The sequence below is a fragment of the Puntigrus tetrazona genome, chromosome 4 (genome assembly GCF_018831695.1).
Source record: "Puntigrus tetrazona isolate hp1 chromosome 4, ASM1883169v1, whole genome shotgun sequence".
NCBI classification, from domain to species: domain Eukaryota; kingdom Metazoa; phylum Chordata; class Actinopteri; order Cypriniformes; family Cyprinidae; genus Puntigrus; species Puntigrus tetrazona.
In genome coordinates this window covers 8123000-8193366 of record NC_056702.1, presented here as the reverse complement: position 1 = coordinate 8193366, position 70367 = coordinate 8123000, and the positions used below count along the sequence as shown (strand labels likewise).

Sequence of the window (70367 nt, the reverse complement as noted above, 5' to 3'; positions counted from 1 at the left end):
TGGACCGTAGCTTAAATGGTTTCTATTCTGCTATAAATGTGAGACTTAGAGCTTGGCCTACAGGGGGAAGAGTGTGGGATTATGTGTGTGTGTGTGTCTGTGTGTGTGAGTGTGTGACAGAGAGAGAGCTAGTCCCATAGTGTCTGCTTGCTATTATAGTCATTAGCTGAGACGGCAGTTAGATCATGCTCACTAAGTAAATTCTGCCTTTGGTGCCAATTAGAATAAACCATCCGCATCTGTCACAGAGGAGGGAGGACGCTTCTTGGAATGATCTGGAATTCAATTTAAATGGTCGGCTGATCCCAAGGGATGTGAGGGTGTAGAGAGGGAGGGGAAGAGAGTTGGATAGGTGGGTGTCTACTTTCACACCTTTAGGATTTGTCAGTATCGTAGATTGAAGAATCTTTGATTCTTTGTGCGATGTCCAAAATTAACTCCCGCTGATCATTAAATGGAGTTTGTGTTAACATATTAAGCCAATATTCTTCATGTTCTTTTATTGTTATTAATATACTATCGTATACTAATTGTAGTTTAAGTTTTAGCAATTGTATTAGTGCTTTTGTCATTTTTATTTTATATTTTCCTAACACTGAAACCAAGAAGACTGCATGTGTAAAAACCTTTAATTTATTCTAAATTAGATTTTTTTTTTTTTTTTTTTTTTGGACATAAACACTTTCATGTCGTTGATTCACATTTTCTGTCAAATTCTACTAAAAGATTGTTGTTTTTTTCTTGGAAAGCAATGGAATCATGGGATGTTTTAGGGTGGAATTTCGCCTGTATTAAGCATAAAATACCAGATTACATTGGGTGACCCATGGCCCACTATGATTTTGCTCAGTCTTTGTGTAATGGTATGAGTGACACAAACCCTGTACTTGCCTCAGTTGTGTACAATAAAAATAGTTCCATGACAGGAATTATTTTCTGGCAGGCGCAGCAAAAAAGTTAATTCGGGACTGTGTGTGTACAAAAATGGCATTAAATATTGTTTTTAGTGTACTAGTGTTAACTTGCATGCCACTGTGGGACGGCTGTGGTTTTGGCCTTCACTCAACCAAGCCGGTCTAAAAGCCACAGTCTGCATGGGCTCAATGCCACGGAAAAGCATAAACACTTGCTCTACCGTGTCCTCGTGACGCTCCATGCCAGTGCTACTGGTGATGATGTCATTGCCCTCGATCTCTCAGTTTGGACGGATTTCCCACTTTTCTCTGCAGTGGGGAGAAATCGCTAATGGCAGACACTTAGGTCGGGAGCGGTTTTGTTCCGTTTGAGGAGATTATTCAAAGTCGGGTTCACGGACTGAAACGCACCCCCGCATTTCCATGCATATTATTAGAGCCGTGATTGAATTCGTCCACTGAGCTGATTTTAGTCCCGCTGTGAGGAGAGGAGATTGTGCGCCGCGCTTGCCACTTGCCTGAAGTTTCCAGCTATTTTTAGAGAGGGTGAATTGTATGTGTTGTGTTCCTATACGGAACGGTGTGCAGCATGATGGGTAAATTTCTTCACTCTCTCTGGAAGAAATGACACCACAATCTCTCCATCGTGCAAAGCCTCCTTATTTAGAGGCTGCCTGCCAATCAAAGGAAAGAGCCGTAGCTTCACGGATGTGATCGGGGGTCTGTGTGTGTGTACTTTAGGGCAGATTTGTACCCAGATTTTTGTAACTACAGAACAGCTTTTCGGCAAAGGATCGTTTATAATATGTATACTAGGAGTATATAAAAAAATAATACTTTTAAAAATAAATGAATCCGTAAAAATAAATAATAAATATTTATTCATCTAGATTATTATTAATTTTAAATATACTATACTATACTATGCAACCATTTATTCACTCATTCATTCATTCATTCATTCATTCAGTGTTTGTTTATTTATTACCATTTATTCATTTATTTTATTGTTTACTGTTAGTTATTTTTTCCTTAATACCTACAAAACCTATTTATGGTACTGCAGAAATAGAATAAATATAAATTAGAATTAACATACTGTTTCTCTTTGTATGTATATATGAATGAATTATTAAAACTGTTGCTTTATGAAACCTAATGCATGCAACTTTTATATATTTATCCTTATTGTAAGTGAAAATCTGTTGGCAATTTTCAGGACCTAATCACGTGAAGGTCCGTATTGATGCCTTTAGTGTAAATTTACATTGCCTATTTTTTTTTTTCATTGTAAAAATGTATAATAAAGTATTGGAATGATTGTAAGTAATGACAGTGCTTGTCATGTTTTGCCTTTTCCTGCCTGATACTAATCACAACGAAAGTGTTTGAGCAGCATTCTGTTTCTATGGTTACGTCTTCAGGGAAATGCAGCTTGGGTTTGTGAGCGTTGCAAAATAATATGTACTTTTAAGACCCCGACCCCCTCCCTCAGTCCCCGCAATTTGCACCCTGTGTATGTGTAAGACAGAGAGAGTGTAATTGAGTTTGTGTGATCGTTTGCACGAGTCTCTGTGTGTGTGTGTGTGTGTGTGTGTGTGTGTGTGTGTGTGTGTGTGCATGTCCGCTTCGGTTTGTCTTTGACCTGATTGCTGAAGTGAATTGTCAGACTGGGCCATTGGCTCTTCTAGCACTCTGTGGCGCCCACCTACTTTTCCAACTCCACTTCAGTCAGCTGGGTCAGTCTGACTTTTTCTCCCCCAACTCAGATCTGGGACATGGAGCTTTTTGAAGCCTTTGAAAAACTGTGTGATTCTAATCCAGTGTGCCACAGATTTGATTAAATGGTTTGTATAGTTTTCCATAATTCCAGCAAAAAAAAAGGTCTTTACTGGTGTGAAGTTAAATGGAATGAACAGTGTCGCTGTAGGGCCAGACCCCCCATTAAGTGTTCATTTCCCCTTTAAATAAACCAAGGCCTGTGACTGTCTCTAAATAATCCTCAGCTATGTGTTAAAAAAAATAGGGCCCATCTTCTGGAGAATAAAAAATAAATGTATACATTTTTCAGATAAAAGTGAAATCAAAAATAAAGTTTAAAATAAAAGTGATTTAAAAAATTGAAGGTCTAAAATGACGAAATGAACGAAAACAATATTAAATTAAAGAAAAATGAATGTATACAAATGACAGACATCATAGAACTATATTAGGAAATTATATACAAATTATAAGAAAAAAAAAATAATAATAAAAATATATATATATATAATTACTAACAATTACAAATTTAAATTATAAAGAAAGCAACTGTAAATATAAAAATAAAAACTAGTTCGTAATAAGATTAAATATTGTGTTGAATTACAGTTAATTACATTTGCATATGCATGTCTACAATTTGCTAATAAATTTTGTATGATGTTTATCATCTTAGAAATGTTGTATTGTCTTGACATGATGTATGCTCTAAGTCTGAGTATAATGTGCAAGATACATACAAACATGTAAAGCCGAAAAGCACCATAAAATATTATTTGTATGCTGCATTTGATCATGAAAAATACAACAGCTTTGATGGCTAAGACTTAACTTCATTTTTGGCCATACTCTTTGTATTATAGTGTGTTGCAGATGATTTGCAAGGTAATTTGAGTCTCTGAGTCTCTCGGATAATTTGCGCATCGCACATGCAGTTGCGTCACAGACTGCAGCGGAAGTGGAAAGATCGCATTAGGCCGTGGCATGATGTCATTGTTGTTGCTGATGCCCTCAGCTTTGCCTCGAAAACCATGATGGATGTATCAGAGAGTGCTGGCGTAATCCTGTGACGTGTGTTTTTTGGAGGCATGTGTGCTTCTCTGTAATCCCAGTGTGTCTGAGTGTGTTTCTAATCCTCTGTGTGTGTCTATACTGCTCCGGTCCATTTGTTTTCCACCTCTGTGCTTCGTTTAGGTGCTCGTTCCTGTATTTTATGCTCTCTCTCTCTCTCTCTCTCTTTTTTTTCTCCTTGCTCCATGCAGGTGTGAATGCTTTTCCCAGGGGTCCGTGAGCTGTCACACTGCGAGTAGTAAAAAGCTCTCCCTTTCACCTGTGGAAAATTGATACAATCCTGCTGTGAATTGCTCCCACCCTTTTGAAGATTGCTCCAGACGGTCAGAGATTTCTCTGAATGTAGAGGGAGCCGCGTGCATCTGTTTTCCCCCTCGTTGTTTTGCAATCAGTTCAGTATCAGTCCTTGTCAACGTCAGCATGAGCTGCTCTTGTGAGTGATGTAGCGTGGTCTTAAAGGACCCCTATACCGTTTTCTGTCCAGCCGCTCATTTTTTCTCATGCGTGGCACCATATGTCAGATGTCATGTGCCGCTGCGCAGCGCAGCCTCACAGCTCACACATGTTGTATCTGTCATGTAAAAAGGACGATTGCTTGCAAAGCTCAAACAGGAAGAGATCTGCTGGTTCACATATTAGCCGCTCCTCATTATGCAAAATATTACTGAACAGAGACACTTTTTTAAACAGTATTGATACATTTACAGCCGTGAGACCCCTATTAGCATAATTTTGTATGCAATGGTATGAATAGTGCATGTTTGTTTACTGTATGTTTTTTTCAATTAGTATTTTGTTAGTGTTCCAGGCTGTAAAAGGAAATTGCAATATATATATATATATATATATATATATATATATTTATTGGTTATCGATAAATGCACAATGATACATACTGTTGATGTAAAATTATTGAAAGAGGGGATATTTAAAGTTTTTATTAATATCTTATTTTGGGTAATTTTATTGTTGCAAAAGTAAAAATAAAAGCAACTAAAATTATTATGATTATTATTATTATTAAATTAAATACAAAATGATAAATAATGTTGTATATAATAAAAGGGTGGATGTTATACATTTTATTAATATTTTGTATGTTCATTATTTTGGGTATTATTACAGTGTTTTGTGTTGCAGAAGTAAACTTTGTTATTGTTAATATTTAATTTTTATAAAATTGTTATTATGATGATTATGATTATTATTTAATATTATTATTTTAAAATGTTAACTGTTGATGTTAAATTGCTAAACGCTTAATATTAATATCTTATTTGTGTACATTATTTGGGTAATGTTTCAATGCTTATGCTGTAAAAGTAAATATAAATAAATTTAAATATATATAAATATATATTTTTTTTTATTGCACCATTAAGACCCTCTATTCTCTATCTATATAATCTATTTCTGTTTTACAATGTTTGTTTCTGTCTTTGGCAGTTCCCCTGGTTTGCTGGCTTTGTGTTTCTTTCGACTGCTCTGCGGTATCTGTGTGTAGTAATGATGGAACATTCTGACTTCCTTGTGGTTGTAAGCATATTTTTTTTTCCCTGCGTGAAAACCAGGCCAGTGGTAAAAACCATGATGTCATTGTTTATATGTTTGCCCGCATGTGTTTGAAGGAATGGGAGAAATGCAGTGATGTCACCGCAGTACTCGTGTGTGTGTGTGTGTGTGTGTGTGTGTGTCGTATGTCTGTCTGCACTTATGTGTGCATGCGTGTGTAAGAGAGGGAGTTTAAAATGATGACGTAGCGTAATCTGAAATACAGGGAATTGCAGCTGTGTGCTGATTCCGGGTGCGGAGTAAAGCAGGCTTAAGTTATGTCATCCACTCGGCTCTGCTCTCCTGTGATGACGCCGCAAGCACACACTGCTCTGCTCTGGACTGAACAGCACCGGAGGACAGTGTGCGTTAGTGGGGGGGGGGGAAGGAAGTCATGCATGAACAAGCATTTACTTGGCTATGCTATTTTGACATTTCTTGACTTTCTCTGTTAATGTGTTGATATTCTTTGTTGATATTCATACTCTCTTTCGCGTGTGGAACTAATATGTAAAGCGAGAGAAAAAGAAAGCATGCGCACGCTCACACATAGTGGGTAGTTGGTATAGATGTGTCTTATGGTGTGACAGAAAAAAAGAAAAACATCTTGCGTTGATGATTTTCAGTCGTAGCGCACAAATAACAAATTTCACATTATTTGTGTGTTGCGTTTTTTTTCTACAATATTTGCTGTCACACCATAGGACACCACATACTCTATATATATATATATATATATATATATATATATATATATATATATATATATATATATATAAAATTATGATGTATTATTAATACCACCATGCAAATTTTGTATAATTCTCTTGTCGCTTCAGACGTTTGTGCTATTCGAACGTATGTACCCTGCGAAGTGGTAATCTTCCATGATTCCAGTATGAAGCTAACTTGTCCGTTCCATTCAAAGTGCATTAAAGTGTGCGAGACGTAATTGAAATCATATTTATTTATTTACAGCGCAAATCCATGAATGAATGTTCCAAAGTGAAGTCAACTTCAACAACGGATGTCCCCTGCTCAGGGAGTAGGGATCTCTCTTCTAACGAGCCGATTATCTGCGTTAACAAAGAGAGATATACAAATATGCGGAGTGGTGGGACGCGGGGACTGGAATTGAGAACCGCTGGCCTACTGTACACCGTGAAAAACTGTACAGGACATTACATGTAATTTTATGGTAGTATACCGTTTTTGTAAGTGATTGTATAATTGACAGTAAATAACCGTAAATGGCCATTACATTCCAGATTCAAGGCTTTTTTCAGAAATCAGAGATTTTTTTACATTTACATTAATAATGAATAATACATATATATTGCATTTATTGCTCATATAGAAAATACATTTTTGTGATCCTTCGCTAGGCCGGCTAGTTTTGCATTCAGGTGCAGGTTTGATGCCTACATGTTTGATGTATAATTTGATTTGCGATACTCTGTCTCATTAGGAACTTTGGTCACCAACCTCATGATTGTGGTCATGTTGAATAGTAATGTTTTATGCACTAGATGCTGATGGCTGTGGCATATTTACCCTGCAGGCTCTGTAATGAGGTCACCCACAGTTGCAGTTGCGTAATTATTCTTACACTTGCATGGCTATTTATGGCATATTTCTTCTCTAGGCAATCTGTCTCTCTGATTTATTCATCTCTTCCCAATACACCTGGGGTCATTTATAAAACTGAAAGGAAAAAAAACACCAATATCATTTGACTGGACAACCAGCCCCCGAGATTGATGTCTTGTTTAAAGGGATATTAATGTAACTGCCATAAGAAAACTCATTTCATTTTGCCGGTTAGACTATTATTAATGTCTGTTTACATAAGGAGAGTTTTTTTTTTTTATTTCTTTCAACACACCACTGGGCACAAAACAACAAAACCTTTACTTTTATAAAGAGCTTTCTCGTTTCCCATCTGCAGATTATCTTGAATATTATGAATTATTTATAATTGTTTATGAGTGGATGATTAATCATCTTCGTATGAAAAAGCAATTTACAACAGCTGCGCAATTTGGACTTGGTTGTTTGACTTCATAAAGCGGCAGAAATGCTATGTTAGATTTATAAGTTGTTTTGCATTTGTATTTAATAAGGGCATTTTGTGAATGCGTGTTATTAGCGCGTATGTTCCATTACCATAATAAACAAGCAGGTTATCGGGTTCATTAAATTTTTTCACTTATAAACATTAAATAATGTGTATTTGCTTTGCATTTGCACATCTGGCAGTCCAAAGAGTAACATTTGTACTCATGTGCAGCTGTTTTTATTAGGATAACCGTCTGTAGGCTGCATTTCTGTTGATCGTTTTTAGATGCTCTTGTCAAGTTGTAAGCCACTTTAGCTGGCATGATTTAGCACAGACACTCACTTGTAATGACAAATCAAGATGGCAGTGATAAGTGCGTCCCTGGACCTCTGTTTGACCCTTCCACTGTGCAGTAGGAGAGAGAATCTGCGTAATGGCTTTCTCGTCTCTGCCAAAGCAGTTGCCGCCACACACAATCAAACTGCCACTTATTCATATATTTACATGGACGCAGTTCAAGTTTTCAACAGCCTCCAAATCAACCTCCCACATTAGCATAAGCGCCAAAGCCACTGGAGTGCACAAAGCCGAAGCTGACCGGAGGTTTTATCTGCCCGCAGAGCGCTTGCTGACATTTACTAAGGGTTCTGGTCTGATACGGCGAGATGAAGTACACGGTTCACTTCAAGTCTTGCTTGAAGTATTAAGTGTTACATTGATAAATGGAGTGGAATGCAAATCTAACATTATGAGGGGAGTCGCTGTGGTCTATGTATAGCCAAGCTATCAGACAGTCTCTCAAGTCTGCTAGGAAACTATAGCCAAGCTCCAGTGCGCCCGCCATTTATTCAGAAAGGACTATAAATACAATTGGGCATGTTTAGTCGAAAAGCATGGCGTGTGTCTTGATGTGCGTGAATTTAGGAATGTTATGCGTGGATGGAAATGCCAGCTTTTCGACATGTGCATTCGGAAATTAAGGGATTTGCTTAGAAATGTTGTCGTGAAATTAGCGAAATCACCTAATTTTGTCCAAATAGCCATTGTTATCTGAAGTGAAGTTTAGTGAGGCTGAACTGAAGTGAGGCTGAACTAGTGTCATGGTTAACTAAACCATAACTTAACATGGTTAACCTTTTTTTTTTAAATTAAGATGAATCTAAAATAAAATCTGAGTATTAAATGAAAAACATAAACTGAAATAAAATAGGCTTGGTACTAAGATTAGTAAAACTAAATCAGTCAAAAATAAATAAAAATTGAAAATAGATTAAATGAAATAGAAATGAAAAATGAAGCTAAAAGAACAAATTGATTCAAACTTGAAATAAGTTCAAATCAAGGCTGAAAATTTAAAAATAAATTAAAATATGAAATTAATGGTATTTATTCGTTGTTATTATAATAGTTATAATAGTACATAATTATTAAAAATGACTACTAATCATTATAAGATTGCATGTACATTTAGTCAAGATTCTGATAGGCTGTGAATGTTAAAGCTGAAAAAAAAAACCTGGTTGCAATGAGGTTTATTCTCTGTGTTGATATTTTTATAGCTGTGGTGTAAACTTACCTATTCTCAGTGAATTCCAACGATAAGTCAAACATTACAGCTATCTTTTGTTGTTGTCTTTGGAGTAAATGTGCCTTAAATCCGTTTTTTTTTTTTAACCATGAAAAACATTGCATGTATATTGTGAATATCAATTATTCAGTCACCCTGCCATATGCAATGGTTTCTTGTGGTTTTAACATAGCCTAAGAAGATGAACCTGAAGGTGTTTTCCAAATCTAAAACAGCCCTCTGACTTGTTTCTCTCATACCAAAGCAAATCTGCTGTCACATTTGTTTAAGGTCAATGAGGAAGCAGTTAGCACCTAGACAAAGAGAGAGAAAAGGAACATTGCTCACAGTATTTTTTGTCACCTTTGGCCTTTAAACCTAGTATGTCAAGCTGTGTCCTGTACTGGTGTGAATGATACGCCTGTTGGTAAGTGTCAGTCAAGAGGCTCTGACAGCCGACATGTCACCTCACATCACTCCCAATCACTGTCACATCGTCCACATTCATCAGTTTGCTTTGTACTGCAAACATTATTCAATAAGTATTTTGCCATGTTTTAGTCTGTCTTAATATCTCGCTAAATCTGTATCTGTTTTCTGATTTAAGTATTTAAGATTAATTTTCCTTCATCCGTATACGTCATCTAGTATAGATAGATATGGATAGATTATGTACCGTTTAAAAAAAAATTACAACATTTTCAAATATTTACATTTATTTTAATCATAAATTGAAGTGTACACTTAATCAAATGTAGGATAAGAAACAAAAACGAATTGTTAAATATATGTTGAATATATGAAGAGATTTTTCTCTCTTTTTCTTTTTTCAGAAATCACTTTTTTATTCAAACTGCAGTTGGTGTTTTTTTGATTAAGTAGTAATAACTTAAACAAGTACAGGTAACAGGTAAAACATTTTTGCGTATTAAAGGTAAACCAACTCCAACAGTCATTTTTTGGCAAAAGCTGATAACTCCACATTTCCTGTTTTAGAGTTGAGATCTTTCTAATCTCCTCAGATGACAGTGTAGATGCCTGACAAACAGTGTTGTTGTTATAACAGATGGATATGATTACACGCAATACATATTCAAAACATTTTTAGCTTTTATTTTCCTTTTACACCCCGAGGAGAATAAAAGAGGTTCATCAGGTTTTTCGAAATGATCCATCCTCGATCACTTTTAGTCAGCTTTTAACGAAACTCCCATCAACTAGCACGTTTATTTCAAAGTGAAAGTAGGCTTGTCACCTGACCTGAATACAGCACTCTGATTCGCTAAAGTAGACTAATCAGCTTCTGTTTTATTCTCTTTAGCGAACAAGTGCCACCTATGATGTCTAAGTTCTGTGTTTTGGTTCTCAAACATCTCATAACGATTTTGCAGAGTAGGCAGATGCGTCCCGTCATAATCTGACTTGACTGGACAGTCGTCTCTCCTTACTTTCCTCAAGAATGGCTCGATGGTCAATAACAGCATCATTTCACCCCATAAACAATAATGAGTCCAGTCCCAGCTGCTATTCTGTTTGAAACATTCCTCTTCGGCACAGTTCACGTGGACGGTCATGTGGATTATGTTGGATGATTTCAGCTCAGGTGTATTTACAGTAGCTGACCTGGGCTGCAGTGTGAGTGAGTGTGTGTGTGTGTGTGTGTGTGTGTTATAGCATAATTGGCATGATGAGTTATTTATACCGTGCAGTGGGTACACCGTACAGCCTGAGGGCTGATCAAGCCATTTGCCAATCAATTATTTACGCCCTCTTGGAACACTCTAATTCATCCTTTTTTGCAAAATGCCATGGCAACACAACAGGAAGAGAGTCCTGTTACAGGGGCTTTTTCTTGAAGACAGGAAAGTGCATCCAGAATCACCTCTTTCTGGTGTTTTAGTGTGTCGCAACCCAAAAATGACTTTTTTATGTAATAAACTTGGTGCTACTTGATAGAGCCATTTAAAGAGTTTTTTGTTTTGTTAAGTGGTAATTTTCGGTTCATTTTTGTGAATGATATCCAGTGTAAAAATCTGAATTCATTAAATAGATCAAAAGTGTGCATATATGTGTGCATATCTATCTATCTATCTATCTATCTATCTATCTATCTATCTATCTATCTATCTATACTTGCTTTTTTATACTTTTTTATTCATCAGAAAGATGAAAAGGTATCAGTGTTCGGAAATAATCAGTAATTATTATAATTAATTAAGCAGTACAAATATATAATATAATATTAGCATATTGTAATGATTTCTGAATGATCACAGAAATCTGGAGTAATGGTTGCTGAAAATTCGCCATCACACAAATAAGACAAAATTGTCAGTATATTCAAATAGAAAACAATTAGTTTAAATTGGAATAATATTACACAATATTACTATAAATTTTTGATAAAAAAATGCTTTCAAATATCTTAAATTATATATGCAGAAAAAAATGCATATTATTTTGAAATTATCATTATAATTATTCATTTTAATACATTATTCAAGTGGTACATTTTGTGAAGTGTTTTTTTTTTTTATTTGTATGTTTTGGCAAAAATATGAGCACCATAATTTCGAAACCACATTTGATTAGACAAGAGAAATAAATCCATCCATCTAGTATTCATTTGAAAGCACTTTAATTGTTTGTTAATATGCTTCTTTGTATGGAAGTGCTGCTCTAATGCAAACGCAGCTCTGATTTCAATAAAAGAAACCTGGAAAACAATTAATTTCCAATTAAACGGCAGTCAGTTCATTTCAAATAGCCATTCCAATATAATGATTAAATATTCAGTGCGAGCGTGTACTCATGTTTATGAGCGTACGTGTGAAATCTGCTGTCGTTCAGTCCATCGCAGAAACACCCACATACAGCAAACTGTGCCTCAAAACATGCATACATACACAGAAACATCATTTATGCATTACAAAAGCTAAAATGGATTTCAAGAGAAAGCGATAAAGAATATATTATTGCAGCAGAACTGATTGACAGGCCGAGTGCGCCGCTCTGACATCAAACCCCCAAGTGACAATACCAACCTGCAAAATGTTTTTCCCAGCATGCTTTGCAAAGACTTCGAGGGCGTGGTTTTACAGGTGCTCCGCTGTTGGCGTAAGTCCGTTATCTCCAAGCAGATGAAAGAGAAATTAACATTGAAATGCATTAGCAAAGCGAATCAACGATTCTTGTAAAATACTAAGGCTAACACTAGTAATTTAACCCGTCATGCATGCACAGATTCTCTCCAAACATCCTCAAAGAGCTTTAAAATTACAGGTAGAAGTGACTCATAAAGGCTTGAAAGCTCATGGCCTCCTTTCCAATTCACAAGCGCACAAATTTGTGCCCGTGCCGTTGATTGTGCACCAGTGATCTGACGTCATGTTTCCATGGCTCAGTGTGTCAGATGAAATGGGAGCCGCTGCATCGGAACACTTTGGTTGTTGTTTGCTGTGTGTTCGCACGTGATGCCTCCTCAGATGGTGTTTGGAGAGACACGCGGTCACACACCGTGGAAATGTTAGCGACACTGTAAGCCATGCCAGCGTATTTGCTTACGTGTGAAAGAGGATCCGCACACACCATGTTGCGTGTGCCACCCAATCAGAAGCTTTACAGGTTTCGTTATGTTCCATACACTTTACAAATTGAAGATATTGGACACTGAATCTGATAGGGTGACACTGGATAGGACCTGAATAAGCTAGAACTGCCAATGTATAAAATGCATACATTTTCTAATGAAAACACAAGAAGCAAATGCTATGAGAAAGTATAGAATGTTGCTCTGGTAGTTATTTAACAGTTATTATATATATATATATATATATATATATATATATATATATATATATATATATATATATATATATATATGCATATTTAAAAACTAAAGTGTATTTTTGGGATATCTGATTTGCAGTTTAGTAAGAAATTCGATCAAACCTCAATTGCATTGTTATTACCCTATTTTTTTTTTTGCTCCCATCAAAAGAGCTAGAAGAGTTTAAAATTAATGATTTTTAAAATGCCACGCAGTGTAATTGTCAAATAAGCAGTAATCACATTTTTACACATTGAATATGTATGTACGTCCTAATTTTTTTTTTTTTTTTTTAGATTTGTTGAATGAATTATTCATTAAACTGTCATTATTTTTATTTAGTTATTTAGTCATTTGTTTATTTTTAGGTGTACCACTTGACATTTTGCAATCTAAGCTAACCACGTTATCATGAAAAGGTCAAATGGTCTGATATTTTAAGTAATGGGGGTCTGCAGGCATCATGCATCGTATCATATATGAAATATTAAGACAACTTGTTTTCTAAAAAATAATAATAAATAAACATATTTACATCAAATAAAGCATTCTGTGTCCTTATAATAATAATAATAATAATAATAATTTATAATAATATCATATAATAATTTCAGCCATTTCACACACACATTTACCTTATTCTCCCCAAAGTATATCGAAATTTTCATTCAGAAATTAGAAACGAGTGACAGCATGAGTAAATTGCATTTCAGTTTATTTTTTCGTAGGAAAAAGAGTGTCTCGTCACTGACCCAATTACATGTCTGTGAATGTGTAAAAGAATTAAAGAAAGAGAGAAAGAGTGTCATCATGTTGAGCAAAAGCTGCTGATGTTTGCTAAAAGTCAAGCAGTGATGCCTCACCTCTAATCCCTCTAAATATAGGCACACCTATGACATCATCTCAGTCTCTCTCTCTCTCTCTCTCTCTCTCTCTCTCTCTCTCCCTCCCTCTTGCATGCATACAGGCGCATTATCTTATCTCCTCAGTGATGTATCCTCAGGGATTCATCTTTTGAAGTGATGCAATAGCACAGGGATTTAATAGTCTGCTAGTCACAGTACTATCAGTGCCCGCCGTGCAGGGACACGGAGTTAGTTATTAGCCGCTGACTGCACAAACAGACCTCATTTTTTTTGCTTATTTATTTATTTGTTTCTCAGCGAGGGTTCTGATTTGGTAAATTGGTACCGGAAAAAAGACGGGATGGGGGTTATTTCCCGTGAGTTGTTATGGCATTAAGCTCTACTGCCTTTATGGGTTTTAGGATGGCGTGTTGAGAAGACCTTGGCCGAGAATACAAAAAAATGTGTTAACAGAATCTCATTAAATAGACCATAAACCTTTCAAAACAAGTGTATAATAAGCTATTACACAATAGCGCAGGACTTGTTAGTTTGACCAGATGGAACTGTTTTGCATTATAGGCCTTAGGTGGTGCTCCCAGTATACAGGGCCAGGCTTCTGCTAATTTAAGACATGGTTTGAAATGTTTTGAGCGGAAAATATTGGGAGTAAATGCAGCCGCTCATAAAAAAACCCTCCCAACTACTGTATCAGCAGCATACGCCTCACGGTCTGCTGGAGAGAAAGAAAGGCTTTTTTAGCCTAGACTTTTTTTGTCTTGTTTCTAGCCAAAATATCTAGTTCTTAAATCAAGAAGGATTTTCTAGACAGGTAAAAAAATATTGTCTTGTATTCAGAGAAAGAACAAGCTAAATAATCTGCCAGTGGGCTAAGTCGTGTAACCAAAGCCAACTGGTGAGAAAGTGATGGAATTCTACATTTCTTTAAATTAGTCCTGAAGAAGAAACAAACCTCTTGCTCAAAGCGTGCATTTTTAAGCAAACTGTTCCTTCAAGGCTGTCGATGTAATATAAATTGAGTTAATTTAGAATATAAAATAAACTAAGAACATGTGATTCTACCCTATGTTAGTAAAAAGGAAACAAATGATTGATTTAATAAATTAAACTTTATTTCTTATATTGCTTTAGATCTTTATTTGGTACTGAAAAACAAAGGGATGCAACAAAATAACCAAACACATGCGCTGCATATAAAATAACATTTAGAATAAAAATAATGTCGAAAAAACGCAAGATCTTGTTTGCCTTTTTTCATATTGACAAACACAATTGCAAAATGAATTGCTGTGGGCCGTAGGCTGGCTTGTTATAGGCTTATGATCAATTTTATTTTACTTGACACGTTAAACAGTACATTGACTTTTTATTGACACTTTTTAAATGTCTATGAACGCTTTCATCTGCAACAGCAATGTAGTGATAAATAGCTTCAGGTTGGAGCCACAAACTGACTGGAGCTGAGTAATGACTCCGTTGTCTTTTTAGAGGTGCTTTACTGATTATGCTACTTCCCCGTTTAATACTGTTGCATTAAGCGCTGGATTTCCTGAGCAAAAAATACATGACTTATTGATTTTTATGATATGACATTCCCTGATCCAAACGTGTCACGCATGCATTGATTTGGCATATCTGTGTGGTTTCTTATTAATGAAATGTCATTGTGTTGCACAGCGGAAATCTAAGGTAGAATCTGAAATGTAGCTTTTCCTGCCTCCAGCGCTGACACTGCCTATTCTCTTTTTCCTTCAGACGCGCACACACACACACACACACACACACACGCATCTTTCTTTTTGTCTCTGAGTGCTCCGTCCGCCTGTCTCATTGCCTCAGGATTCAATACCTTTCAGCCCTCCCTTTGGATCATTCACGCACACACACCTTCCTCTTTTCAGCAGCACTTTTCTACAGGAATGTTACATCAACATCGCCACGGCAACGGCTGGCTGAGCAGGAGTCCTGTGAATTGAACACCGTGATGATATCAGGCATCCACTGTTCCCAGGTCAGTTAGGGACATGCCACTCACCTGTACAGCTGGTTCTCTGTGTTCAGCACGGTGCGCGTTAGAGATTCACTCAAAGTCAGTTCTGGCAAATGATTGTTCTTATATTATGGCAGAATCTTGGAAGTCTTGGAAAAATGTGAAAGCCTGCATAGACTGCAGTGCAGCTGACACATTAAAGGCCGAGAAAGGTAGTAAGGACATTGTAAAAAACAGTCCATGTGACGTGAGTGGTTCGACCGTAACGTTATGAAACTACAATTTTTTTTTGTGTGTACACAGAAAACAAATGTAGCCACTTCACTCAACTTTTTTTCTTCTTCCGTGTCAGTTGACGCATGTTCATGAGAGTATCACGATGTATGCGTTTAGGCTTTGCCTTGTTTGCAAGCAGACGAAGATGCACACTGTACAGTCTTCATAAACATGTCTGAAGATTTTGACAGAGCATGCCTTGCCATTTTTTTGCCCAGCCTTATTTGAACCAGAATATACAGACGATGAACTAAGTGAAATGGTTGTTTTACATCAGCTCATGAATGCATGTTGAAGACCAACGGTGTTGCATGGACTATTTAAACAGTGTCCTTACCTTTCTTGGTCTTAAACGCTGTAGTTGCGTTGCTGTCTTGGGGTCAGAAAGATGTCGGAATACATATTAAAATAGAAAGCAATTACTTTAACTTGCGATATTAATATTTCCCAGCAAGATACATTTTTGACTCTATTTTTTTATTTAAAAAATGCAGCCTTGATGGGCATAAGACACTTCTTCCAAAAACATAAAAAGTCTACCGACCCCAAACTATTGAATTGCTGTGTCCACCTCAATATTTGGTGCTTTATGTAACTAGTTATATCCACAAGCGTTTTATAATATTTTCGAAGCCATGCTTTTGTATTTCTTTGCAAGTGTGCCTATATTATTAAAGACATGTCCAGACTTTGCCTACTTGATTGCTTTTAAGGAATTCATGTTTAAACAAAGTAAAGAAAAGCATGTGAAACAATGGATCTGACTTGCATTCACTGTTTTTTTTATCTGTTATATAGTTCTATGTTTACAATTCCCATACAGTGTCACTGGCTCTCTCAGATAAGGGTTTCTTTCACTCTTTTATTGACATGAACACAAAGGCTCTGACAAACCTATCAGTGATTTTCTCTCATCAGTGGCTTTTTCATAGCTTTTTACTTCACAATGCTTGATGGACTGGAGTTGAGTGAATTACTTGTGTATTATTGTGGTGTTTTTATCAGATGTTTGGTCTCCCATTCTGACGGCACCCATTCACTGCAGTGGATCCATTGGCAAGTAAGCAATGCATTGCTTCTAATTTCTCTACACATGTTCTGATAAAGCGACAAACTCATCTACGTCTTGTATAGCCTCAAAGTGAGTATGCTTTCAGCAAATTTTCATTTGTGGCTTAAACTGTTCTTTTAATGCAGCACAAAATGCTGTATAGGCAACTTGTCTGGTTCTGCTTTATGCAGATGACAGTTATTAACTCAGCTGTGTCTTTTGGACACTAGTGTTAGTTATAATCAGCACTAACTGTCATTTGTGTGTTGGTTTTATGGGTGTGCCCTGTGTGTGTGTGTCTATGTGTCTATTTTGGGAGGGTCTACACACACGCACATTTTCACGTAGACTGCCAGTCAGTCATTTACATATCACCAATAATCACGTTTGTCATTTCAAACGCTTACACACAGCTCTTCACTTTCTTCACAGCAGGTGCACACATGTACACTCACATGCACACAGGTGGTATATGTCGCCTGTCTAGCATGCTGGGTTTGAGATGACTGTTGCCATTCATGCCCTGCATTGACTCCTCTCACCCTGGGGTTTGGTTTTTATTAATATCTCTGACGCCTTATGTTTTCGGTTTGAGGGCTTGTTTAATTTTAATGAGCCTCAGGCATGTGTCTCTTAGTTATTTATAAAATGTTTTTTGCTCACGGGCATCTCAAACAGCACAGAATCCCATATCGCTTTTTCCTTTTTTCTCTCTCTCCCCCCTTCATCTGCTTTTAAAGAGGCAGGAGATGGAGCATCCTAGCTTGTAGTTTTTGTTCATTGTTGATGAGGTTATGAATGATTGAATATCAGCTAACGTTCCTGCAAATCATGGACAACCAAAGCCAAACAAGTGTTTATAAAGTCAATTTGCCAAAACTTTTTCTTAGCAACTAATGTTTCACTATTTAAATGTTTTGTTTTTTTAAATATACACTTGATGTAAAATTGCATATGCTAATAAGACATCTTTCAGTAAAATCTAAGTGGTTTTCTTTTGTTTTAAGAATAAAACAAATGATATTTAGTGAGGTTTATGCTTTAAACAAAAAAAAAACAAATCTTACATTAAACAATTGTGCAGAAGGAATTATTTGCATTTATTTTAGTAGGTTCACCTGATAGATTTTATTAAAAAATCAACAGCACACACTACAATCATTTTGAATGAAGCCTCTTATGATCACCGAGGCAGCATCTATTTGATCACAAATACACTGAAACGCATTGTGAAATATTCCTACAATTAAAATAGTTTCTATTTCATATTTTAAAAACTTCATTTATTCTTGCAATGGCAAACCTTTATTTTCAGCAAGCATATTATTCTTCCTTTCTTGCTATATTTATATATTTATTTATTTGTGTCAGTGGATTGTAAAAAAGCTGTGTAATAGAATAAGCTAGGGATAACAGGGGAGCAAGGGTAAGAAGAAAAGGAGGTCATTCCAAAGATGTGACAATCATTTAAAGGGTTAAGTGACTGGACAGTAAACCTTGGGATTCTATGAGAACATTCCATTCTGCTCTGTTTTACGTTTCCTGGCGACTGTTGATCATGTACTGATGTGATGAATTATGTGTGATATTAAAATAATGCCTGTTCCTAAAGTAGGTTCCTTCTAGCTGTCTGCAGGTCTGTGCGGAGGAGCTGTAATAGAATCAAATTCTCAAATGATGGTGTCTGACCCTTTAGCTTCATATTTAACGCTCACGTCTGATTGATGCACGGTGTATTTTGCTGATAATGGCATCTTTCTATATATATATATATATATATATATATATATATATATACACTCTGCATATGAATCACAGATAAATCGTGTGATTGATGTGGATACACCCAATATGGGGAAAGATTATTCAGCTCTGTCAAAGGTCATAAATCAGTGGTTTGCCTTAAACATTTTACATTGCATATCTTGTTGACCAAATAGAATATTATTCATCATATGAAAGTAAACAAAATATCCTTTAAATCAAACATTCAAAATCATTAAATACAAGATGCTTATGCCCAATAATATGCTAAATTATTAACATATACTTTTGTTTTTCGTTTTTTAATGTTTTGGCAACCATGATTGATCGTTTTGTTATCTTTTTTAATATTGTGCCATGAAATACATATGCCAAACAATATGCAGATTGGTTTACATATAGGTAAACATAGTGTGAGTGTTTGGTTTCTAAATATTTTAGCTACCATAATTGATATATACTTTTTTTTTGCATTTTAATATTCATGACAATATTGAAATGCATGCGCCTAACAATATCCAAAATTATAATACGTTTTATTATAAGGTTATTACAGTTAACTAAAACCATACAACTATTACATGTATTCATACACTGAATAAAAATCTTAAAATATTTGTAAAAATGTATAAAAATAATTTTTAAAAGTAAACATTTCATTTCAGCTAGCAGTCAAGGCAACATTTCTCTTTTTCATTTAGTTTATTCTGATCGTATTAAAACTGAAATAAAAAATAATGGCGACTATAGACGTTAAAAAATGTTAAAGAATGAGCAAAAGTACTAAAACTTAAACAAAAATAAAAATCAGAAAACAGAAAAATAAAAAACATATTATATATCAAATTAACCCTAAAATGTATAAACCTGTTTGTTTACAGGAACTATAGTGTTCTTAGTAGTTTTCAGCAGTTGTGGTACTCTGTTAGCACCTCCATGTCCGTTTCCTCTTGTCTGGTATCTAAGAACGCAACTGGAGTTTAATTTGAAGCCATTAAGCTCAAGGGCATTGTCCTGTCAGATTGTCGCCTCTCACCAATCGCTGTCATGGGTCATATGTGCAGTCGCTGAGACCTTGCCCTTGTCATATCCAGATTGATTTGGGATGCGCATGCCAGCCAGAGGAATTGTGGGTAACATTAAGAGATTCATTCCTGTCGTTCATTAGCAAACTGTCCCTCAACATCCAGCCCTGTCGCTCAGCTATTCCTCTGGTAAGGGTCATGTGACGCACAAGGTGCCCATGACTGCCGTCTCATTTTAGCATGACAGCTGAGAAATTTTGTTTTGGAATTCAATTTGGGAAGATAAAAAGGAGCCTTATTCCCCGAGTTGAGGTTTGATGGATGGGGCAGAGGTGGGCAATCTCTTAACACTAAATGGATCCCCGGGATCAATTTCCCCAGGGTGACACAGTTAACTCATCAGTGTATGCAAGTCTTGATTGCGTTTCGTGACCGAGATTTGCCACAGGGGAAGCACAGGATGGGAACACGTCCGCTGCGGGACCCCGAGCAAGGGCCATTATTGCAGTACTTGTCAGTTTCAAGAGCAACAAGTCAGCATGTTGCGCCTATGACGCTCTACTGAGGGATCAGTATCTATATATGGCACAATAAAGAGGAAAGGCTCACATGCAGCACAGCCGCCCCACCGTGCAGACATGCCACTGAGTTGAGCAGACAGGATGCATCCTCCTCTGACCTTTCTCTTAATCTCCCCCCTCCATCTTCGTCTCTTCTCCATCGTACCACCCCTCTCTCCTCTCCCAGCTGATCCACTGCGCTGCCGTGTTTGAAGTCGGACATCAGAAGCCTTGAAAGCTTTTCTCATCCTGTATTGTTCATTTATTCATTCTTTTGTTTTTCATTATGCATTCACTCCTGCGTGTGTCACCGAAGTGTCCAAACTGCTTTGCGCTAACGCGTATACGCTCACGGTCATGCAGGGAACACGGCCAGGAAAAAACTGAGGAGCAACTAACTCGCTGAACTTTTTTTGTAACAAGCTACTTTACCAGCTCGTAGAGTAGCGCCCGTCAAACGATTGATCGCGAAAATAAACGCTTGTGTGCGTGCACATAATATATTAAATATATAATATAATATATTAAATGTAAATTAATCGTGATTAATTTCATTCAAAGTAAAAGTTTATTTTTGCATATGTATGTGTGCTGTGTATATTATTTATTACACACACATGCAAGTATATATTTCAGAAAAATATATAGGGGTTATGTATTAAATATATTTGTTTATAATATAAATTACATTAATATAAATATAGACATGTAAGTACATGTACATATTCTCAAAATGTACACTATGTGTATATTTATATGTTCATAATAAATATATACAGATTCAACTCTAGTGAATTGGTTTAACTTAAAAAGCTTTCTCACTCTCATTTGCAGTTCTGGAAAGTCTGAAACTTTTTGGTGAATCAGTTTATTCAGAACACTCCTTTTATATGTGGTGATGGAAATTCTGGTTGATTTTAGTGAATCAGGTCATCCTAAATGGCTTTTCTTCTCATATGCAGTTTTGAAAAGTCAAATTCATTAGTTCATACTAAACCTCTTCTTTCATATTTGAATTTTGATTATTTATAGTGAATTGTTTCGACCTGAAAGCTTTTTTTTCTCATATGCAGTTCTTGAAAGTCTGAATCATTTTAGTGAATCAGCTTATTTAGAACATTTTCTTTCATAGGTGGCAATGGAAATCTAGTTCATTCTAGCGAATCAGATCAATTAAATGGTTCTCGTGCGGGTCTGAATCATTGTAGTGAACTGATTTATTTTAAACAATCCTTCATCTCATCTGAAGGCAGAGGAAAGTCAGTATACGAAGTGCTGGATAGTCTGATTCATTCTAGTGAATCGGTTCATCCTAAATGGTTCTTTCTCTCTTACTTTATGTAGCTTTGGAAAGTCTGATTTATTCTGATGAATCAGTCCATCGGAAGTAGCCCTCTCTCATACTGTTTGTAACATTTAACTTTTTTGATTCATTCTAGTTTTAATCATTCATTTAAACAAACAGATTCACAAACATGATTCATAAGTTAAAGTTTTTATACAATATATTAGGTTTTCCAACTCAGTTATGCAAATTATGGCGTTTTGTTGTATTGTAAGTATAAACATTTGTTACTGTCCTCATAACTGTGATTACTCATTCACATACCTGTCCTCGTCCTGTGTCTCCAATTGAGATATAAATTATGACATCGATTAGTTACATATTTTAAAATTCAATGTAGTTTATATAACGACGTCTTCAATTTAAGATTAGCTTGTAGCTCAGTAAGTTACACTGTCCACATAGCTTCCCTAACACTGGCTTTAATTATATAGTACAAAGGTGTTACATTTGAAGGTATGGCTCCAGTAAAAAAAAAAAATAAATATATTCCAAAAAATACCTTTTTGTCACATTATTTCTTACACTGTACTGCACTGATCCTGTCTCTGCCATCTGGTCTTTTTCTATCCATCCAAAGGACGTTTGCAGAAGCCATAATTCCAAACGCCGATATCATATAATCACCTAAAACAAGACAGATGATGTACCGTTTATTTCATCCCTACACTACTGACTTGAAGACTCCAAGGCCTCCTCACCCCAGCTGCTCTCAGGACTCGTTGGCTGAAATCAATGGGTGATTTTTGAGGTGTGAAGGTTTTAATTAATTAGATTGAGCCGGTGAAGGGGATGGGCAGCCGTACCTGCTGGGCTGCAAGGGTCCTGCCGTGTGGATTCACGGCATTCAAAACACCTGTGCCTCTGAAGATAAAATTCAGCAGAAACACTTACAGTAAGTGTTTTTCCATTGTTTAAATGGAACACCCGGGACACTCATTTCTTTCCACGTAAAAGTAAACATCCTCTCCTGCTCTCTAGACAGATGTACAACACTCCTTGCTGTGTTATCAACATTGGGCCGAGTATCTGGCTACCGGCGCAAATTAAGAGTGGTCCTTGAATTATGGAGATGTGGTCTTGCACTAGTAAGTTTGCAGAGAAATCATCCACACACATCAAGGCCATTCAAGAGTCTGTTAACTTGAGTGTTCTTCTTCCAATGCTCCTCGCCAGGCCCCCGGAAAGATGATGCAAATATCTTCTTTCCAAATCAGGGTGGTCATTTCCTTCACTTTATAAATTATGGCTTTTTCCATTTCCTGTTTTTAGCCTCTTGGACGTCAGGCTCATTTTTTTTGTGTTGTCTTTATAGTTTTTTGAAGTTGAGAGGAGATGAGGTCGTGGAGTTTTTCTATCCCACCTCATCCTCAGGTTACTCACCATTCTCATTCATTATTTGTGGACTGTTTTATAATGAATGACCAGGTACAATGCACACGGCTGCTGAAGCCACCGTCAGCCCTGCCCCACAGATCTATGACCCACATAGAGATACATACAGCCGGACTCTTCATCACACGTGAAGATGACCGTGACGGCTCAATATAATATAATATACTGATATTTCCAAGTGGGTTGACTTCTGTAATTTAGGGTGCATGTTTAATGTCTTTATACTGAATTGCTTATCCTTTATTAAACTTTTTTTTTTTAATTTTGCACATTATAATAGCTGCACAATTAACTGTTCAATAACTGCACACTTTTTTGCCCATTAAATGAAAGTCACTATTCAGGCCTGTTTAGGACTGCACTTACTTTTATATGAAATTTTGAGTGAGCTATTCCTTTAAATTTAAAGTTGAACTTTCATTTAGTTGAACCAGCGAACATGGTGCTAGCAGCAAACTAGCTAATAATGTTTACCTTAAAAGAATAGTTGAAATTTGCTCACCCTCAGGCCAGCCAAGAGATGAGTTTGTTTCTTCATCTGAACAGTTCTTTATCACTTGCTCACCAATTGATCCTCTGCGATGATGGGTGCCGTCAGAATGTCCAAACAGCTGATAAAAATCTAAGTAATCCACACCACTCTATCAATTGACATCTTGTAAAGCAAGTTCAAGTGTTTATAATAAATCCACCAAGACGTTTTTAACTTCACTGAATAAACCAGGTGAAATCTGTTAATAACTGGACAACTGCTATATCTGGTAAACTTCCCTGTCGTTTCAGGATAGCTGGATGCCTGTGAAAAATAAAAATGTATAGTTTCATTCTTATTTTCGAGTAAAATTGTGTTTTGCATATAGTGTTTTTTTGGTAGTGTATTTTGAGTACCAGGAACATGACAATGTTGGCTGAGTGTGACATTACTTAGAACACCGACTTGTCATTCCCCTACATGTTATGATGCCTTGCAGACTTTAGATTTATATTGGTCATTCAAAACAACATCAAAAAACATTTGGTCAATTGCCATGATCACCTGGTCCATCCCAGTTAAAATGGAGAACAGGGCTATTTTATGTGCTCTAACTCTGCATATCTCTGTTTAGAGTTTAGTAAAGTAGGTCCAATTACACAAATTGGTATCTCTACTAATAAAGAATAATGCTACCAAAAAGGCTATGTGTTATGAGTATTGGCATGTGTATCTTTTCCTAAACAATGATCCATGCTCTCCATCACAAACACACCCACACTCCACCCCTTGGTACAAAGGCGTTTGTGTTTTGTATGATCTCCAGTCACACTTCTTGAGGAGCCAGTTCAAACACACCGACAGCTAGAATAAAGCCTGCACGGTTCAGAGAGGAAAACACTTCCACATGATGCACTAACCAGGTAAGACTAATGATCCAAATTGTGTAATACTATATTTAATGTCAATACTATGTTTAACTTCATATGATTTCAAATGTTCTATAATCTAAAGATAATGCTTTCTCTTTTTCACAGCGACCTTTACACCAGTCTGAGTCAACCCGTCTTCTTCAAAGTGTAATAAATAACATACAGAAGGTTGTTGCAGTCTTTTAATACTATTTTAAGTTGTTTTACCATCTATCTATGATTACAGACCAATTGAATATTTTTGTTACTAACCACATCTCTGTTATGTATTTTGCAAGATTTATAATTTAGCATTCATAGATCCATTCTGGTAAGGCCAAGCTGAAACACCAGTCAAGGTTGGGGCAAAAAGGCAAAGACATGCATCAGTAAGTTTACGATTGATAAAACACACAATGCAATGTTTTAAATAGGTGTGCTGTTATTAGTTTTGTATAGTGACTATTTTAAGTTTTTACATTAATGTTATTTTTCAGTTGCTGGATGTAAGGTGAAGTGACATAAACACAGCAAGAACATTGATGAGAGGACTGGAGTCTGCTGAGACACACCATTTCATGTGTTATTTACTTAATTTAGTTTGAAATCGTTAACATAAAGTATCGATTGTATCTTTTGTCTTGTTTTCTGTTTTTCTGTTTTAGATTCTATTTATTATTTTCCCAAATAAACTTCAACTATCTTGTTTATATTGGTTAAACTTCTTTGGATGTGGGGGGGCGTGGTTATCCTACCAATCAAATCACTCTATATATATATTTTATATTTTATATAGAGGGTATATTTTAAATGTAACCAATCGAGTCACTTTACTTTAAGTATTTTGTGTGGAGTAAGTTTTAAGGTTTAAGTTTACCATTTGAATGACTCAATTGATCAATAGCTGTCTGTTTTGGGGGTGGGTTTATTTTCAGAGCAAGCCATAAAGGCAAGGGCAGGGGAGAGCAAAGGTGTGAATGTACCCAAAAAACATGTTTGAGGATTACTAGCCATGGCAACAAATGGCCATTGCATAGTAGAACATCTCAGTAACAATTATTATATAGAATAGGCTGTGGTATATCTGTAATACATGCATAGCATGATGGAGGATACTGGTCCTCTTTTATGTTTTTATCTGCTGTTTGGACTACAATTCTGACGGCACCCATTAACTGTAGAGGATCCATTGGTGAGCAAGCCATGTAATGCTACATTTCTCTAAACCTGTTTTGATGAAGAAACATCTGCATTTTTGATGGCCCAAGGGTGAGTAAATTTTCGTATTCCTTTTACTACCTTCTGGAGGCGGAACTATAGTTGGGTGGATAAATCAAGCTCTTTCACTGTTGGTTTTGTAAGCCATTTCATGTCATGTGGTGTTTGTATGCTGTGTCGAACCTCTTCAGAAAAAGATGGCAGATTTAAAAATAAAGAACAGTTTACTCACCCCTATGTCATCCAAGATGTTCAAGTCGGTCACAAAGAAAGTACGTTTTTTGAGTAAAACACTCCAAGATTTTTCTTCATATGATGGACTGTTAAAATGCTATTTCAGTCGATATGACTAATTTTTATTATTTATTATTAGTATATTCAGGTAATTAAAACTGGGTGGCCAGCCTTCAACCTGGGCGTCCCAGTGCCACCCTGGCCCTTACGTGTCCTCAGTAGCTCGCGTCTTGCATGCTGCTTTAACTCAGGTGTGACAGCACCACGAGGAGAAAGAACAGGTTTGTCATCTTTACAACAAACACAGAAAGAACACAGCCATCAAACGCTCCAGATGATTAGCAGCATTTGCCTCCCTTCCAAACATTTGTCAAGATTTCTGCCCTTATTTAGCCTTTTCTTTAAGCCGTTTCATAAGGGAAAGCTCTGGGGAGTGTAGTTTTTGTCGTCTTTCCACAGAGTTTGACAGGCTAGAGGTTCTTGTTTGACAGGAGGATGTAAACGACCGTTAGATTCCAGCTGGCCTGCATCACACATCCAGACGATCAACAGACCAGGCTCAGACGCTGACATCGGGAGCTGGTTTCACCCTGCGCCGTTTACATTCACCATCTCCATGACCAAGTGGCAACATTACGGCTTCTGGGGGTTCGTGATGGAAGAATGTGTCAGTTGGTGCGGTGGAGTACAGTTTGTCTTCATCATGTACATAGACGCTGCTACTGAGTTGAATGACCTGTTAACATCTGCTTCCAAAATATACAGTTTACCATTAAGGCTAATTCACATCACTCAAACCTTTCCAGTGTAAAGAGAGTTTTTAACATGACCTTTCATTTGTACAACTAACAAGATTGACACCCTTTTTTTTGGCGAATATTTAGAGTCTCAGGTATTTGCTTTCCGAAAAAGCAGGTCCAAAAAGGCTGGTTTATTTAAGGCTTGTTGATTAATGGATATTAACGGAACTGACCCATAGTGTCTTTTCATTCTGATGAAAAGTTTTTCAAAATGAAAATCTTTTCTCCACGTTCACTGAAATATGTTTAACCCGGTTTAGGGTTTGGCAGTGACTTTCCAAACAGGGATGTGATATTTTTTCTTCACTGTATGGAACAAAGTGTGGCCTGTCTCAATGCTTTTACATCTTCAGGGGGTTAAGGCTTATGAAACATCTGGATACATAGTGAAGCATACTTGAAAATATTTAAATTATTTTCAGAAGAATCAACTTTTATTTAGATTTCTACATTGTAAGAACACTTACTATAATATATATATATTTTTTGCCAAAGCATAATAGACATTCAGGTTACTTTACAAAAAGTTGAATCAAAAAGAGACATAGATTTAGCAACTTTATGACATAACTCTTTTGCTATGTATGAGTCAAAATGGCATGTAAAGGACAGTGATTTCTCACTACCTACATGCTGGCCGTGCAAAACAAAAGGGCATTTACAGCAAAACCAGTGTGGCAGGTTCACAAATCACCATTGGCAGCCTCTGTCTGGTTCGGGCCATCAGGTTACTGTAATGAACCTCCCAGCCCCGTTTTCCAAGCCAAAAGATTTGATGACTTCCAACAAAAATGGAAACGCTTCTAAAATGCTATAATTATTAAATGTATAAAACCTCTAGAATTAAATATATAGAATCTGAGGATGAAAACCCTCACCCACACTCTGCATGTACTGCATCTGAACGCTGTATACAAATAAAAAGTTCAAAAGTATGTAAATGTATGCAAAGCATATGTAAATAAAGTAACTGATACAAGGAAACAAAAGCAGATGTAGAAAAGCTAGCAAAAAAGAGGGCATTTATAGTGGAAACAATGAAACAGGTTAAACGCATGAGATTGGCCGTGGTCACAGGCTAAATATATGAAGAAAAAAATAGATTGCCTAACATGAAAGTGCCTTTATTATTAGCTTTATAACAGTCGTTAAGTTTATTTATACCCACTGAGACTGGGTAGCTCAGCCCACTGTAAAATCTTATTGGTCTAAATCAGGGGTGTCCAATCCTGCTTCTGGCGATCATCTGTCCTGCAAAGTTTAGCTCCAACTCTAATCAAACCCACCTGAAGCAACTACTTAAGGTTTTCAGGATCGCTTGGAAATTAGAGGCTAAATGGTTAGAAAACATTTTGAGTGAAAGCCTGCTCAGTCAGTGACGCAGGTCTATACTGTGTTCTTCATCACAAGACATTATAATGGCACAGTAGAGTGCTGATATGCTGAGATTGACGTGATTATGGTGTAAATTCAGAGAATGAATAATTCAAGCTGCAGTTGACTGTACTCTCTTCTCTGTAGCAGAATTATTGATCCTTCCCTTTGCTTCGCTCTCAGCTCAGATTGCCCATGAGATCACAACTGCTAGACATCAAGAGGCAAGAAGCTACAACAATATGCCTTTGGTTTCACGCTGCCAAGATTCAAATCTGAATTCCTGATGAAGAATGAATCTCTTTTCAAACTATAGGCCATCGTTTTGCTCCACTAGTAGTCACTTCTCCTGTTCCAGCGGTCAGAGGTAGGAAAATTTCAGCTCTTAAAATGGTTGTGGTCTAGTTTCAGCGCTGCACCATTTTTCACTTCACTTTCCACTTTCTCCCTGCTCTGTTTATGGGTTAACCACACGCTCACTCATTCATTCAGCACAGCACAGATGCTGCTGTAGGCATCATGTGGCCTGGGTGCATGTGAACCATATGGGTGCCAACACACTGAAGTTAAGTCAGTCAGAGAATGCTAAAAAATATATTGATTTCAATGGGAAGGTGTGCATCACGATGTTAAGATTCAGAAAGTAAGGCTGCCTCATACAGTTGAGCGAATAACAACTTATTCTGCAACACTCTAATAAGGCTGCAATCACATTTCCATGTATGAAATTGAGTCTTTTCAACAGATCTCCATGCAATTAGGAAGTTTGCCCAAAGGTGGAAGATTTCCCTACGCTGATTTCACACCAGGCTCAAGTTGGTGATATAAATGGGCTTCACTGAAAAGCTGAAATTTTACCAAAAATTGTGGACCAATGAGATTTCAGAGTGGGCATGGCTACCTATATGTAAAGTAATGTATATATGTACTGTATGTATTCTGTATGCATTCTGTATGCAATCTCTAATTTAAAGGCTGGAATACACTACACTACTTCATAATCTGAAAAGATTTTTAAAACACTAGACACTATACACTTATTCGCTGTAAATGGTGGCAAAGGAAAACTGGGCATCACACGCTACACGATTGAGTATCATACAATACTAGACTTTGAAGTCGTTCCAATCACAACAAACTCGTGCACCTTGTTGCTAGGAGACACATGACAAATGAAAACAAATGTGTTCTACAATCAGCTGAAAATATCAAACATGTTTGATATCCTCTGACTGGATAGAAGTCTGAAGCTGGCTCTGACTTTCCTCAACAAGCATCGACTTGTTTAGGCTGTAAAATCAGGGCAAAAATTGCGTATTTATTCCAGGCTGAAGTGGATCTCACTCTCTTTTATTGTCTAATTCTGTCTCTCCTCCTCTTCCATATAATGCTCTTAGGTCAGGACCGTTACCTGTTACAGACGAGGGGGCATGTGCATGTGTGTTTGTGTTACTGGGCTTCAGGATGTGAAGGCCCAGTGTATTACCCTGTTTCCTCTTCCTCTGTTCTCCCTTATGACTCACATCAGGTATATAGTCCATGGGAAAAGGAAGAGAGTGAGACGAAAGGGCGCTTAGTTCCCATAAGAGCTGTTCCGAATCTCAACTATCCATAACCAGCTAAACCAGCTCAAGTCAGTGAAGGGTTTGCTTTATTGTTGTGAGTTTATTAACGCTGAAGCAAATGGTAGTTGATCTGTCACAAGGTTTTGAAGCCCAGGCAGACACTTTGCAAGGTGAAAATTACGCATAAGTGTCATTAAATGATGCCATTTGTGGCATAATAGTAACACAAAGATATTTTGACCTTTACTCTTCACAAAAGCAAAATCTATGTTACAACAAGGCAGTTATAATAGAAGTAAATGGGACCAATTAAAAAAAATATTGCAAAACTCAGTTTAAGTAGAACATAAACATACATTGACTTTTTTAAAACTCATGCTTACAGGTGCAGCGTTATTAAGCTGGTGTAAGAAAGTTAGTTACTAAAGTTTTCCTCTTCCATAACCTCGATTTTGCCTATTTTTAATAAAAACGTAGCTTGAGTCGAAATCATTTTTTGAGCTACACATTCTGTCGACTAAGCTTAACTTGTACTGAACCCGGAATATTCCACCCTCACTGTAAGTGTCCATGGTGGTTCATTGACCTTCTTGAAGAGGCCTTCTGCTTCCATTACACAACATACACAAACACACTCAAACACTGAGTCTAAATATGTCAGATCTTTACATGGAAATGGTTTGGTTTGGAATTGAAGGATGTTGGGGCGGGAGAGGCACTTCTGTAGCCCTCGGAGTGAGGGATGTCCTCTCACACATATGCACATACACGCTGGGCACTTGAGGTGAATTATTGTTTGCAAGTGGAAACTTGGCCCCCCGGTCCGGCTGCCGGTCCAGTGCTGACTAAGAGCGCTGTCTGTGTTTTTGTCCCCCTTTTTCTCTCTCTCCCTCACACACACACACACACACACACTCTCTACAGCTGCAGTCTTTCTCCACTGGGCCATTCACCTCTGAGCTCCTGCTGTAAATTCCACTGAAAACTGGAAACACAAACATGCCCCTGCCCAAAGCGGACTAACATCTTTCTTGCGTTCTTATTTTTTGAATGTTATACTTTAACATATCCCATAACCCCGCCCTGGCTGCCGTTATGATCATCAGACTGCATTATGAGTGTTTTGTGGGATGCATTTTGTTATTTCTACCCTCTCATGGAAAATAAGCCAGGACTGTCGCTCTGTCAGTGAGGGGAGTTTATTGTTGACTTAATTAAGGAGTCTTACACCACACAAACCCCATATTCACCCCCATGTAGTATTTCTGAGAAGAGACAATTATTGTAATTACAGCTGTCTGATGACATGTTTGGTATAATGAATGTTTCTCATTAAGTTTCTCTAACCCCAAACAACCTGCCCCAATAGTGTAGTGTCGCATACTGCAGCAGTAGCAGCGTCTGATAGCTGGAACCCCGTGTTTATGGGATTTCGATCGTTTGAAATTATAATAACGTGTCTTGCCACTAAACCGTGCTTTTAGTTATACGTCTTCTTGTATTTTATTATACAGCGGCCCCCGGAAAGTACTTGGACGCTGATGAATGTTGCTGCATTAGATAAACCGTCAAACAGTGTGGCTTTTTAATTTACAAAGAAATATAGCATAAGCATTCCCTTTAAAGTAAATATGAATTTAAAAGATTTGAAGGATTTCACTAACGCAGTAATACAGTAGATATACAGTTCAGTGCGATTCCTTTATGCTACAAAGATGGAGTTTAAGGGATCAAAATGCCGTAAAATCAGTAATACTGTGAAATATCATTCAAATAAATTTTCAGCTTTAAAAAATATATTTTTATTTGTTGGTTAAGCTGAATTTTCAGCAGAAATGATGCTCAAGAAACATTCTTATTAGCAAAGCTCTCATTTTGCTTTTTTTATGTAAGTTGAAAAGAACAGCCTTTTTCAATAGAAAAATACATCTTAACTGTCACTTTTAATTTAATGTTTCCATTCGGTCTCTTAAAACTCTTACTATGTATAAACATGATGTAACTTTCCGGTGTCACACATCAGTGGAACATGTTTACACTTCATCTGAGGGAAATTTTATGATGTAGATCTCACACTAAAACACATGGTTAAAAGTGCCATCAAAATGACTCAGAAACGTAGTCACGGTAGTTCTGAGAGAGAAGCTCTAAAGTTGTTTATTAGCATATGTCACTGTGTTTGATATTTTATTATCTATGCAACAAAATGTATATATTTCAAGTTTGGCCTAGGCGTCCACAAACCTTTTGAGGCCACTGTATGTGTATTATTATAATGCTAAATATAGTCAGACTTCTGTCCTTTCTCTCTGCTTTCTCTGTGTTTTTTGTATCCCATCAGAATGAAGGAAGTTCTGTGCTGACATTGTGGAAAAAGCTGTAGTAAGAGCCAAATTGCTGGAGAAGGCAGATTGGTGACCAGAGGAAGTAATAATAGCGTGTGTCCTGACTGATAGGGTACTGGACCCTCTTGTGTAAGTGTGTTAATGAGCCATTTCCACTGTCCTCGTCTTCCACGTTGATTTGAGTCAGCTGACATTCCATGACAGCTCTTTTGTCATCTTCTGCAGAGTTTCAGCGGTGACGCTGTTAAGTCTTATGACGGCTTCGTTGCTTGCCCTGAGGAATTTTTCCTGTCAATGAAGTATTTTTGACCCAAGAATGCTTTGTTGTTCACTGTGAACCGCTTGTTAAGCAAACATTCTTATCTCAGATCTCGACAAGAAGCCAAGACCGCCACCAGCTTCCCTCTTCTGATTTCACAGTACGTGTGGCAAAATGTCCAGCAAGGTCATATTAGTACAGCGTACTAATGCATCTCTCTCTATCCGTCTATATTATATTTCTAAATAATTATATTTTAATAATTATTGCGTATTTTTTAAATAATTGTGCAATAAATGTGTGCAATTTGTAAATTTAATTTAATTAGTCATTATTTTACATCTATATGTTATGCTTTTACATTTTTTAATTATTATTTGAATTATGTTAATTTATGAATTTAGCAGACACTTATAGAATACATTTGTATTAATATTAATGTAATTTATTATATAATTATTACCTTTTAAATTATAAATTTACTGCACATTTCATTGAGGTTCCATGTTTGTGGACAGTCCAATGTGCATTTTAAATATAAAGTCATACCGTGAACTCCTAAACTTTGACACTGTGTCAACAGTCGCACATATACTATATATCTTTGTATAAGATATGTTTAAGGGTTAAAAAAAGGTGGCTGCACTTGCTCATCTGTGCGCTGGGACATCTGCTCAAGGGCCAGGCATCACGGTGCGCCGCCAATGGGAGAGGCTCCAAATAAAAATCTCAGAAGTGGAAACTGGAACAAATAAAAATAGGATTCATGTCCTCTCCACTTCAGAGGTTTTGGAAGCCTGGAAGGAAACTTGTTTGTCAGCCTCTTGTGGCTTAGCAAGGGCTATATGTTACTTTTAGATGAAAATATGGCGCAAACCGAAGCGGTCCGGCCTAACAGATTGCTCCAGAGATTCCTACGGCAAACATATGCATCACATGCTCCACATTTACAAGCTGCTTGCACTAAAGCTGAGCAATCAATGCACTCGCTGACACCTCCCCTCCCCACACTATCTGATTGAACATTAGCAAACCTTTGAGCCTTGCTTAACGCAAGTTAAAATTACACGGCCTTAAAAAGTTGAAGATATATCAAACCCCGCTGCTCGGCGAAGACGCTCTTGTGCAGCGATGTCCTTTCCTGTTAATGATGAAACCCATTAGGTGGAAGGATGTTGTCAATAGCACCCAGCACAAACGCTGCTGCCTGTTTGTTATCTACAGTGTCTGTTTTTTTTTAGTCAGCAGGTTGAGCAGAGGTCCTTTTGTGATAAAACCAGGAGGTCTCTTGATCTTTGGGATCTTTGGGAGCACGAACCTCATCAAAGGGGAATAATCACCAGAAAATCACTTAAATGCCTAAATCAAAACATCGCAACCATCTATACAAAGGCAAGTTCTACTACATTCAGTTGATATACATTAGTAACAGCAGCAGTCATAGCATTGGCAGTATTTTGTATTTTTAGCAATATTGTCATATTTGTAATATTGTAATTTAATTGCAATTTAATATGCATACACACATTGGCCTTTTTATTATTTAACATGTTGTCGTTTAATTTTATTTGATTACGTTAATATATATGTGATATGTGTTGTTTGAATAGATCTCCAATGTCAGTAGGAAAGCATCAAAAGAATGAAGATTGTGATGTGGCTTCCACTGAGGCCTTCATGGGAAACCCACAAACACGTTTGGCATCATCTTTCAAGTGGGCTAGGGTCAACAAATAGCAACAATGGTTACCATGACAAAAACGAAGCTGTAAAAAAAACCCACAACCAGTACTAGGGGACTTCTCAGCAAATCTTAGATGTCAGGTGTGGGAAAGAGTGAACATGTGCCTTTGCGAATAACTGGTTTCAATATAACTTCAATACATTTGAAGAACTTAGCTGCTATGGTGCGTGTTTCTTGTTTATAGCCTGAATCCTCACTCATTTAACTGACAGAGCATTGGCATGTACTGTAGTGCACTTTGAGTGAAATTTTTGTATTATTATTATTTCACTAGCAGTATTATTTCATTCGATTATTTCACACTTAGTGATAGTAATAGACCAGGTTGTCGCACTACAAGATGCACATCACTCCACCTCAGGAACAGGATGTGCCATCTATATCACGATTGAAGGAAGCTGTGGTATGGCATCTCGTGCAAAATTAGAAATACCACAGCATAATTTCTTTAAAAGGCAAGCCATTCGTATTTAAGTTTTTGTTAAGGATTTCCATTCGCCTCTGGTTCGGGTAGCCGCCGACCAGAGGACTTAGTATACAACAAAGGTTCACAAACACAAATGCTCCAGGCTTGCACTGCTGCAATTTCTAAAGGAAGATGTCAGCCTGGCTGCTAAACTGTGTGCCTGAGTGGACGCGGGCTTGATGAAAATGCAGAGAGAAAAATGCTGGTGATGCAAGTTCCCTCCATTAGCATGAGGATTGCACAATATTCTGCACGATCTGCCCTGTTATCTGTTTCGGTGAATGAACGAGCCTCAAACTGATTCGGATGACCAACGGTAACGTGTTTAAACAGTAACCGTTTAATTCGTAATCTTGGGAAAGCGCCGCAGCGTGCGGTGATCCGGTTCGTATCGGCGGCCGCGGTGAGTTTCTACACGCTGCGAATCAAACACGACACCAGAATCGACCAGAGAACGGGCGACGTCATGGAAAAAATGACGTCAGGTTTAATTAGCCGCCGGGGAAGACTCGTCTGTGACTGTGGGCGGGGCTTGCAACGCCGGCTCGCGCCGAAGCGTGTCGTTTATTGAGTCGAGATAGACCACGACGCCGAGCAAGTCGTTTTTACACGTTACCGCTCTCAGAAACAGCTTTATAAATTGTGCGGGCGCGCGCGGACGCCGGGCAGTGGGCGCGGCTAGAGTGATTGACATCTGGCCTCGGCCAATGAGGATCCCCCTGCGCGTCAGCGGCCGTCCTCCTGACGCGCGTCACATGTCTCGAGCGACGCGCGGCTGTGGGAGGGATTTCTCTGCAGATTGGAGGAGCGAGATAGACGGCAGAGTGAGTCTGAGGGAGACCGAGAGAGCGAGGGGGATCTCTGAGGCACCGTTCGGAGCGCATTGTGAGTGTAATTTCACCGTTTCTCGCGTGCATGCTCGTGTCACTGCCGCCTTTTAAATGCACCGTTTTTTTTGGCTTCCTCTCCGCTGATTGTCTACACTTACCGCGCTGTCCGTTAGCTTGCGTTATTATCAGCTAGCCAAATTGGCTAGGCAACTCCTGCTAGTTGGTAGCAGGCAGAGAAAGGGGCAAGAAGGCAACCGGGCTGCTGTGCATTTTAACCCACACCTGCCTATTGTCGCTGCAGGGGAGGGGGTGTGTGGAAAATCAACGGGGTTTTAATGTGTCGCGCCGTGTTGAGATGCAGAAAAGATGTGTAGCGCACGCTGGAAAGTTGCTTTTGACGTACGAAGCTTGTGAAATGTGTGCTCGCCGCGTTTCTACGAATACGATAACGCGGCACAGTGAATATTTTAGAAATAATACTAGTAGAATTATTATTATATAATAAAGTGACGATGTAATAAAATTCTACACGTGCGTTGGACGTTAAACGTTATTTAAATGTTTACAAAATTACCGCGTTATCCTAGACAGGGTGACCCTAATGTTATTTTAACGGCCGTCAGTTTTTTTTTTTTTTTTTTTGAAAGCCGCTGAATAAAGGGCTCGCGCGGTGACTGTTGGAGATCCGTTGGCTGTCGTTCGTTCGGTCTTTGCGATAACTCCGGTGAAAATAAACCACCGTCTCCGAGGTTTTCTCGGACTCGAAGAAGACAGTTCATTCTCTTACGCAAATGTTTCGGCGTTTATTGACAGTTCGCTCTTATGAAATGCTGTCAGACGAGCTAACTTGTTCCGCTAGGCGACCGTCTCTGTCAGTTTAACCGTAGGTGACTTGTGACGTTAGCCGGGTGTTTTGTGGGGTTTTACTCGAAAACGACTCTTCGAGGCGCGTTGGAAAGTTGGAGACCTCGTCGGTTTCGGGTGAGGTAAGATGTTGATCTGGTGTCATTATCGAGAACGAACAGTAACTTACACCCCTTTTTGATAGGATGACTTGAGTTGAGACCGCTAGCAGGCTAAAGCCAAATGTGAGGGCGCTTCAGCTGTCAGCTTGCTTTTCGACCCCATCGCCCGCTTGTTCGGTTAAACCGTTTCGATGCGTATTTTGCAACAGCGGCGTTCAGAAACCTTAAAATGTCACTTTGGTCACCGTTTGCTCGCCGCTGCCCGCGTGACTTTCTTGTTAAGAGATGTTAGTCAGACTGACAGCTGCAACCGCCATTCGCTTTCACTGTGCGTTACTGGCTTGCCCTCCGTAACGTCGATGTTTTGCGAAGAAAGTAAGGCGTGTGACAACCCTAGGGTGAGTAAATGGTTTTATTTCTTTTTGGGTGAACTGCCCCTTTAAGCTTGGCGCGTTCGTGTCAACAGTTGTAGTATACGGTCCTAATTCCTCCTGTCATGTGTGACTCGGCGTGGGGACTGGAACAAGCGCTGTGCGACACGTCAAATTTGCTAGGATACTATTTGAAGGAGCAGATGCGCAAAACGCAATGTACCCAACCTAATCGCCTGACTTATTTTATCTTCTATCTGCCTAATGTGTTGAGATTGAATATGGCACCTAGAATTTCTAGATGGACCCCGGTGTGCGTTTAAATAGCGTGTCGGGTCTGTTGCTCCTTGGCGTACATCATTCGCTGCCCTGTTGCTTCTTTTGCTCGAGCTTTTATAGATCCTGATAATACCTCGCTGTATGACAGCAATGCTGAATTTGACCTTGAGTCTCCAGTGTGTATTCAGCTTTATTTAAATCAATTTGTAAGTGCACTTTTCAGATTTTCACACAATGCTTTAGGTGCACACTGACCTTTGACAGATGTGGACTCGGCGGATTTAAATGTGTTTGTAAAGAATATATGTTGGAAAAATATAACATTTCATGTTCATTGTCATTGTAACCGCTGAGCATCAAATTGTCTGTTAAATGAAAGTGTTTTCTTGTTTATTGTAGCATAGAAATGAGACTTAACTACTTTTTTCTACTAATTTTATTTAATGATTTACCCCAAAATTAGATAAACAAACCTTTGACTCAAGTGAGCTGTAGAGGCCTTTGGTCTGTTATAAGCACAACTAGTTTCTAGAGCTGTATATTAGAATTAGTACTTAGGCACTCATTCAGAGGATGATTACGATCACCCTTGCTGTGCGTATAATTAGTATATACTGTTGTACTATTATATATCCAGTGTTATTTTTAGTATTGCTGAGATTGAGGTGCTTTTATTAATAATTTGAATTATTTTTTATACTTTCCGTTTTCATTTTAAAGGTTTAAGCCTTTAATTTGTGTATATAGTTTTGAATATTTATTTATTTTAGTTATTTTGATGCGAGTTTAACTAAATGAAAATGAGAAATGAAACAATATAGAATTACAATTATCAATAAAATATTGTGTTTTATATTTTAAAAAAAATCACTTAATTGTCTTTTATGGTTTTACTTTATATTGGCTCTTTATTCATGTAATTTAGTATAATGCTAAATTACGCATTATTATTTTGCACAGGTGAATCCTTTAACATATGTTTTGTTCAAATTTAACACTGTAAACCCAGATTATTTAAATATGGACCATAGCTGTACCTCCAGAACTGTTATAACTATGCTTTGGCCAAACTCTCGAAGTCTAAATGCTTTTTTACAGGACATGTAGTACAAGCTGTAATGTTATATTATTTTAATTAAGTAAATGTGAATGTTTTCCATGCTGACTGGAATGGAAAGATGGTAACTTAGCCCCTCTCTCTAGTATTGTTTATGTAAGAGGCCACTGCTTTGGTGTCACATTAATCTGAGGTGACATTCAACCCCTCATAAGCTATTATAAACAGCTAAAAATAGTGTGCTTTGCTATTAAGTACATTTGAATAATGTTGCAATTTAATTACTGTATAGCATCGTGCTTTTATGCCTTAATCAGTCGTCAATGACAGAGATAAAATAAGCATCTTAGGGGCAAATGCGTTTTCTGTTCGCAATCTAAATGAGCTCTGTGAATAAGAACGACTGGGATAAATTACCACTTCAAAGTAGACGAAGGATTGCTCTGTTGTCATTAAAATTTGATTTGCAATCAGATTTATTATTTGTTTTGATGCGCTGTAAAAAAGTTAGTGAAATCCGTTTTCGACACAAAGGAATGCGTGAGCAGTACTGTTTGACTGCTGCTTACAGGTGCTGTCTTTAAAAAAGTATGCCTCTAAATATAAAGCAGATTGTGTTTGGACAGAAACAGACCCTTTAGTCATGTCAGTCATGCACACTCGCATCCATTCACAAAGTGACATTCAGTGAGTTAAGCAAATATAAATTCTGAAGCCTCATCGTGCCCATTATCCCATCATGTCTAATGGTTCGAGTCATCCCTGATTTACTGTGCAGTATCAGACATGGAGGCAGGGGTCGGAACAAATGGCTGGCTTGTGTGCTGTGAATGGCAACCATAACAATCAACTTAAAGGTTTCCGTTTTTGAAAATCAGTTCTTTAGATATGATGTTTTAGGTCCTGGTGAGAACATGAAAGCACTGAGCTTTTAAGTATGTTGCTGTTTGAATGTAATACTGTTTCCACTGAGCTCATCTAACAAAGCAGAAGGTAATGTTAGGGCCCTATGAAATCTGTTTTATTTCCCAAATTTAGTTTCAGTTTTTCTATGTTGTTTAAATTTATTTTTAATAATTAAAACATTATATATGTAATCAATTGAGCTGATTAAAAAAAGTATTAAATGTTAACAAGGATGGGAATGTTTAAATAAATTTTTTTAATTCAAATTGAATTTTAAATGGCAGCCTATTTGAGGCTGTGTCTGAAACTGTATGAGTAATTAGCAACTGTTAAAAAAGCGTGTGCTATATATAGTATGAATATGGTAGCATTAATTGAAATTCGAATCTACTATATTTGTCATGTTGTCGTTGTCATGTGACCTACCAGCATCGCTGCCATTCACAAATCCTCTCCTGTGGCCTCAAGGGATAATAAAGTGCCCATTGCATGCACAATTCAGAATCTCACTGGAAGCACTAGGCCTTTTGGAGACTTTTTGTCTAGTGAATATTGTGAATTTGTAAATGCTACTGTTTTTGCTTACTTTATAGTAGGCTAGTAAGCAGTTTGAGATTCAGCGAGACACTAGTCCATGTCATGATTTGAGTGTACAACTCTGCTCTTTATTTATTCATCTAAATATTCTGACATTCTGTCATACCGATAATTGTATTCTTATGACTGGATTCGGTGTTTTTTGAATCAGAGAAATCAATGTTGGGTTTTTTTTTTTTCAGCATAAATGATACATCATGTTTAATGGGGTTTTTTGGGAGTTGTGCTTTGTGTGGTTGAGTGAGCGGCCGGACGGCTGCTGTGAGTTGGCAGGATCAGTGTCTGAGGGTGTAGTAGAAGTGCCCAGTCGGTGGTGTGAAGTGGCCTTAAGTGCACTGAGCCATGTAGCATGAGTAAGGCGGGGCGTCTCTGCATTGTACCCTCCACATAGAAATGGCCTGACCCATTTCAGCAGCAGCCAGCGAGGGGGATGGGGAGTGGGCAGTCTGAGACTGCTAAAAATACCCCATTACCGACAGCTCCAATGCAGAGGGATCCCTGGAATCGCTGTCTTTGACTAGTATGAAGTTGGCTTGTACAGTGTAGGGTCTCCAATTGCCAACCAAGACCGAAAGGGTTTTCCTTGAGGTTTTCTTGCAGCAGCACTTCAACTGCTTTCCAAAGCATTGCATTTAGTCATAGAGGAGCTCTCAGACCACATGTGAACCTGCCTATTTATTCACAGGTGTGTGTATAAATGTATAGGTTTTTAGAAAGAATCGAGTGGTGGCAAAATGCTTGAAATTACATTAGGCGATGAATGCCTGTTTCTTTGTACGAAAGATCACATAAGTATATGATGTGATGCTTAAATTATTAGTCTGAAGGCAGGTGGATGCAATCCAGAGGCACTGGTCCAAAATGAACCTCTTGGTTTGTATGGCAAGGGTTAACTGTTGCTCAACCATACTGTGGTAGCTGTTTGAAGATCCAATCACAATGATTTTCCACTGTTGTGACATGTGACCAGCTCTGCAACCTGAAACTGTCACGGCACAGCAAAGATTTGGCACTTCCCTCATCGTGGTCGAGCAGTCACTCATAGATGATAACTTGGAGAAAATAAGATTGACTGTGCAGGACGGAGATTATCTTGAAACCTGCATGCATTCTGTTATTTTCAGTCTAATTTCTTTCTGAGCTGTCAAAATGAACCATGATGATGAAATGCGTACCACAACTAGGAAGTTCTGATGTAGCCCTGACACATTTTCGGCCTAGTTTTTTCTTCAAAAAGGAGGAGCATTGTTACTTACTGCACTGTGAAGCTGTTGGGTGTTTCCCTTTTCACTTCCAGTTTTAATAAGAGGAAACCGAGCTTGTTGACTTTGACATACTTTGAGACTTTATTTGCCACTACTAATGAGGTTTTAATGGTATTTATTTTTGGTTGTACAGGAAATACTTTTGTTGTGTTTGTACTTTTGTAAGCCAATTCTAGAATTTTTGCACCTGCTGTAACTGAAGGCTTTTCTTTTAATTTGTCTGCAGTGTTCATGACATTGGCTGTGGGAGAAGTTGATTGCCCAGCTGGTAGCCTGTTACAGAGCAGCATGCTGTTTCACGCTCTGTATGTACTGCTGCAAGTAAATCAGTCCTGGAGGGCTACTACACTTTTTACTACTTCTTAGAGAGAGAAAGTGTTGTTAACAACACCATCATCTCATTTGCACAGTTAGAATTTTTCACAAACCCGTGCTTTTGACCTCTTGTCCTCCTTAAACCTTCTCAGATGATCCCTTCTGCTGATCTGGTCGGCACATTCCTTGATTATATTATAATGAAATCTTGCTAATAAATGCAAAGAAAGTGAACATGCTGTCAGCCCTTGTAGCTACTGAAATGGTCTCAAAGAAAGTGTTCATTGATAGTCCAGTGGGCTTAAACTGTGAAGTCTGATAGTATGTTATTTTGTTTGAGGGCATGGTATTGATATGGAACTTTCTCTTCTGTTTGTGTACATGAAAATATGGAACACGATAGATGAACTTTGTCCAAGCAGTCCAAGGTCTTATGGGGCGTATTTACACTGTCATTTAAAGTGTCACTTCAAGTTTAGACATTGAATTTGTGCATTTAGCAGATACCTTTTATTCATAACAATTTGAAATGCATACAATATACTGTTGATCATTTTATACATTCCCTGGGGAATAAACCTGAATTAACCTTACATTTTAGAGAATGGTGCTGCAGTTAATAATAATAGTAATTTTTCCTAATATATTTATTTCTGTGTTCTATTCCATAAGTTTCCAGATTCAAAGCATTTACAGGGTACTTGAAAAAGCCATAATGTTGGGAAAAAGCTTTTTAGTGTCTCACATAGTTAAGATGGCAGGTCAGTTCCCACGCTACTTCTCAAAAAAGCCCACATAGTTCTGCTTGTAAAAGTGGGTAGCATGTCACCTTGAAACTCAGCCAGTAATTTCTTCTTGCTATTTCCAGGCCTACTGGAGAGTTTTCTAAACTTGAGGTGTCTGTTGACGTTTTATTTTGGAGTCGACATGCATGTCTGTGTTTATTTAGGTTTTCCATTTGTAAATACACATTTAGCAATATTATTATTATTATTATTAATATTATTAATAAAGCATTTCCTATTTTCCCCTTTTTTCTTGTAGGTCTCCTTGGGCTGATTGTGCGAGGTTTCATTCACAATGAAAGCAGCGCCACAGGCTGAGGGGAATGGCTTGTGAATTATCCCAGTCCTGCCACCTGCAGTCGGGCATCCTCCTCCTCCTGCTCTGAAGGACGTCAGTTGTTTATGGGAACTACTGGCATTGGTCTCCTGAGGATATAGCTCTCCTTTTGGGACGCCATTTTTCCTCCCTTGCTGAGACACGGTGTAGCCAGGAGACATGGCTAACAACTCATACAGCGGGGTGAAGAACTCTGTGGCTGAGCCCAATCATGATGGAGAGTTTGGCTGCTCACTTAAAGAGCTGCGCTCTCTCATGGAACTGCGAGGGGCTGAAGGATTACACAAAATCCAGGAATCTTATGGGGACGTTAATGGACTTTGCAACAGACTGAAAACATCACCAGTAGATGGTACATAATCATTGTCTTGCACTTGCTTTGCTTTGCAGAAACTGAAATGCAGTTCCAGGAGGTAAAGTGGAGGAAGCACTGACTCTTTGGGTGGTTTTGATCAGCATTGTTGCCTCACTCTAAACATATAGCTGTTAGCAGTAGCGAGCAGGTCAGTTACACTTGAATGGCTTTTTGCTGCATTTTAGCGCATCTGCAGTCTATTTGAAGGATCGCTGCTGCTGCTGTCCCGTTGTTGCTGCTCTGGCAACACATGGACAGTTTGTTGGTATCTTAGACAGTTGAGACATAGATCTGTTTTCATTACTAACTGGTTAGACCTCATAGAGAATATCCTAAAATATAGTCTTTGTTTGTTGCATGTGTATTTGACAATAGAAATAAAAGCCCTCAATGTCAGACACAACCCATACTATAGTCTTTGGAACTGTAGTTACTGCAGGGACGTTACAGCTTCTTTTTAGACACTTTCTCTTTGTCCATCTTTTTTTTTACTTGCACTGTATTGTCAATCTTTTTATTTGTCCCCAGGGCTGCAACTAATGACTGCTTAGATTTTTTTTTAATATATAAAAGAAAAATCACACACATGCACCCTATGAGCCATTTTAAGTATCATAACACCTGCTGTTAGCATACACTAAATTAACTTGAAATTTATAACATTTACCAATAAGAATATAACAGCATGCACATATTAAACAGCACAAGCAATCTGTCAGAGCACCTGACACTCCACATGCAGCCATATGCTAATAACTATTTTTGAACCATTTCATATCAAATCCTTCCATTCTCGGACAGCTTTGTTCATGAACTTTTTCCTCCCAGTCTAAAGTGGCATCATTGATATAGGTTCCTCAGTTTAAATGATAAATTCTTGTCATTGTTTGGTTTTTTTTATTATTGTTAGGTTGTTGCAGCCTTGTTTGTCCCTTTTGTGCTCTCCCACCATCTCTGTTTACTATTTCGCACTTTCTTTCGCTTTTTCATCTCAAGTGTGAGCAGGTATATAGTCTTTAGGGTAAGATAGGAAAGTGCAGAGTCAGTGTGCAGTCCACAGCTGCAGCTCCATTGGTTTATTACCTCTCTGTAGACATTAGGTTTAATCGCTGGCCTGACCTTGATTGAACTCTTGGGGGAAGGGATTTTCAGTTTGATCCCAGATTAAAACGGCACCATGTCCGTAGCAGTTCTCTACAGGCTTTTTGAGACGCAATTCTCTCGCGCGTGAACACGCAAGGGCTGCAGACCAATATTGCATTGTGCCTGCTGGAGGCTTTTGGCCAATGTTTCCATGAGAATACTTATCTATTTAACATACAGGCTTGATCAGCACTAATGTGTTTTTGGTACTGAAAGTCAAAAAGTAACACACATTCTTGATGGAAATCTCCTAAGGGACCTGACCTCTCCAGTATTAGTGTCTTGACCCTTAATTAGTTTTTCTTCTACACTGAAGAAAATATGAAAATGGATTCTTGCTGTAGGATGTTCTGTTTGGTTACTATTCCAAGTTTGTGATATTCTGGTAGACAAGACTCAGGCTGCTCTTTCACTCTCAATGTTCTGCTATTGCCCATTTTATAGTCGCTTAGAAGAGTAATTGCATTTGAGGTATCATTCATGCCTGTACCACAAAATATTTCTGTATGAGCAATAATAATAGGGACGATTACGTTAGCGCTAATGTTGCTCCTAAGTCTTAAACATGACACTTGGCATCATGAATAATATGTTTGGCAGAGCACCAAAATCAATCTTCCAGTCTTAATAATGAAGTAATTCAACATGTCTGCTATGTACGGTATGTTTGGATGCTTATATGTAGTGTCACCTGCCCTCACAAGGTCTGACTTTTATTAGCAGGCGATGAAATACTGAGTGATTGAAACCAAAGCTTACTGTGCAGTCTGCAATCCAGAGCTATACCTTTGTCCTGGTGTCAGTGGAAACTAGCGTCAGTGGAAATTTATATTTCGACTTCACAGCTCAAATAATGGGGTCACACTGATAGCATCGATATGACTCCTAAAAATGTGTGTATTGTTTCCTGAATAGACTGTCTGAAACCTGGCCCATGCTGTGCCCGAGCTTTGTATACCGTGCGAATTGTGCATTAGTCATAGAAGAATAGTCTAAGAATTTTCCCCCTAGATATTCTATTCAGTGGCCAGACTGATAGAGGGCCCTGTCGCTTAGCCATTCTCGCTACGCGGCACACGTCTAACTGAGATCGGAGCCCCACAGCGATCCGCCAGTTTAGCTGTGCCCTGTTCCCTCCGCTACACAATAGCATGCTGGCAGGCAGCCCTGCTGTTATGACACGTTTTACAGCTTAATCAGATCACTCAGCTTTGCCATAGGAAATTAAGCAGTCATTCAAGATTACAAGAGCTTTGACAATTGAAAAGGGATTTCTAATTAGTAAGTAGGCCATTTCTCAATTTTGTAGCAAAGCCACCGCTAATCTTTCTACTCTTTCGAATTTAACTAGTTACTTTTGGGTTCACGTTAAATCGTGCCATTCTTTTCATGTTTTCGTGGTGAAACTGTCTGGGTAAGTCTGTATTTACGCCGACCGGTTCCTCAAATCTATTGTTTGCATGTGTCCGCAATTTGCATGTGTGGACATGAGGGACGTCTACTGCAAATTAAATGCCACCGCTCAAGATTTGTTTTAACTGATGAGATTTTTAATTGAAAGAGCTACTAGTATACATGACCCAGACAGGTCCCTGAGGACAAACATTCCTAGGATGTTAAGAGTCAAAAAATGAGCGGCAAATACAGATTTACTAAATTGTCTTAAATCAGGTGGGAGGTGATGTTTGTAAGGTATACAACCAGCCACAAGCTTCTTCCAGTACTTGTACTACGTATGACCTGGGCTCTGACACATAAGTGTGTTAAAGGTGAAGTGTGAGTTTTCTAGTGCTTTTTTCTGCCTCAGTTTAATTTGTAGGTTGGTTTCTATGAAAATTGTGAACTTTGAGGCACAGAAGAGCACAACATCAGCTCAAACAATATTGGAAGTTTAAAACAGAATTCTGTAGAACAGTAGTTCTCAATGGCAGGACTAGAGGCACAGAAACTACACACTTCACTTTTAAGCATGGCTGCACCTGTCAGAAATATCCTTTTTTCCCCAAGCACTTAATACAGGTATTTATGAATGAGATCTTAGTAAAAAATTAAATATTGCAACTAAAATTTAACTAGCATGGAGCTAAGTATGTTTGTGAGATAGCAAATTAGCAGCAATGGCTTTGAGTATGTTGTTGTCTGTATATAGAATGAATGGATGAGCATAGTTATTTATTATTTAATGTTTTCTCTTGCCTTGTCTAGCCTGTTAAATATTTATCAGATGCTCTGTTAGTAATGTTCCCCATTGCTTTTATGGATTAACTCATTAGAGATTAGGGAAAATATATATATATTTTCCATAGAGGCCCCTTTTTTTAGTGACCTTTAAGGTCTCGGGTGAAAGTAGTATGATTTGGTCTCTTTTGAGAAACTGGGAGAAACCTTGGAGTCTTTGCAGAAACTGGCGCTAGCTAGTTTTAGGTTTACAACCTAAAGCACATTAGCACTTCCAGCCATCACAATGGTACTTCTGCTCTCAGTGGAGTAGCATGCAAATGAATAATTAGCTGTCTAAATGGCCATGTTTTGCTGGTCTTAGAAGGTCCTCTCCTTCTGCTGAGTTTAATCTTTCCCTCAGTGATGTTTCTGAGTAAGTGTGTGCATGATCTGGTGTGAAAGTGAAATTGAGATGTGTATTGCAGCATAAATGCATTTTTGACAGAGCCGTAAGACCTGACTCATCTGCTCCTTAGCTCACTCTCCAAGCAGGGACATGGAATGTAATCCTCAGCCTCAATTTCCACACTACACAAGCCTGGATTTAATGCACTGGCACTGAATCAGGAAGAACTTTTCTGCAGTTAGCTTCTACTCTTTCATCGAGAATTACCTTTTACATCAGTACAAGCAAACACAATTAGCATTTTGCTTGATTGGCTTTGCTTCCTTAGTCGGTTGAAATTGGTTGATTTTGACCTTATGACTGCAACACCTGAAGATTTGCCTAGTGCTCATTCAGGGTCTGTGTGCATGTCATTGCAGAAGCAATTTGGTGTAGTATTTACTTATGAGGTCACAACCTCAAAAAGTGCTGGTAGATCATAGAACTAGCAGCAAGAAGGTCATAAATTTGAGTTTTATGAATCAGTATGCTATCATTTAAATTTATGCATTTGGAAGATGCATTTATCCCAATCGACTTGCATTGCATTCCCTGGGTGTCAAACAACTGATATTGGATCTCCTAGTGTTCAGCTGTTTGAGGTACAGGAATGCCCATATGCATTGCCTTAAATGCAATGTGAGTAGCTTTGAAAAAAAATTATCCAGGCAAATCTTGCTGACATTGTAGTTGTCCAGACAAAAAGCTATTTTATTGTGTGCGGTCAAAAGCAGAGCAGAAATGTGCTTTTGAGACAGTGAGTGTTAATATGCAGTGAAACCTTCAGCTCAATGGGAGAGAGCAAGAGCCGAGCAGCTCTATGGCTTTGCTGAGTAATGTGGAGGATGTTGTCATGACAATGGGCTCTGCTGACCAGGCTGCTCTCTGGTCTGGCAGGCAAACCATCCTGTTCAGTCACAGATACACATTCATTCTGACGCCAAAACACTAGATGCATAAACGTGCATACATGCATGCTTTTTCGTCCACATGGCTCATTTACCACGTCTAGCCTGTTAACATGTGATGACTGTGTGAGTGAACTGAATAGACACACCATGACTACTTTGAATACCTTCTTTGAATATAGAGAGTTATTCAAATGGGCAAACCAGAGGACTGCTGTTAAACCAGTGCATTTGAATGATTCCTGAGAATGACCGCGTACAATGTACCAAACATTTGTTTTTGTCCTGTTATTTTTGGTGTTTCTTATTTGGCCTGGATTAAGTCAAAGTTTGCAAACCCAGGAAATTCTCATGATCTTGTGTCAAAATCCCACAAGCTGCTGTAGTGGCAGTATTAATGGATTAGCTGGGCTAATAGCTCCTAATCGATTAAATACAAAACCGTGTAAGCTGTAATTATACACAAATATATATATATATATATATATATATATATATATATATATATATATATATATATATATATATATAATATTTTAGTCTGGACATGGTTTAAATCATAGCTAGTTCTAGACACCTGTAGATACATGACTTTCGAGTGCAGTCAGTTATAGATAGAATAGAAATATAAAAATAATGATGAAATTTTTTTTTTTCAGCAAGGGCATAAAGGTATCAAAAATGAGAAGTAAATATTTGTTTTATGAAGCCTTTGGCGAGGAAGTGACCAAGCTGAAAAATCTTATCAAACCTAAATGTTTGAACGGTAATGAAAATGGATATAAATAATAAATAAACGTTATATCTGTATAGATAAATCCCTCATTTTATTCATACTGCTTCTCTGTGACCCTTTGATCTTATTCAGAAAGTCTTTATCTTTAAAAGCTACTGGTGTTGACCCACAGGTCTTTCCTTCCTCACTAATCCTGACTCATAGAAACTCATTAAGCATTGTCTGCTGCTATAAAAGAGCTGTGTTCAGTGTTTACTTAAATTATTAATTATTTTTTTCTTACTCTCTTCTTTCCAGGATTAAGTGGGCAGCCTGCAGATATTGAAAAAAGAAAAGTAGCATATGGACAGAACTTTATACCTCCGAAAAAGCCAAAAACCTTTCTTCAGTTAGTATGGGAAGCATTACAAGATGTAACATTGATTATTTTGGAAGTGGCAGCAATAGTTTCTTTAGGCCTTTCTTTTTATAAACCTCCGGATGCAGAAAATAGAAGTGAGTAACCTATTTTTTTTCCCTCTACTTTATTTATAGTTCATGATCTCAATTTCAGGTTGTTCTGAGCTGAGATTTATTTTGTGTGTGCATGTGTGTAGATTGCGGGGAGGCAGCGGGTGGAGTAGAAGATGAAGGAGAAGCTGAGGCCGGATGGATAGAAGGAGCAGCTATCCTCCTGTCTGTTATTTGCGTGGTGCTTGTGACGGCCTTCAATGACTGGAGCAAAGAGAAGCAGTTCCGTGGCTTACAGAGCCGCATTGAACAAGAGCAGAAGTTTACGGTGGTTCGGGGAGGGCAAGTCATTTCGATCCCTGTAGCCGAGATTGTCGTCGGGGACATTGCACAAATTGTATATGGTAAGCTGACATAAATTTGAAAAGAATTAATTTCATTCTTGAATGGAAAATCATGAGTATGAATGTAGAGTTTCAAAAATGTTACTGTTATCAATCTCAGTATCAATCTTGCATTTCACTAGTGTTGAGTAATCATTACCTTTTCCTGTATATTCACCTTGAAATAAATGAAACTGCTGACGGCAATAATGTACATTATTGTGATGGGATACAGGTGACCTCCTGCCTGCTGATGGCGTTCTCATCCAGGGCTACGACCTCAAAATTGATGAGAGCTCTTTAACTGGAGAGTCTGACCATGTGAAGAAATCAATGGAGAAAGATCCTATGCTGCTGTCAGGTGGGATTTGAAATTACAATCTACAGCAGCTGCAACAACAAAAATATTTGACTGCACAATCCTGTAGCATTTTCTCTGTGCCTGTCTCACCTCTACCCAAAAGTTTCAACTAAATGTCTAACTTGAGAGTTCAGATGTTAGCAATGTAGGACCTGCTCGTTCTCAGCGAGGCTATTGCACATCTTCAGCTAATCCCATTTTATGAAAGCCAGTTGATCCTCTGATAGAATGACATTGCTGTGTGCCATCCCAGAGGAGATGAGAGGGGATTTGTGAGCCTGAGTGGGCACTTCTCCAGCAGAGCCTGTGTTAGCAATGCTGAGTCTACCCCAGCAGAAAACCTCTCCCTGACATTTTTTTTTCATAGACCCCCATTTCATGCTTAAACAATTATCGAGAGCTGTATTAAAGGCCAGCAAATTTGGCTACTTTTTTTTTCCTGGACAACTAATTACGTGTCATAAACTGAGCTGCATGTGAATGTTTTAGATCCAGTTGTGAATATATTGGCATTGAGTTTCGTTTGGCCCTTATGCGCCTCGTCTTAGGTACTCATGTCATGGAGGGCTGTGGAAAAATGCTTGTCACTGCTGTCGGAGTCAATTCCCAAACTGGAATCATTTTCACGTTATTGGGGGCAGGAGAAGATGATGATGATGATGAGGAGAAGGAAAAGAAAAAGGAGAAGGAGAGAAAGAAAGAGAAGAAAAGTAAGTTGTCTGTATTATTCTGTCTTTTTAGTCTGCCTCTAGAAACTAAAATAGGCCAACCAGTGGCCTTTTCTGGCATGTCTGTAGCTACTGTGGCTGCAGAGAGATGAATAGGCTGCACGTGTGTGTGTGTGTGTGTGTGTGTGTGCGCCCCAGCATTCAAGAGTGCTTTTGTCAAACTTGCTTTTTTTGTTTTTTTAATTTAGAAGTATTTTTCTGTCTGGTAAAAAATGTCTGAAGCAATGACTCATAGAAAAATGTAACGATTTCTTGTGCGCTCCATTAACTAACTGCCATTTAATGCATTTCTGCAACCCGTGTCTCACGTGTCGGTCTCCAAATGAGTGCCTGCAGATACATGAATATTTCAGTACTTGCAGAGGTTGGGCCCCATGTTGCTGTTCAGTGACTGCACCTCATTGCAATTTTGTGCATTTGTGGTATAGCCACGGCAGTGGATTAAAAAAAAAAAAAAAAAAACTCAAGAGGTTGTGGCATATATCTGTTTGTAAATATTCAAGAGCCTTTCTCATTCTGCTAAATCAAAGAGAAGATTTGCATAATTGGAAATATGTTTAAATGTGCGCTGCACAACCGTCACTTGCATAATGGTGTCTAATTAATAAATTAGTGAGTGTTTGTTACATGGCTTATCCTTCTCTCTTTTTCTCCAGATAAAAAGCAGGATGGCTCTGTGGAGAACAGAAAGAAAGGTGAGTAACCCTATTGACTTAATGACATAATGAACACCATATTGGCTTAGAAGGGCAGCCTCTTACATGCTGCAGCCTGCATTAAAAACATCGCCTTAACCCATTAGTGCTATTGGATCTTCATTAAAGCTCCAACAATCCACAATAGTGTAAGCTGCAAAGTGTGCATGTGTGAAGCTTTGAAAAGTTAGCCTGGTTTTTGGAGTTTGATTATTACACTACATCCAAGATTTTTGCTTTAAATAAATAGCTTTCAGCTAGGATGCACTGTATTGATCAAACTGTATTGTAGTGACAAAATAGCATAAGAGAATGATTTAACGCATCATGTGACACAGAAGACTATACCAAATATATACCAAGATATACCAATACAGCAATTATTTACGTTTTAAAATGCATTAAAATTAAAAAGTTATTTTGAACTGTAATAATAAAAATTGAACTGAAATGCGTTATTCTACTATATTACTGTTTTGATCAACTACGTGGGTACTTTGTGAGTGTAAGAATCTGTTTAAAAACATTAACAATTCATACTGTACAGCTAAGGGCTGGGCGATAAATTGATTTTATTGATTAACTTAAATGTGTAGTTTACATCGACTTGTAGTTTTCTCTTTAACATCCATTGACTCTCCCCTTTGGGCTCCCGTATTTCTGTGTACAGAAAGAAAATGACGTGTACTAACTTCTTAAAGGGAATAAATACGAGATGGGAGGAAAATGTGTCAATACTTTCTCACAGTTTTATAATTGTGTAATCATATTATATACAAAATTGCAAGCATCAGGGAGTTGCTATTATGCCTGCCATTAAAACTGCTTTTGCCCGATCATTTTTTGGTTTCACTTTCGAGATTAGTGATTGCACATATTATTTATACTATAGAGCATTAGTACTTACCACACATTCTACAAGATTAGATGCTTGTCAGTCGTGCTCAGGATCTGCAAATCATTCATCATCGTTCTCAGTAAAATCTTATGAACTGTAATTTAACTGTAGTAGCGAACCTTTAGAAATTAAGTTTTCTGTGCCTTTCTGAATACAGACTCACTATACAGACAAAAAGTCATAATTGTATGTTTTATTCCATGTTACATTTTCACTATTTACAATGGCAGGGCCTGCCATCTTGTTGTTTTGGCTTGCTGTTTCTGATTGCACTTTAACCCCAAGGGGGAAATTTGGATTAAATCTCAGAAGGGAAAGTCAAAATAAAGTTAATACTTGTTTGGAACAATTTCTTTTACTTCTGTAGACTGATTTTTATTTATTTATTTATTTATTTATTTATTTATTTTGGCCATATCTACGGTCTATCGAACAGCTATGTTCAGATATACAAATATCTGCACCTGTCTTCCTGCAAACTTTTTTTTTTTTTTTTTAATCCAAAATCACCTGTCCAAGCAGGAAAGAGTCCACGGTCAGGCCGCCCTGTGTTCAGAAACCAACTCTAAAAAGCGTTCAGAAAGTGCTTGCTGTAAAAGTAGTGCACGCCTGTCTTGACTGAAGCCCCAGCTACAGATCGACCTGCCAGAAATGAGCTCTAATCCACCAGACTAGCATTACAGCTCTATGAGCGTGGCAACACGGCACAGTGCAATAGCAGTCCCACGTCATCCCTTACCCCCCACCGATTCAAACGCAGTCGCATTTGCCTTGCATCACACACCGGTTAAATCCTGCACGCAGGCCGTCTGCGTTATTCTACAGCAGTGATAGGCGGAGATACCCTGCTGCGTGCTTGTCTGTATGATTGCATGCATGCTGAGTTCTTTGTTTGTGTGATGTCACCTCACTGGCAGGCTGTACTTTCAGCATGCAGAGCAACGGCCTTGAGATCAGGATAAGTTGTGTGCACGTCGTCTTTTATAACCGATAGTGATAAGTGATAGACTGGACATCTGAGTGTGGCGAGGAGGTTTTACGTCTCCTAGGATACTTGGTCACATGGGTTTGCATGTGGCTCCTAAATGTGAGGGCGATCTTGAGCTGTTTACTCAAACTAATAAAACTATCATTCATTTATAATTACTGTTATAATTAATTTATCTGCTCACTTAATTATTTGTCACAAGAGGGGAACCACAATTTAATTAGAAAATGCTTCCTGTGTTGCAAGTGTGGAGGAAATCAGTCACCACTCAAATTCACAGTGTTCGTTTATTCTTTTTGTAGCTAAAGCCCAGGATGGTGCTGCAATGGAGATGCAACCTCTAAACAGTGATGAAGGGACTGAGGGCGAAGAGAAGAGAAAAGCCAACTTGCCAAAGAAAGAGAAATCCGTTTTGCAAGGGAAACTGACCAAATTAGCGGTCCAAATAGGAAAAGCGGGTAAGCATGAGATCGCCTATTGTGTTTAAAACTTGAAATAATTAACACTTCAGGAGGTAGAAGCATTTGAAATGTATATTTCTCTGGGAAAATTGGCCAAATATATATTGATGACTCCTCTTGCATTACACATTTGATTGTCCAAACAAATGCTCTCTAGAATGAGAATCCCGCCCATGGACCTTCTGCAACTAGCAGAGGGTTCATGACCGTGACATAGCTGAAGTCTGTTAGCGATTTCAAAGAGGATGTCTTGCCAAACGTCTGGTTTCAATAGGAAATATCTCAACACAGGACAGAAAACTGCATTTGTCAAGCAACTTTGCTTTCTGAACATAACAGGCAATTTCACAGCGGTAATGGTTTTTGCTTTGACCTCAGATTTGCGAAGCATGGGTTTTAGAGGTCTTTATGTGTTCCTGTGCAGGTCTGGTGATGTCAGCCATCACAGTGATCATCTTGGTGGTGCTGTTCGTGGTGGACACTTTCTGGGTGCAGGGACTTCCTTGGGAAAAAGAGTGTACTCCCATTTACATCCAGTTCTTTGTCAAGTTCTTTATCATCGGTGTGACCGTACTGGTGGTGGCCGTCCCTGAGGGTCTTCCGCTAGCAGTTACCATCTCACTGGCTTACTCTGTCAAAGTATGACCCTGCATCTTCTGTTTAAATGTTCATGGTCTGTATCGACCATCTTGTGATATTAGCCCTCTGTCTAGACCTTGTTAATCAATACAGTACACGTTGATCAAATAATCGTATGAATTGCCATGTCTTTTTGCATCTATTAACTGCTGTTATAGTAATATTACTTCTCTGGATGTCTGCCATTTAATTGGGGATTAGTGGACTTTGATGTTTAATCTTGCGCTCAATCTGTTTATTGTTGATCTGTCTGTGTATCACCTCCCTCACTCATTCCATCTAAAAAATTTTTTATTGTTTTGCTTTGCAGAAAATGATGAAAGACAATAATTTAGTGAGGCATCTTGATGCCTGTGAAACCATGGGCAATGCCACAGCCATCTGTTCGGATAAAACGGGGACTTTGACTATGAACCGGATGACAGTTGTTCAGGTTTTTATTGCTGACAAGCACTACAGAAAAGTTCCTGAACCTGATGTCATTCCTACCAACACCATGAGTCTGCTCATACTGGGCATCAGTGTCAACTGTGCTTACACCACCAAAATCATGGTGAGTCCTTAGACAAGCATAATACCCATATTTTTTAAAAGTACATTTATTTAAAAGAAAGTCTTTTTATTGAGCATTTTTAACTACACGGGTAAATCTCAACAGTGTTGTTATTCTTAACTAAATCTTTTAATATTGTTTGGTAAATTAATTGAAGCTAAAAAATGAAATGGTAACAAAATAATACTTGAATCTCACAAAATTTATGTAAACAACACAGCTAAAGCTCTGTTTATTTTGAGTCAGACATGACCGAAGTTAAATAACAGCAGACCATACTACTAAGTACTGTACAACACCTCAAGGTATTTTAATGCATATGTTATTGTTTTTATGTGTTGAGGGTTTTTTTTTTTTTGTTTATCATCTTTTTCAGTCCCCTGAGAAAGAGGGAGGCCTGAATCGTCAGGTGGGCAACAAAACTGAATGTGCCTTGCTGGGCTTTGCCTTGGACTTGAAAAAAGACTATCAAGCAATCCGCAACGAAATCCCTGAAGAGAAGCTTTACAAAGTCTACACCTTCAACTCCGTCAGGAAATCCATGAGCACCGTGCTAAAGAATGAAGACGGAAGCTACAGAATGTTCAGCAAAGGGGCCTCTGAGATTCTGCTGAAGAAGTATGCCATTCTAAATCATAAATGTTTGGTCATTAGTAATGCCTGACAAAAGATCAAGTCTTAGCATCTTCTAGGATAAGTATTCTAGTGCTTTCCTTAAAGAAGCATGTGAGAGGTGTGTCAGCAAACTTGATTGGCAGATCAAATGCTTCACCTCCCCCTCCAAAGCCCAGAGGCTGTGTTACTGATAAATTTCCCCAGAGAAATTACTTGGATGGCTCAGTTGCTGTGAGCTGTTGGATATCTGCAATATCTTACCTGCTCTCTCCTCACCCAGGTGTTATAAAATCCTGACAGCGACAGGCGAGGCAAAGGTTTTTCGGCCCAGGGACAGAGATGACATGGTGAAGAGAGTGATTGAACCAATGGCCTCCGAGGGCTTGAGGACCATCTGCCTGGCTTACAGGGACTTTCCTGCCTCTGATGGTGAACCGGACTGGGAAAACGAGACCGATATCCTGACCAGGCTCACCTGTGTGTGTATCGTGGGTATTGAAGACCCAGTGAGACCAGAGGTACAAGCCTTAGCTATTTAAAAGGAATTATTGTAACTTAGAAGTACGTGAAACTACATTCTTTAGCAAGAGAGACTCTATTGCTCTAGCATGTAATGTCAGATAATAAGCTCTCTGTCACGCTCCCTTATTCTTTCCTGCTTAGGTCCCTGATGCCATTAGAAAGTGCCAGCGTGCTGGAATCACAGTGCGCATGGTCACCGGGGACAATCTTAACACTGCCCGTGCTATAGCAACTAAATGTGGCATCCTGCAGCTAGGAGATGACTTTCTTTGCTTGGAGGGCAAAGAGTTCAACCGCCGGATCCGTAATGAAAAGGGAGAGGTGAGAAGCACAGTTTATTAGCAGCGAGACTCACAGAAACTCACAAGCTCACAATATAATACATTTTTATTTCTAGATTGAACAAGAGCGGATTGACAAAATATGGCCTAAACTCCGGGTGCTGGCAAGATCTTCACCAACAGACAAGCATACACTAGTCAAAGGTGCTTATAGACTCCTTATAGACTTGTCCAGCATGAAAAAAGTAGTATAATTCTGCTCTGTAAGGACATGCTGTTAGTCCTGACACATGTCTTTTCCTTTAGGTATAATTGATAGCACCGTTGTGGAGCAGAGGCAGGTTGTGGCGGTAACAGGAGACGGCACCAATGATGGCCCTGCCTTAAAAAAGGCTGATGTTGGGTTTGCCATGGTATGTGGGTCTGCCCGACGTAGCTACAGCAAAAAAAAATATATTCCTCCAAGGATTCTGTGCGCTAGATTTAGTTTTGAATGGCTTTTATATAGTGTGTTTCTTATTCTCAGGGCATTGCCGGCACAGACGTGGCTAAAGAAGCCTCCGATATCATTCTCACTGACGACAACTTCAGCAGCATTGTCAAGGCCGTCATGTGGGGGCGGAACGTGTATGACAGCATTTCTAAATTCCTCCAGTTCCAGCTCACCGTCAATGTAGTGGCTGTGATCGTGGCCTTCACTGGAGCTTGCATCACACAGGTATCACTATAAAAAGCTCTCCTCTGCCATGCGGTAAAATGACAGAGTTGCGGCTGACGAAGCTCTTAAGCTAAACAGTACAGCCCTACGTGAAGGATTGTGTGTTAACAGATGCACCATGGTGGCTGATGGAAGCAGCTGATTGCTACCCATCCTGTGTGAAGTGATTGGAAATTGTTAGTCTGAGGCGGGAAGACTTACAGGCAGTCAGCATGGGGTCTGGCACTGCTGTCCCCAGGCAAAGCACCAGTCCGAAATGTGCCAGCTCTCCTCTGTTAAATGGAATGATAGTCAGAGTGATTGCAGTTGAGGTCCTATATTATTGCATAATGAATGAGAGGATTACATTTGCGCTTTGCATTGATGTCAGTAGCCAAGGCTGGAGGTGGACTCAAGCCTCAGGTGTTGTGCTTGTTTTTTTTTTGTAAATTTCCCTGAAAATTGCTCATGAGCAGGCAGACTCCGTATCAGACCCCACCAAAATTTCAGCACCTGCCATTTACAGCTATCTTTATTAACTGTTGTCTAATCTGACCATTTTTTTACCTCAGTATTTGTAACATTAAATGCAGAATTCTAGAGAAATTGCAAAAAAACAGATTCAGTCCTCTTGCAAATGCACAGCTGAGAGGGTATTTTTGAATGTTATGAAGGTGGCAGCAGCGAATGAGGTCAGAACGGTCACCTCCTGTTCTCTCTCACTCTCACAGGACTCTCCTTTGAAAGCTGTACAGATGTTATGGGTAAATCTGATTATGGACACATTTGCCTCTTTGGCCTTGGCCACTGAACCCCCCACTGAATCACTTTTGCTGAGGAAGCCTTACGGCCGCAATAAACCCCTCATCTCCCGGACAATGATGAAGAACATATTGGGTCACGCGGTCTACCAGCTCACCATCATCTTTACTTTACTTTTTGCTGGTAAGAACTAACAGCACGTGATTGAGCATGTGAATAGCATAAAACAAACGTCCGCTACAATGTTTTGCTTTCTGCTCATTTCTCAGGTGAAAAGTTGTTCGACATCGACAGTGGACGTAACGCCCCTCTTCACGCACCTCCCTCTGAGCACTACACCATAGTCTTCAACACCTTTGTATTGATGCAGTTGTTCAATGAAATCAACGCACGAAAGATCCATGGAGAACGCAATGTTTTTGAGGGCATTTTTAACAACATGATCTTCTGTACCATCGTCTTTGGGACTTTTATTATTCAGGTATGTAGTGAGTCCTACAAATTGCTGTATAAATGTCCATAATCAACATATACTGGTGTCACAAACTTTTTATTTATTTCTTTCTTTCTTCCCACTTCAGATTGTGATAGTGCAATTCGGAGGAAAGCCATTCAGCTGTGTGGGGCTGAGCGTTGAGCATTGGCTATGGTGCACTTTCTTGGGTTTTGGGGGTCTACTATGGGGACAGGTAAGCTTCATCCAACTTTTCCTCCCTATGTTATACAAAGCAGCTTCTTGCCATCAAAACGCCAATCCAAAGTCCTCAATAGTAATAGAGCAGTGCCCCCTAAAGGCAATGAAGTGAATTACTTAGCAGTGAAGCGCGTTTTTGTTTTCTGTATGAAATACCCATTTGATATACATCTTCACCCTCATTCAGGTCATCTCAACCATCCCAACGAGTCGGCTGAAGTTCCTGAAGACTGCTGGTCATGGAACGCAGAAGGAGGAAATACCAGATGAAGAGTTGGAGGAGCTTGAGGACCTGGATGAAATCGATCATGCTGAGCGCGAGCTCCGCAGGGGGCAGATCCTCTGGTTCAGAGGTCTGAACCGCATTCAGACTCAGGTAACCTCTTGAAAACCGCACAACTCTGCAGCGCAAGCTCAGGAACCCAAACACCCCGTCTTGCTTAATCAATTTTGATTTTCATTTTCCTTTCTCTGATTATGGTTTGAGTTAGTACTCCTTCCAATCGATCCGCCACTTATGGTGACCTTATACTGGTGGAGGAGGGTTTATTAATGCAGTTTGTCAGTGCAATAAGCCGATCAATGCTAAAGGCAAATGTCAGGTCAGGTTCTTTTAATTCAGTGCCTTTTTTTCTCTCTCTTAGCTGATCTCTGTCCCTGTCTTCTTTTATATGGGTGCCCTTCTTTCTCTATCCCTCTTCTTCTCACTTCTTCCTCTCGCTCTCTGTCTTTCTCTTTCCTGTTCGTTCTCTGGGCCTATCACACTCTCTGATTCCTTCCAGATGGATGTTGTGAGTGCGTTCCAGAGCGGAATTTCCTTTCAGGCGGCCGTCAGGCGCCAGCCCTCCAGCACCAGCCAACAGCACGATGTAACCAATGTTTCTAGCCCTACACATGTAGCCTTATCTCCTGCTACTGCCTTCAACACCGCTTCTGCCACTGTCGGGTGTGAGTGCGTGTTTATTAGTGCATGACAATTAACATTTCCTCCTCTCGCCTAACGGTCTTCATTCTTCTCCTAATGTCCTTCTCTCTCTTTCTCTCGCACTCTTGTTCGAAATGAAATGTATCTTGAAACATCTTCCACATCGCTTCTCAATGTTAACGGCTGTGTATCTTAAGTGTTAAGGTTGAGGTTTCTGTGTCTGTGTTTGATGGCTTTGGCTGGGTTCTCACCAACGAAGAGTCGTTGTCTAATCCCGTCTGGTGTGTCTGCAGCCCTGCGCGTGCTCGCCAGGCTCCTAGTCTACTGCCAGTAAATTTTTTGAGTATACGCCCATGGTCACACTGATAACCCAACCAATCGCATCAAATTGGTCTTCTGAATGGGTTTTTGGGACATTTTTAAAGCGGCGTTCTGGTAAGTATCTGTAGCATCAAACAAAATTATTAACCAGATGTTGTACAGTAGTTTATTCAAAAATGAACTTCCTCTCCTCTTCCTGTGGTTCGTCACATCTCCTGTGGCGTCAGTTCACTCATTCTGCGACATTGGCGTTACTGTCTGTACTCAACACGGTTCCCTCTTTTTCACGCTGTCTCATGTTCTATTCGGTGACAGTTTTATCATCCTCTCTCTCTTTGTCTGTCCTTATTGATGTAACTTTGTTATTTTACAGGGAAGGTCTGCGACTGGATGAAAAGCTGGTGGAATCATGTCGTTTTTGTTTGTCTTTCAGCTAGATTTTCTAACCACATAAATATTTCCATCTTTCATCAGGTCCTGGCTGTTCACAAACCCTTTTTTATCTGTTCAGGGCACTTTGTATTCTGTGTGAAACTGTCTCTTGTTGTAGTCTTTCTAATGAAAAGCACTTTGGGAAATGGGGTACGACACTGACTGCCGCATATTCCTTCTTAGATTCTGTGAAATGTGTCATGGGCTATACTCAAAGGTTTACCTCTGTTGAAACACAAGGTAGTGCTGCTCTGCATGGGTCCAGTCTCTAGACTGTTTGTGAATTTACTTGTGCTGGTTAGCTTAAACTTGCTTGGCTGCTTTAAAGTTTTGCGTCTCGACTTCACAACATAATCAGTGATCGATCCCTCCCCTCCAATACAAGCATGCCCGACAATATTAACCTCATGTGTTGAGCTGTGTCCTCTGGGGTTACCTTGGCCTCTCTCTCTCTTCCTGTCTCTTCTGTTCTCTCTCTGTCTCCCTCTCTCTCATTTGCATTTTGAAAATTGGCTTTAAGTGATTTACAACTGACAAGATGCCCAAGTTCTTTCCAGTTTATTTCTCAATCCTGAGAAAAGAGGATATTCTGTCCCTCGGTCAGAGGATAAGCTCACCGTAACACAAGCATAAGGTTTTCAAGAGTTTGTCAATTTTTTTATTCTCTATCTCTTAGTTGCACGACATCTGACCTCTCACACACACTCTCTCTCTCTCAAATGGTTTTGGTGCGCTAACCTCACTGCTCTCCACTCATCAATTAAAACCAGCCCATTTGGCTTTTGGTTGAACCTGTACTTATAATTAAAAAAAGTGATGTTTCACTTTGTATGCCTGTCGTGGACGTGTGTGCAAACGAGTGGTTGATCTCTGTGAGAGGCGAGGCTGACTCTGCATCCCGTTCTCCCACAGATCCGAGTGGTGAATGCATTCCGCAGCTCGCTGTCGCCCTATGAGGGCCTGGAGAAGCCGGAGTCTCGCACCTCCATCCACAACTTCATGACCCATCCGGAGTTCCGAATAGAGGACTCTGAACCCCACATCCCCCTCATCGACGACACGGATGCAGAGGACGACGCCCCCACTAAGAGAAACGCCACACCCACGCCGCCTCCTCCATCCTCACCCAATCAGAACAATAACGCCGTGGACAGCGGCATCCACCTCTTCCTGGATCCCAGCAAGCCAGCTACACCCTCAGCTCCTGGTAGCCCCATGCACAGCCTAGAGACGTCCCTTTGATCGGCTCCGCCCCTCGGCATGACACAACACCTGCTTGTCTCCAAAGAGACTAAAGCCTGGAGAACTCATTGGATGAGAGGGGCGGAGCCAAGGAGCTCTCGGGAGCTTAGCTCTTAGCTTTTGCTTCTCTTTATCTGGATGGTGTTGTACATTTGTTCTTTTTGCCCTTTGCTTATTCAAACACTGATTTCTGCATCATTTGGCTGTTAATATTTTGAATTATTATTTATGTTTTGTTTTTGTTTTTCATTTTTTGGAAGACACAGGTCTGTTTACAAAGTTTGTAGATACTTTTTTTTCTTCTGTTCGTTGGTGGAAGAGCTTCCTGATGCAGAGAAATGGGGACAAATGAAATAAGAGAAATATTTCAGATACTGCTGTATTTTCAGGAAAAAAAAGGGTGTTTCTATGGAAACCGAACTATTTTTGCCTGCAAGTTTTATTTGTTATATATTTGTAGATACATAGAACCTTCAAGCCAAATAGATAACACTAAGGCTTGTATAGCAGTGAGCAGAGGTATTGAGGTCCATGGGAGGTTTTTTTTGTTTGTTTTGTTTTTTTTTGTTTCATTGAATGGGCGAGGAGAGGGAGCCGTAGACGAGGATCTCTGTCCATAAATCTCCTCTCATACTTACTACTTCACCCCTTAAAGTCATGGTTGGTTTTATTTTTAAGTTCCGAGTTTCATGTCTCATTCTCATTTGGAAGTTAAGGAGTATCTGAAATGGCTGGAGCTGGAGTCTTCACGCTTTAAAAGGTGTGATGTTTTTTTTTTGTTTTTTTTGAAGTGGAGGTCCAGGTCGCCTTTAAAGAATGAATGCATCTGTTATTTAACTGTTTGAAATGGTCCACAGTCAGTTCATTGACATCAAGACATTAAGTTCCTGCCAATGTATCATAAGTTTGTTTACTCAGGCTGAAAAAAAACAAACCAACTAGCAGACTGAATTGAAAAGGATGCAATGATTAAAGAGTAAAGCATTTTAACTTAAGATTGTCTTTTAGGTAGTAAATTGCTGTCTCAGTTAAAAGGAAAAATAAAAGGAGGAAAATGAGTAAATTGTTTTCAAAATTTGTTTCATGTTTTTTTGTTTTTTGTTTTTTTGAAAAAAAAAATCCTCAAGTGTTTTGTTTGTTGATCATATGAAAAATGATAGTTTGTATTATATATTTTCCTTCATATTCCATAAAAATTGCTGTCCGTTAAAAAAAATATTGCTGCAATTGTTTTTAGAATATATTTAAGACCTGAAATACTGGAAACGCAAAGGAATCAACATGAAGAATTTTAAAGACAACGTGTGTAACACTGGTATCGCAGCACAGGGTTCTTTATTTCAGATTCCCAAGGAAAGTTTTGATACAGACCATATAAATTGTATTTTTATGCGGAAATGACAACATCTCAACCTGCTGAACCAGACCTACAGGGATTTTACATAAATTATATTCATGGGGGGGCGGGCACTCTTTAAACAAGGGTCGTGATTGGTTCTCCAAGTAATATATTACTCAGGGTGGCTTATAGCATGAAACTTATGGTCAAAATTCTAACATGTTTTGTGTTTTTTGTAATATTTAGGACTAGATTTTTTTTTTTAATTATTATTTTGGCAGCAGGGTTCCAGTTCAGACTTGCTTCTCTCCACTCGTTGGTTCATTAAGGGTGTGACAAAGGAGAAGAAAGGAAGAAAAACAGGAGAAAGGGATTTGCATTTTTTCAGTCATCGCAACTGCACATTTTTTTTTTTCTTTTTTTGGATAAGTTATTTCGTTTTTCATGTTTATTAAATAAAAAAAACTGCTTAAGTTTGCGATTTAGAGCAGATATATTAAAAGAATACATAACTTTTTTTCTATAGCGTCTTCCTATAATGGGAATGAATGTTTATCCATCTGTTTTAAGGTTTTTTTTTTTATCTTAAAGTTTGGAAATAAAAGAACATGTCTGTTTATCTTGCGCAATGTAAATGGATATCGTGATTTAACTTACATTTTAAACTTGTCGAGTATCGTGTATGGTTTTTAAGAATAAAAAATTGATATTTAGCGTAACCCGAGGGCCATGTTTTCCTTCATGTTCGGTGCATTTTAGATTTGAATAATACATGCAACATTTTTCTTATACAGAAGCATACCAAAAATAGCCCATGCAGCTATTTCACCTTTTTAAAAAAAGAATTCTGTGATGATCAAATCAAACTCCATATGCATAATTCATATTGCAGACCAAAGCAATAAACATTTCGCAGGTTTAACCTTTTATATGTAAAGACAAATGTCATATGAAGAACATGCAGACACTTGTAAAAATAGAAACTGCATTCAGTAACGATGCAATCTATATTTATTTACAGTATATGCTATTTATTTTAGATAATGTAGATTTACTTGCATTGTAAATATAGTGACTTCAAAAAAGAAGAGTAAAAAAATGGATGGCAATCTTCACATTTACAAGAATACAAGGCATTGGTAACAAATGATCCCGTCACTTTATTACTGTGCGTCTGATTTGTTTGTGTATGGCTGGAATAAGTGCTGTTGAGTTACATGATTGTGTCAGGGAGCTGTCATCTGCAGGGCTTGTAATTAAAACAGTCTGCACGTGTTGTCAAGGTGTCAGAATGAAGCTGAAGCCCGATCGCTCCGCCTAGTGGAGCCTATGGGGAAATGCATTCCGTTTCACTTCATATATTAGTGCCAAACGGAAAATGAAAAACCGCTATTTTCTAGGACCATATGGTTACGAGCTATACACTCATTCCGGCGTAATAATCAAGTACCATTGCTGCAGTACTATGGGTGATATTAAGAAGCGCTGAAAATACTAAAACTTCATGAAATGACAAACTGAAGGTGCAGCTGTTGTTGGCAACGTTTTAGGTAAAGGCACATGGATTACACCATATCAGCGTGTGTCAATAAGCTCCCTCCTGTGAATATAATGTGCATTAAAACCATGCGAGAATTATTTTTTTTCCTCCATGTTCCAGGTGAGCTGCTTCCCAGAGTTTAGCCCCAACCTTAATTAAAAACACCTGCAGCATATAAAAGCGTTGATTACTGATTTATAACATGCTCATGAAGAACGTAAAGAACGTAAACAATGTTTGTGATAAACCGTCGTACAAAATGCCGCTGCCTTCGCGCGTGCGTGATTATTAGTTAGTTTCCAAACTTTGGCGTTTGAAAGGAAGAGCGCCATCATCTAAATAAAGACTAGCAGCATTCAAACGCAGCGAAGCCCCGCTTTGATGTCAGCAGGTTAATAAACAAACACTAACTCGATTAACGACTTAAAAAAAAAAAAACTAGCGCTGCATCGCTAAGCACTTTACGCACAAAGCTACTCACAGGTGAGTCGATTCCTTCTCTTCTTCACGGCGCGTGTCGGTTGTTTTTGCCGTCGGGATGAAACGTGTGGTTACATTGCGAGTCTGTCGCTAAGCCGTCATCTGCAGAAAGTGTACTTTTATGAAGACAAAAAGTTAGAAATGTATCGCTGCTACTGTCTTTAGAAAGGTGTTGGTGTGAACGTGAAGGCTGCCTGCGCCGCCTAGTGGAGCGGAGGAGAAACCGCAGCGTGCCGACGGACAGAAAGCAGCTCGAAGGTGGGTTCCTCGCTCGTACCTTACTCCGACTAATTAAAACTTTAAACAAAAAAAAAAGAAATCCCTGTTTGTTGTATTAAATGTTAGACGGTGCAGCGGATTCAGGATGAGAAAACAGGGAAAGTCTAGAATGTGTGTGTGTTTGAAACGGACTGTGAAAAGAGACGTCTTCTGGCAAGGAGGAAGGTGTCGTCGATTGAAAGTAAACAAATGAATCGGTTATTTATCATTTCATTTTATTTCTTTTCAATTAGACAGTGACTCTGTTGTTGTGTTTGTAGATCTTCCTTGCATTGCTCTGTGACGGACTGCGTGTTAAATTGCCGTTCATCTGAACAAAGCCAAAGCTCCAATGTTCAATATTGTTAGGTCCCAAAAAATGTCTTACTCTGGTGTGTTGTGAAACTGTATGAGATTTGTCTCTGTGTTGAACAGCCTGCTGGGAAGTGTAGTGTTGCCTGTGTTCCCCTCTCTTTCTCTGTTCTCTCACAGGAGTTTAAGATCACCTGTCCCTCATTAGAGCTGTGGAGAGGAGTTACTATATGAACCGAGGGAGCTGACTGTTCCCCAGAGTGAGTGTGGCCTGTCTGTTCTGCCAGTGTTAAAAGTGCTTTTTTTGGAAAGCTTGTTGTATCAGTGAAATGTTGTATGCTCTGAGCCTTAGTGGTTGCTGGAGAATTTCTCTTGAACCAGCTGTAGTTACGGTGTATAGTTGTTCATTATTTGTTTGTATTTGATTGCAGACACGCAGTACAGAGGTGGGTGCCTTTTCTTCAGTACAACTACTTCCAACATAGACTTCAGCTCTCCTCATGGCTCTGCAACATGTTGAAATCTCCTTCTCTATGGTGCTGTAATTCTGCTGACACTTGGAAAGTTTTCTTAAGAAATAACACACTGGATGGTCTACTCCAGACGCATCTTCTTGCATCAGAACAGCTCTCACCCCATTATCAGCTTTTCTCCTGGTTTTTGGATGAAGGAAGTCAGGGCAGAGCTGTTATTTAGTTTTTTTGTTAGATAAGGTAGTTTTCTTTTGACCTTAGGTAGCTTTTGTTTATTTTGGCCTAACCAGAGGGTCATGACACTCTCCAAGGCAGCAGTAATTGCAGATGAATTTGTGGTTACCCACAATTTTTTTTTCTTTTCGGTGAATCGTAGGTGTCAGAGTCAAGTCTTTGTAACCGAGAGTGGCCCCAAGGAGAGATTTCCAGAGGCTAAACCAGAAAAAGGTCGTAAGCCAATTTCAAACCGTGCTGAGGATAAGCAGGTATGCTTTTATTGTCTTGACCCTGGCCTAGGATTGCTGAGTGTAAGGTGTGGAAGCAAAAAATTGGCCCAAAGACAAAGTGTTGGTTTTATTCAGTCCGCTGCTGCTGTTAGGAATTCTACACTGTCAGATGTCTCCAGTTTTTAACCTTTTGTTAAGTGGAACAGTTTTGCTTTCCCCCTGATTCTACCACTTATCCGGTCTCGATTTTGTGTGATACTGGGGCTTGTCAGTCTCTGATACAGGATAGTGTACTACCCTTTTCTTCCATGTCTTATACAGGCACGAGCGTCCTGGTTTGAGGCGTCGAACTGGGGTGTGTGAAAGTACCACTACATGCTGTCTGTCTTGCCTCTGATCTTGTTTCTGGACCAGTTAAGGTCGGTGTGCGCTCTGAACTGCCAGTGAAGAGGGTAGGCCTAACTTTAGGGAACGATTTGGCAGGTAGTCAAGCGTTGCCATCCACGGTTATGATAGATGAACCTGATTTGTGTGGTCAGACAAACTCCTCTATCAGATTTTCTACCGTTTCCTGATTACTTGTGCACAAGCTAAGAAATTCCCTGACATTCTTTACCTCTCCGACTCCCCTATTGTATCCTCATCTGATCCTGTAGAATGTACGCTCGAAATTGAAACCCTTTTAGTGATGCAGAAACCTCTGACATGGAGCTGCTATCCCTTAAGACTGGCAGGGAGCAACCCATAGCCATGCAACGCTCTGACCCAACCCTTAAGCATTGCATAGAAGCTGCTGATGCGGCTATTAAGTTGCCATCTGTGGTGCAGTATTTTTGGGACAACGATGTTCTGATGCGGAAATGGAATCTCAGATTAGCTGATGATGCTCCTGCTAGCTATCAAGTAGTGTTGCCCTCTGCCTATCGTTCGCAGGTTTTAAGGTTGTCACAAGCAAGTTCTTGCAGGTCATTTGAGTATCACGAAGATGTATAACCACCCCACTAAGTACTTTTATTGGCCTGGAACTAAGTCTAGTGTGTCCCAGTTTTGTAAAGGGTGTCACATGTCGACTGGCTGTAAACCCAACAAGAAAATCCCCCAGACCCTTTACATCCAATATCAGCAATGGGGGAGCCATTCAAAAGATTAATCATTGATTGTGTTGACCCTTTACCTAGGTCCAAATCAGGACATCAATATATCTTGACAATGTGTACTGCCACCCATTTCCCTGAGGCTATCCCTCTGCGTATCTTAAAAGCTAAGACAGTAGTCAAAGAACTAGTTAAGGTTCTTTCCATTTTTGGGTTGTCACAAGTTATTCAAACAGACCAAGGTTCTAATTTCACTCCAAAACTGTTTTCGCAGGTGTTAAAAGAGTTGGTCATGTGCTGTCAAGTGCATATCATCCAGAGAGTCAAGGTGCTGTGGAACACTTTTAGCAGACCCTTAAATCAATGCTGCGTTTGGAGTCTGGGAAAGAATTGGTTGAAGGGTTACCCTTAGTGTTAGTCCCCATTCAAAATTCACCTTTACAGGCTAGGTTTGCTGGTCCGTACTCAAAGAGAAACTCAGTGAAACTGATTACGTCCTTGATGCACCTGATCGTAAGAGAAAAACAAGGGTATGTCATATAAACATGTTGAAAGCATATGCTGCACCAGACAAGCCCAACACTTCCCGTTTCCATTGTTAACCCTGTTATCACTGCTGCTTGCTCACCTGTCTACTCTCCTATACAGGATGGCTTAGGTGGAAGTGGTGCTAATATGTCCTGTGAACGCCTCAAGAATTCTGCTATTCTAAATAATCTGGAGACTCATCTTACCCATCTCTCTACACGTCAACGTGAGGATGTTATGTTTGATTTAATGGATTCCCTATGCTGTTTTCAGATGTTCCCAGCCAAACTACTGTCATGTGTCATGACATTGATGTTGGAAACTCCATACCAGTTAAACAGCATCCTTATCAGGTTAACTATCAAAATATGAAGTTAATGAAAGGGGAAGTACAATATCAGTTGCAACATAGTTTCTCTCATACCAGTCAAAGTCCTTGGAGCTCACCTTGTCTGTTGGTGCCAAAGTCTGATACTACATATCGATTCTGTACAGACTACCGCAAAGTTAACAGTCTTCCTAAACCAGACTCTTTTCCCTTACCTCAGATGGAGGACTGTGTGGACCAAATTGGTGCAGGTCGTTACATCACCAAACTTGACTTTATTAAAGGGCTATTGGCAAGTGCCGTTGACGGCCCGGACCTCGGAGATCTCTGTATTAGTAACTCCAGATAATTTCCTGCAGTATTCTGTAATGGCCTTGGGGATGCGAAATGCACCAGTCACCTTTCAGCGATTGATGCAGACAGTGCTATCTGGAGTAGCCCACTGTGAAGCTTACCTAGATGATGTGGTGATCTTTTCAGCTGCATGGAAAAACCATCTAGCGACACTTACTGAGGTTTTTAACCACTTGGTGTGATTTCACAAGAGCTGTAGTGACTTACTTGGGTAAGAAAGTTGGTCATGGTCAGGTTCGCCCTGTGGAAGACAAAGTCTCAGCCATCCTAGAGTTCCCAGTTCCCTTAAGCATGAGTTGAGAAGATTTTTGGGAATGGTTGGCTGCTACAGAGGATTTTGTGAGAATTTTTCCTCTCTAGTTTCTCCATTTAACTAGCCTCCTCAGAAGGTTATGGAGTGCCAGTGCTTTTGCTGCTGCAAAGGACATTGTGTAATGCCCCTGTGCTTGCTGCCCCTAACTTCACCTTGCCTTTTTAAACTGGAAGTCGATGCCAGTGCAACTGGGGTGGGAGCAGTTCTGTTGCAAGAAGATGTTTCTGGAGTGGACCATCCATTGTGTTATTTCTTAAAACTTTCCAAGTGTCTGCAGAATTACAGCACCATAGAGAAGCTCTCCTCATGGCTCTGCAACATTTTGAAGTCTGTTGGAGATAGTTGTACACTGACCACAATCCCCTGACCTTCCTGTCTCAAATGTGCAATTCTAATCCACGCCTGATGCGCTGGTCCCTTACTGAATACAACTTGGATATTTGTCATTAAAAAGGGTTCAGAAAATGTTATGGCAGATACACTGTGTAAATAGTGCAAGTAACTGACCTACGGGTTTTCTAGTGTTTTTCATCAGTATGTTTTTATTACAAAATTACTGTGGTAATCTGTAATTTATGGGTGGGGGTGTTACATCCCAAAAATGTCTTGCCTTGTGTAGTGAAACTGTATGAGATTTGTCTGTGTTGAATAGCCTGCTGGGAAATGTAGTCTCTTAGTCTCCTTTTCTCTCTTTCTCTTTCTGTAGAGCTGTGGAGAGGAGTTACTATATGAACCGAGGGAGCTGACTGTTCTTCAGAGAGAGTGTGGCCTGTCTGTTCTGCCAGTGTTAAAACTGCTCTCAGCCTTAATGGGTTGTTTTTTTTTTCTAGAATTTCTGTTGAACCAGCTGTAGTGACTGTGTATAGTTGTTCATTATTTGTTTGTATTTGATTGCAGACACGCAGTACAGAGGTGGGTGCCTTTTCTTCAGTACAACTACTTCCAACATAGACTTCATGTTGCAGAGCCATGAGGAGAGCTAAAGTCTCCTTCTCTATGGTGCTGTGATTCTGCTGCCACTTGGAAAGTTTTCTTAAACGACTCAAGAAGCATCATCTTGCAACAGAACTGCTCTCACCCTATTATCAGCTTTTCTCCTGGTTTTTGGATGAAGGAAGTCAGGGCAGAGCTGTTATTTATTTAGTCTTTCTTTGTTTATGATGTAAGGTACTTTTCTTTGACTTCAGGTAGCTTGTTTTTGTTTGTTGCTTTGGCCTTAACCCCCTCCGGAAGTCAATACTCTCTCACTTACGTTTTCACATACTTTTAACATAGGATACATCCCCGTAACCTCTAGACTAAGGGGGACCATAATAATATGAAATGATGGGTTTTTAATAAAGTCCATGGACTCTATGAAACGGTGGATGATTTGCAGCATGCGGTCTCTGGAAACCTGAGCCCAAATCACTCAGGTACTCAAATACCAGTCCAAAACATGAACTAGTTGAGCTTTGCGTTGTAAGTGTTGTTTGGTGAGGAGGCTGAGATAAACATTTTAGTCAGCAAAGACATATAAGACAGCAAAGCTTTATTTATAGGGTCAACAACTCCTTAAGACAATAGTTGTTTTTGAGATGCTTTCCGTGTGTCACTAAGCTCCCTCCTGTGAATATAATGTGCATTAAAGCCATATGAGAATTATCTTTTTCCTCCAAGTTCCAGGTGAGCTGCTTCCCAGAGTTTAGGTTCCCAACCTTGATTGAAAACACCTGAAACCTCATTTAATTATCATCACTGTGATTACTTGTACAACACTTGACGCAAAAGAGGATGTTGTGGTGGGATATTGTAAATGGTTTGAAATACACCTTCAGAACACCTTGAAGCTCCAAAGACTTGGTGGCTCAGTTGATTAAGCGTTAAACTTTAATCTTGGAGGCCCGAGTTCAAATCCCACTATTTCTTATCTTATCTTATCTTAAATCACTGTCGTTAAATCAGTCTCAAAGCACACCAAAGAATAACTCTGAATGTGAAAGCCACTGTGGCGCTAGTGGCTAAACACACATTAGTTGCAGACAAGGTTACTGCAGAAGCGTGGGTTCGAATCCCACCTCACATGTCATCTGAGGAAATGGGAAGAAACATTTAATTTAATGGAAAACAACGGGGTTAACACTGAAATATAAGTTCCAACACATGTTTAAACAACAGACCTGTGGCTCAGTCGTAAGAGAGCTGCCTCACGGTATCAGAGGTTGCTGGTTCGAGGCCAGTCAGACCTCAGAGAAGTGAGTGAGAAGGTCTGCGGGGGATCGGGAGGATCCCCCGACCTCCGGGATGATGTCCAGCAGGGGTTATACTTTCTAAAAAAAAAAAAAAAAAAAAAAAAAAAAATTGGTTACATTAAAAAAAAAAGCCATTACAATACAATTTTGCTATATAC

At 38.9% G+C, this 70367-nt stretch overlaps 1 protein-coding gene and 3 long non-coding RNA genes across 9 annotated transcripts in view; 2 read left to right on the top strand and 2 right to left on the bottom strand.

The window, feature by feature from the left end:
- The first annotated feature begins 23779 nt into the window (after window positions 1–23779).
- On the top strand, window positions 23780–25094 carry LOC122342218. Its single transcript, XR_006250547.1, has 4 exons — window positions 23780–24419; window positions 24534–24596; window positions 24707–24796; window positions 24905–25094. It is a non-coding gene; the product is annotated as an uncharacterized LOC122342218 (long non-coding RNA).
- A 9903-nt stretch (window positions 25095–34997) lies between these two features.
- Window positions 34998–61571, top strand: atp2b1a (ATPase plasma membrane Ca2+ transporting 1a). Of its 6 annotated transcripts, none has more exons than XM_043236788.1 (22): window positions 34998–35297; window positions 42042–42471; window positions 48164–48361; window positions 48463–48720; window positions 48935–49060; window positions 49609–49770; window positions 50445–50483; window positions 52672–52827; window positions 53255–53469; window positions 53780–54022; window positions 54399–54640; window positions 54918–55155; window positions 55301–55480; window positions 55557–55644; window positions 55747–55853; window positions 55967–56158; window positions 56869–57082; window positions 57169–57380; window positions 57481–57588; window positions 57781–57969; window positions 58376–58539; window positions 60184–60331. In XM_043236788.1, the coding sequence occupies exons 2-22, from the start codon at window positions 42279–42281 to the stop codon at window positions 60194–60196; spliced, it is 3537 nt and encodes a 1178-aa protein (XP_043092723.1). In that variant the 5' UTR covers window positions 34998–35297; window positions 42042–42278; the 3' UTR covers window positions 60197–60331. The 6 variants fall into 6 exon arrangements, with proteins under 6 accessions (XP_043092723.1, XP_043092718.1, XP_043092722.1 ...); XM_043236783.1 differs by having other exon boundaries at window positions 35011–35297; window positions 58376–58462; window positions 60184–61571; XM_043236784.1 differs by lacking the exon at window positions 34998–35297 and adding an exon at window positions 35925–36228 and having other exon boundaries at window positions 58376–58462; window positions 60184–61571.
- LOC122342736 lies at window positions 61039–64206 on the bottom strand. The gene is made up of 2 exons (XR_006250640.1): window positions 63874–64206; window positions 61039–63557 (listed from the first exon to the last, which is right to left on the bottom strand). It is a non-coding gene; the product is annotated as an uncharacterized LOC122342736 (long non-coding RNA).
- Window positions 64207–69492: 5286 nt separating this feature from the next.
- Window positions 69493–70367, bottom strand: part of LOC122342735 — a 7987-nt gene continuing 7112 nt past the window's right edge. Inside the window, exons 4-5 of the long non-coding RNA XR_006250639.1 lie at window positions 70138–70287; window positions 69493–70047 (exon numbers count right to left, since the gene is read on the bottom strand). This is a non-coding gene — a long non-coding RNA (uncharacterized LOC122342735). The remainder of the gene's footprint in view (window positions 70048–70137; window positions 70288–70367) is intronic.

Bases quoted from the DNA above. Each gene is read 5' to 3' on its own strand.
- atp2b1a (XM_043236783.1), top strand. From the start codon at position 42,279: ATGGCTAACAACTCATACAGCGGGGTGAAGAACTCTGTGGCTGAGCCC. The intron at 54,023-54,398 runs GTGAGTCCTTAG...CATCTTTTTCAG, and splicing joins CTTACACCACCAAAATCATG to TCCCCTGAGAAAGAGGGAGG. The intron at 55,481-55,556 runs GTGAGAAGCACA...TTTTATTTCTAG, and splicing joins TCCGTAATGAAAAGGGAGAG to ATTGAACAAGAGCGGATTGA.